Source organism: Megalops cyprinoides, chromosome 4, assembly GCF_013368585.1.
Source record: "Megalops cyprinoides isolate fMegCyp1 chromosome 4, fMegCyp1.pri, whole genome shotgun sequence".
NCBI lineage: Eukaryota > Metazoa > Chordata > Actinopteri > Elopiformes > Megalopidae > Megalops > Megalops cyprinoides.
The window spans coordinates 28971273-29041966 of NC_050586.1; the positions used below are offsets into that span (position 1 = coordinate 28971273).

General features: G+C 44.0%; 4 protein-coding genes across 9 annotated transcripts; all 4 read left to right on the forward strand.

The window, feature by feature from the left end:
- The first annotated feature begins 11836 nt into the window (after positions 1–11836).
- anxa1a (annexin A1a) lies at positions 11837–19823 on the forward strand. The gene is made up of 13 exons (XM_036526630.1): positions 11837–11922; positions 13382–13469; positions 13782–13869; positions 14673–14767; positions 15237–15350; positions 16124–16214; positions 16453–16532; positions 16614–16670; positions 16817–16910; positions 17659–17754; positions 18616–18674; positions 19080–19202; positions 19618–19823. Exons 1-13 carry the CDS (start codon positions 11873–11875, stop codon positions 19675–19677), a joined length of 1095 nt encoding a protein of 364 aa, XP_036382523.1. The 5' UTR covers positions 11837–11872; the 3' UTR covers positions 19678–19823.
- Positions 19824–20702: 879 nt separating this feature from the next.
- Positions 20703–26362, forward strand: LOC118776689 (alpha-1-antitrypsin-like). Of its 3 annotated transcripts, none has more exons than XM_036527187.1 (5): positions 20703–20749; positions 24318–25034; positions 25268–25535; positions 25818–25962; positions 26111–26362. In XM_036527187.1, exons 2-5 carry the CDS (start codon positions 24326–24328, stop codon positions 26315–26317), a joined length of 1329 nt encoding a protein of 442 aa, XP_036383080.1. In that variant the 5' UTR covers positions 20703–20749; positions 24318–24325; the 3' UTR covers positions 26318–26362. The 3 variants fall into 3 exon arrangements, with proteins under 3 accessions (XP_036383080.1, XP_036383079.1, XP_036383078.1); XM_036527186.1 differs by lacking the exon at positions 20703–20749 and adding an exon at positions 21518–21571; XM_036527185.1 differs by lacking the exon at positions 20703–20749 and adding an exon at positions 23234–23255.
- Positions 26363–29680: 3318 nt separating this feature from the next.
- On the forward strand, positions 29681–31811 carry LOC118776690 (serine protease inhibitor 2.1-like). The gene is made up of 4 exons (XM_036527188.1): positions 29681–30327; positions 30593–30860; positions 30987–31131; positions 31377–31811. Exons 1-4 carry the CDS (start codon positions 29691–29693, stop codon positions 31575–31577), a joined length of 1251 nt encoding a protein of 416 aa, XP_036383081.1. The 5' UTR covers positions 29681–29690; the 3' UTR covers positions 31578–31811.
- A 1106-nt stretch (positions 31812–32917) lies between these two features.
- mfsd3 (major facilitator superfamily domain containing 3) lies at positions 32918–50283 on the forward strand. Of its 4 annotated transcripts, XM_036527621.1 has the most exons (6): positions 32997–33129; positions 33912–34658; positions 40011–40158; positions 44786–44886; positions 47762–47871; positions 49901–50283. In XM_036527621.1, the coding sequence occupies exons 2-6, from the start codon at positions 33974–33976 to the stop codon at positions 50081–50083; spliced, it is 1227 nt and encodes a 408-aa protein (XP_036383514.1). In that variant the 5' UTR covers positions 32997–33129; positions 33912–33973; the 3' UTR covers positions 50084–50283. The 4 variants fall into 4 exon arrangements, with proteins under 4 accessions (XP_036383512.1, XP_036383513.1, XP_036383514.1 ...); XM_036527619.1 differs by lacking the exons at positions 32997–33129; positions 49901–50283 and adding an exon at positions 32918–32984 and having other exon boundaries at positions 47762–48155; XM_036527620.1 differs by lacking the exons at positions 32997–33129; positions 49901–50283 and adding an exon at positions 32926–32971 and having other exon boundaries at positions 47762–48155.
- The last annotated feature ends 20411 nt before the right edge of the window (positions 50284–70694 follow it).

Genomic DNA, 70694 nt, shown 5'->3' on the forward strand with positions numbered 1-70694 from the left:
CCCTGCCTGTCTTCTCCAGTCTTCAGATGCATTCCTTTGAGCCGAGCAGGTCGGTTTAAAGCGCAGCCCACGTTAGCCACTCCCTCACTTTCGAGAAAGAATGCTGTCTCCCATTGCATAACTTACTGAATACAGCAAACAAGAGCACAACTGTAGTGACAAGAATGTTCAGTATTCATCATCAAATGGTTCTACGCCGTGTTTCTATTTCAGCTAGTTGTAGCCTGTCCGTGTATTATTAAAAAACCCTGTGAACTGAGGGTGTGGAGCAGACACGTACGTTGTTTCAACGCTGGAGCGACGGAGCAGTTGCGAATTTTCTTTCCCAAAAAGGTCAGTGAAAGGGAAACGTTCTCCGCCGCAGATGAATTCACGTACATGGCAGTGAGGGTGTCACGCAGCTCCTGAGGTTCCAGGAAAACAGATCAATGAAATCAGCCTTGTGCTACTGCATTTTTGCCATGGTACCATAATCTACCAGGCCACCCAATAGACTGGATACCTGGACGCTTACATCCACACTAATGAAATACGTCTTATAAAAACATAAAAATGAATTAAAAACCAGATAACAGGTAATACAAAAAAGTTCATAATGTTCATAATTAGTCTTTAGTAAACTTAATGATGTTACACAGCTATATAGTACATTGTACACTCACAAAATAAACAGTGACACTGTGTATAACAGCGACTTCAGCACTGCATAATACCTTCATAACCACAAAACCTACGTTAATTAATGCATTGTCAGGGCTCCGCCCCCTTAAGCCGCAGTGTTTTTGTTTTCCCTGTCCTTGTGCTTTTGTTTTCCTTGTGTTCCTGCCCCGCCCGGCTCCCCGCCGGGTCCCCGCCCACCTGATTCCCTTATTGCCTGCACCTGCCTGCCTGCTCACCTGCCTCCCATCTCCTCGTTACCTCAGCCCTATATCTTCCCTACGTGTCTCTGTCTCGTTGCTAGTTCGTTGCAGTGTGTTTCACCTGTCTCGTCCCCGCGCTTTGTTTTTGTGATTTACTTCTTCATTGCCGATCCTGCCTGTTTCCTGACCACGATTCCTGCCTGCCGTTTTGATCTGATCGCTGCCACTCACCTGCCTGATTCCGGACCCTGTTCTGACTCCCGTCTTTGGATTTGCCCCCGGATTGCCTCCCTGTGTTTTGAACCCTGCCTGTCCCTGGATTCACGAACTGCCTGTCCCTTTCTAATAATCGCCTGGAACCGGAACATCCTGTGGTCCGCGCTTGTGCCCCGATCACCGGCGTAACAGAACGAACTAGCCAGCATGGACACAGCGGACCTACCTCAGCTGAGGACGGCCCTAGAGCTCCAGGGTGCTCTATTGGGCGGACACCAGAACCAGCTGGATTCCATCGGCCGGTCCCTGGAGGGTTTCGCCACCAGCCTCGCTGAGGTCTCTGCGCGGCTGCACCAATTGCAGCTCGGCCAGGAGAGCCGACCTTTTCCGCTAGCGGCTGTCTACCCACCGGCTCCGCCAGCGCCTCCCGGCCGGGAGCCTCGGCTGCCACCCCCCGAGTCGTACGCGGGGGACCCGGGAACCTGCCGCTCGTTTCTCTCGCAGTGTTCCCTGATATTCGAGCTGCAACCCTCCACGTTCCCCACAGACCGGGCGAGGATCGCCTACGTCATTACCTTGCTGACCGGACGAGCGAGGGAGTGGGGTACTGCTGTCTGGGACGCCGGTGCTCCCTTCTGCAACTCATATGCCGGATTCGCCGATGAGATGAGAAGGGTGTTTGACCGTTCCAGGCAGGGCCGCGAGGCAGCAAGAGAAATGCTGCAGATTCGCCAGGGACGTCGCTCGGTGTCGGACTACGCAATTGACTTCCGCACCCTGGCTGCCACCAGCGGGTGGAACGCGGAGGCCCAGTTGGACGCCTTCCTTCACGGTCTAGCGGAGTCCATCAAGGACGAGCTGGCTACTCGGGAGCTGCCGGCCAGCTTCGAGGCCTTGGTGGACCTGGCCATCCGCGTAGACCAGCGCCTTTCGCAGAGACGCAGGGAGAGAGCGTCCAGCAGCCTGCCCGGTTCCGTCCGTGAACAACCCCTCCCGATGCCGGCCAGAAGCCCTGCACCACCATCCCCGGGAACCTCCGAACCGATGCAGGTCGACCGCACCCGCCTGTCTCCCGCGGAGCGACAACGGCGAATCAGCACCCAGTCCTGCCTATACTGCGGGCAGCCTGGCCATTTTGTGGCGAACTGCCCGGCCAAGGGCCAGCGGTCACCCGCAGCGGGGGGATTGCAGGTGAGTGTAACCCCCCTGCGTCACTCCCCCCAGACCCTTCCTCTATTTTCAGCCACCCTGCTCGTCGGAGGTCAGAGCCACGCTGTCTCCGTCCTGATTGACTCCGGGGCGGATGGCAGTTTTATCGACGCCAACCTGGCAACCCAGCTGCGCCTGCCCCGCGTTCCCCTGCACTCGCCGTTGGAAGCCCACGCGATCACCGGGGCTCCCCTGGTTCGCGTGACCCACGCCACTCCCCCGGTCGACTTCCTCGTCTCGGGCAACCACCGCGAGGAGATTGTTCTCAACGTCATCCGCTCCCCGCAAGCCGCCGTGGTCCTGGGTCGCCCCTGGTTGGCGCGACACAACCCCCACATCGACTGGGAGGGCAACCGAATCCTGGGCTGGAGCCCCTTTTGCCACTCCCACTGCCTTCGGGATGCCGTTACCCCGGTGTCGTCGATCGCTTCCGCTCCCGAGGACTTCCCGGACCTGTCGGCGCTGCCGCCCGAATACATGGACCTGAAACTTGTCTTCAGCAAGTCCCGCGCCACCTCGTTGCCTCCTCATCGCCCGTATGATTGCGCCATCGACCTGCTGCCAGGCTCGTCCCCCCCTCGGGGGCGACTGTTTTCTTTATCGCCACCAGAGACCGAGGCCATGAATAAATACATCCGGGAGTCTCTCGCGGCCGGTCTCATTCGCCCCTCCTCCTCTCCTGCGGGGGCCGGATTCTTCTTCGTAGGGAAGAAGGACGGCTCCCTCCGTCCCTGCATCGATTACCGGGGCCTCAACGCCATCACCATCAAGAACCGCTACCCCCTGCCTCTTCTGTCGTCCGCCTTCGAGTCGCTACAGGGCGCTACCGTCTTCACGAGACTCGACCTCCGTAATGCCTACCACCTGGTCAGGATCCGCGAGGGGGACGAGTGGAAGACGGCGTTCAACACCCCCTCGGGGCACTATGAATATCTGGTCATGCCGTTCGGTCTGACGAATTCCCCAGCCGTGTTCCAGTCCTTGGTGAACGACGTCCTCCGAGATATGCTCAACCAGTTTGTGTTCGTGTACCTCGACGATATCCTGATCTTCTCTCGCTCCCTGCCTGAGCATGTACAGCACGTCCGCCGCGTTCTGCAGCGCCTGCTCGAAAATCACCTGTACGTGAAAGCGGAGAAGTGCGCCTTCCATCAGCACACCACTTCCTTCCTGGGTTTCGTGATCACGGCTGGAAGTATCCGCATGGACCGGCAGAAGGTCCGCGCCGTCGAGGAGTGGCCTCGCCCCACCTCCTGCAGGGAGCTGCAGCGATTCCTGGGTTTCGCGAACTTCTACCGTCGCTTCATTCGCAACTACGGCACGGTAGCGGCTCCCCTCACCGCCCTGACATCTGTCAGCAGAGCGTTCACCTGGGCTCCGGCTGCCGAGGAGGCATTCCGCAACTTGAAGGCTCGTTTTACCTCGGCGCCTGTCCTCACCCAGCCCGATCCCGCTCGTCAGTACGTGGTGGAGGTGGATGCTTCGGACGTGGGAGTGGGGGCGATCCTGTCTCAGCGATCGGCCGCCGACAACAAGCTCCACCCCTGCGCCTACTTTTCTCACCGCCTTACGCCCACCGAGCGTAACTACGACATCGGCGACCGGGAGCTGCTAGCCATCAAGCTGGCGCTCGAGGAGTGGAGGCACTGGCTGGAGGGGGCGAGTGTTCCATTCTTGGTGTGGACTGATCACAAGAACCTCGAGTACGTCCGATCAGCCAAACGCCTCAATCCCCGACAAGCCCGCTGGTCTCTCTTCTTCTCCCGTTTTAATTTCACACTGTCATATCGACCAGGCTCTAAGAACGGTAAACCTGACGCCCTCTCGCGCCAGCACGCCCCTGCCGAGGACTCCCAGGAACCCAGCACAGTCCTGCCTGCCCGATGCGTTGTCGCAGCGGCGCTGTGGGACGTCGAGACCGCCGTCCGCACCGCCCTCCAGAACGAACCGGGCCCCAGCTCCTGTCCCCCTAACCGCCTGTTTGTTCCCCAGTCTGTCCGTTCGCAGGTTCTGCAGTGGGGGCATTCATCGAGGCTCGCGGGCCACCCCGGAGCCCGGCGCACAGCGGCGTTCATCGGCCAGCGGTTTTGGTGGCCCACAATGACGGAGGACATCCGGAAGTTCACCGCCGCCTGCTCGGTCTGCGCCCAGAGCAAGACCTCCACCCGACCCCCCGCCGGTCTGCTGCAACCCTTGCCTGTTCCCAGACGGCCCTGGTCCCACATCGCCCTGGACTTCGTCACCGGTCTGCCACCATCTGACGGTAACACCGCTATCCTCACCGTCGTGGACCGGTTTTCTAAAGCTGTGCACTTCGTCCCCTTATCCAAACTGCCCTCCGCCAGGGAGACCGCTCAGCTACTCATCAGCCAGGTATTCCGGCTGCACGGTCTACCCTCTGACGTGGTGTCCGACCGAGGACCCCAATTTACGTCCAACTTTTGGAAGGCATTTTGCAGGTTACTGGGGGCCACCGTCAGTCTGTCTTCTGGTTTTCACCCCCAGTCCAACGGCCAGACCGAGCGGGCCAACCAGCAGCTGGAGACGGTACTACGGTGTTTGACGTCTCGGGAGCCGTCGGCGTGGAGCCAGCACCTTCCCTGGGTCGAATACGCCGTCAACTCCCTCCCCTCTGCTTCCACGGGGCTGTCGCCCTTCCAGTGCTTTGTGGGCTATCAACCTCCCCTATTCCCGGCCCAGGAGGAGGAGGTGGGGGTCCCCTCAGCAACGGCGTTTGTGCAGCGCTGCCGTCGCACCTGGAGACGCGCGCGCACCACTCTGCTCCGCTCCTCGGCTCGGGCTAAGCGGTTTGCTGACCGCCACCGCTCCCAGGCACCCCGCTATCGCCAGGGTCAGCGGGTGTGGCTCTCCACTCGGGACCTCCCCCTCAAGGTAGACTCCCGCAAGCTGGCTCCCCGCTTCATCGGTCCTTTTCCCATCGTCAAGGTGATCAGCCCCACGGCGGTCCGGCTTAAGCTCCCGCTCTCTCTTCGCCGTGTCCACCCCACCTTCCACGTCTCCAAGGTTAAGCCCGTCGCCCGCAGTCCTCTCTGCCCTGTTCCCCGGGCTCCTCCGCCGCCCCGCCTGATCGACGGAGCGGTGGCTCACACCGTGCGCCGCCTGCTTAAGGTTCGGCGTCGGGGGCGCGGTCGGCAGTATCTGGTGGACTGGGAGGGTTACGGTCCCGAGGAGCGGAGCTGGGTCCCTGCTAGGGACATCCTGGACCCGTCCCTGATCCGGGACTTCCACCGCCGACACCCTGGCGAACCCGCTGTGACGCCCGGTGGCGTCCGTAGGGGGGGGGGTACTGTCAGGGCTCCGCCCCCTTAAGCCGCAGTGTTTTTGTTTTCCCTGTCCTTGTGCTTTTGTTTTCCTTGTGTTCCTGCCCCGCCCGGCTCCCCGCCGGGTCCCCGCCCACCTGATTCCCTTATTGCCTGCACCTGCCTGCCTGCTCACCTGCCTCCCATCTCCTCGTTACCTCAGCCCTATATCTTCCCTACGTGTCTCTGTCTCGTTGCTAGTTCGTTGCAGTGTGTTTCACCTGTCTCGTCCCCGCGCTTTGTTTTTGTGATTTACTTCTTCATTGCCGATCCTGCCTGTTTCCTGACCACGATTCCTGCCTGCCGTTTTGATCTGATCGCTGCCACTCACCTGCCTGATTCCGGACCCTGTTCTGACTCCCGTCTTTGGATTTGCCCCCGGATTGCCTCCCTGTGTTTTGAACCCTGCCTGTCCCTGGATTCACGAACTGCCTGTCCCTTTCTAATAATCGCCTGGAACCGGAACATCCTGTGGTCCGCGCTTGTGCCCCGATCACCGGCGTAACATGCATATCTCAACTGGCATGGATGTCATAGTGTCTTCTATGTCACCACCCACACCTAAGTGGCATTACCACCACATACCTAACGAGAATGTCATAGTAATATCACTTACGGTGTGGATGGTAATATACTGCAGCACACCCATGTTCTTCCACTGCTTATGCAGTTGTTACGCTTAAAAGAGCTTTGTGTGATTCTGAACAACCGTTTATTGGAAGTATTAACAAATAATCATAAACTAATCGAAACTATGACCGTGCTTATTCCATATGATGGATTCTGTTTGTCTCTGTGTTGGGGAGGGGCTGCAACTGAACACTATTCCCAGCTAGTCTAGTCATTTACCAAGGCAACAGCACAATATTGAATCCTGAGTGGTAAGTTACCTAGCTTTAGCAATTCCTTGTGAGCTCATTACCTGCATACTTGGAGACTGTGTTATTTTAATGGGTTCTATGTCTGTTTAAGTAGTCAATCTGTACATAAAAAGCCAAAAGTACATTCACTTTTCATTTCACGGAGTTTTAAAATCCAAATCTACCAATAAGCCAACATAAGCAGGGATTTTATTTTGAAAACATAATTGTTTTCTGGCTTTGCTGATGCTGGCTATAATAATTGGCAGATGTTACTCATCTTATTTGATTGCAAAGTGTATCTATAACAACCTGCCAACTCCAAGTTATACACACTGTGCTCCACACTTTGCCTTGGCATTATAAATCACTCTATATGAAGAGTTAAAAAAGACAGGCTTTACCCTTCCAAACATATTGAGTCCATTAGATCTGAAAAAAAAACCCACACAACAAATTTGAACCTCGACTCGAAACCACATGTGAGGCTTCCAATATGAGGCATGTGTTATGCACAGAGAAGCTTACTGGAGGAAACAGTGATTATTCCTTCCCAGTGATTATTGCACAAAATGAAAATCTGATGTTGTATAAGCTAAAAACTGAACCTAAACTGACCCCCCCCCCCACACACACACACACACACATACCCAAAAAACATACTTAAGAAATGTTGTGAGAAATTATTTTAAATGCCAGGTCACCACCCAATGGGATAAGATAAAATGGCCTCCTTACTAGTACTGGTAAAGAGTACTGGATTCTTGCATTATGGCAATAAAGTAACTATGCATTAAAGAGCAAATCAGCATGCAGAGACAAAAAAACAGGCCAGAGCAAGCATCAATACAATAAACTGATCGTTTTAACAAATTACCGTTCAGAAAGCAAACCTCCCGCAGTCCCGGTGCTGGAGAGCCTGTAGGAAACTGTGAGGGAAAACTGGAGAGATGTTTGTTTTTCATGGGAACCAAACTCTCAAAGCACTCTTTAAATATTAAACCAGCCGATGGGATTTCAGTGGGTATTGGTTTGCCTGGGTAGCCGATGCGGGCCGTAAGCACTCATCATGTTTCCAATGTGTGAGATAGAGATTGTAACGGGATATTCCCACTCAGTCCTGGAGACCTGCCCTCCATAGGTAAAGCATCCAGCTCAGGCCAACCTGACCCTCCTTTTGCCGTGTAGGCCACAGCACCCTGTTTAGCTAGCCTCATCCTTCCTTTATCCCCCTACCCCCACCCCACCCCCACCCCACCCAGTCTTCACCGCACCTCAGGCAGGTAAATGTTAAAATATGAAGCAGAGAGGCAGAAAGGGCCTAAAACCCACATGCTCATTGGCCGCTGTTTGGCCTTACAATATATATATATTTTTAATTATTCTCTTTGTCCTATCCCACAATGAGTGCCTCTTTTTTGAATGAAGACATTTTTCTGAGCTTGATAAAGTCTCTCAGAACTACTCTCTATGGCATTTTTAATACATGCACCTTGGTTACAGTGAGCATCCTAGATTTTTTGTGTAATTCTCAGTTAATTCTTTATAAGGACTCACTCATTTTAACACCCCACTCCTGGGCTTGTTGGGAAACAAAATTGAAAGGGAAGTATCTGCGCTCAGTCAAAGAAATACAAATGAAGTTTCTGTAAATGCGCAGGGTCAAGTTATTCGAAAAGCAGAAAACATTTTGTACATTTTGTTTTCTAATCATTTAATCCTCCTGTGATTAAAGCAGTGATGAAAGCTTATGCTGTAGCATTTGCCGTCACTGTTCACCTGAGAAATTTTCGTTGATTAAATAAGTTTTTGATGGATCCCTGGAGCCTGAATTTTTGTGGCAGTGTGCAGACATCATTTTTATTTCTACTTTTCTTTTTTTAGAAATATGTAAAAGTAGGTGTCTGTTTAATATAAATTTGCTGATACCAGATCTGCCGGTGATGCACCTAATAAACACCAGCCCTTCCCCTTCCACAGGAAATGACCAGCGAAAATGCTGCACCACCCTGAAAACCCTCGAGCCCTCCGCGTCCCGGCCAGTGCGGACAGACACGTTGGTGAAAAACGTGCGCAGGGAATTTAGGGGAGCTCCTGCTGAGATTATGCTCTCAAGAGGCTCTCCTTCATGTGCCTGCGCTGGACCCGAGTTTCTGTTCAACATCTGTGGCAGAGCAGGACGGAGGGTCTCACAGAGAGGAAAGTCCCATTCTGAATGTCAGCAGAACTCAGGGCCAAGAGCTTACACAGAGACTGCTGAAGTGATCCTGGGCTCAAAGCAGTTTTAATATCCATGAGATTGAAATATCTTATCCTACAATAGCCCTCATCCAATATATGAACAAAAATAATATTCACAGAGCTATATGATATGGTGTCATTATATAATACATACACATCCATACATTGCCATATGTTAGTATTACTGTGGCAATGATCATGTGATATTCTGGTAAAAAATGTGTAGGATTACTACTGAAATTAAACCTCACATAGGAGTGTTATAATAATAAATCTTGTATTGTATATTTTTTGGTCAAAACAATGCCCTACACCACTATAGGATGTTGGTTTGACCCAAAAAGATAATGGATTAATTTACTTTAATGGAATTTATTTAAAAGGAAATTCATGCACCCCCCCCCCCCTATTTGTTTACATTGTTCAAAACTACCTCTGAAGTACAAGATAGGAAAAAGCCATAAGCAGCATATGTTTTACACAGAAAGCCAACAGAAACGGATTAGAACATAATAAACTACAAAATCTGTTTGTAACCAATGACAGGAAAGAGATAAAAGGGTTAAAATGTTTCAAAAACAAAACTTTATGTCACATAGGGTATGCCCACAGTGTGCATGACAAAGCTATTGTGATGTTGACTGTGATTTGTGTTATTGCTATGTGGTGTCATAACCTACCTTTGTGCATTTACATGAGACAATTATAGTCAAAATGATGTTGGAAGTAAAAATGGATTCAGGCTCTATTTGTTATAATCTGAATTGTTAATGATCGTTTATAGTCTTCCTATAAATGTGTTGCACACAGTCCACAATTTTTCCAATGATATCATTTTAACCGTGAATATATTTTCATGCCAGAAACTGGATCACGATCACTGAGCCTGGATCACTTGGATGAAGAACTTCGAGGCAGAGGATAATCACCACCATTCCCTTCAGCTATAGCCAAGCTGCCAGGCTTGGATTAGGAATCCCTGGCAGATAAGCTGCTGTCGTGCGGCAAAGGCATTTTCTGGCAAAATGAAAGATGAGACGGCAATGTGGATTCTTCCATCAGCTTTACTTTCAAATCATAAGCATGTCCAATAATGAACTCTGTTTCACTCTCCAGTGGTTCCAGTTTCAGTTTACTGAAGAAAAGATTTTAAACATATTATAACAATGTATTTTTAAAATATTAGTCTCCCAAATGTTTGCACATAAATACAGTAAGGACGCATATATTGTACAAGGGGTGTATATTTTCTGTAGGACTGCTTAACCTTGGTCCCAGAGCTCTGAAGTGTTTGTGGGTTCCTGGTGCCCAAACCTTAGAGGGTTACAGTGTCTCCAAGGCTACTTAACCCTGGTCCTAGAGGAGCACAGTGTCTGCAGGGCTACAGTACTCTGGTCCTGGAGGGCTGCATGCCCGCATGGCTTCTCGGGCCTGGCTATGTAGTGTTTCAACCAAGAGCACTCTCAGAACAGGTCAAATCAAGGTCATGACTGGTTGAATATGGTATTTCAAAAATCATGGATGAACCGATCTACAGACATGATGACACTACATGTTGAACTTTAGCTCCTTCCATTTGAGAACCCGGTCACCTTACAGCCAGTACAGCAACCTGCGGTATTTGCCTGCTCACTGAAAGTATTTCATTATTAGGGATTTTATTTTCAAACAAAACAGGGAATTGTTACATTCACCAGCTATTACCAGGAAATTAATTTCATAAACAGTACCACAAGATGAACACAGCTTTAAAAATGTGTACAAGTGAAATTCTCTTTCAAATCCTCAGCTGCTGCTGTGGGCACACATGGATCTCCAGGTTGCCATGTTGGACGTTTAGTGCTGAATGGAGGAATCACTCTGAGGAGATGTCTCTGCTGCACAGCGGAAGGTGACACATTGATGTGGCAGAGCAGGGAAGCATATGCAAGTGAAGTGATGCCGCAGGCATGGGCAACAAATTTCTCTTCCGCCGTTAGGAAGATAAAGGTTACAGCTGGACAGAGGTATCTGGCCAGCTGTCACTGGGTTTGGCTCCGACTCCAAAGACTGCTGGTAAAAAAAGGAATGTTGCTTTCTGCTACCATGACTGTATGTATGGTGCTGAGTAGAAGTTATTCCGAGTTCTGATACACAGGCTTATCATGTATGCGTTGACTTCAGTGTGGTCTAATACAGACTGTCATTACTGATAGAGAGGGGCAGGTATGAGCTGACTTGGAAGAATACACATCCGTCCAGCTTAGAGGCAACTAGTGTATTTCTTCCACACGATACCCTAACAAAAAGGACTGAAGCGACTGTTTTCAGCAATCCTGAAGCACTCCATGCTCATGAGTGAAACTCTAGTGACTCAGACAGTAACGCTGGAGTGAGGAAGACAACAGATGAGTCACCTCAGATGTGCAATGCCATGGATGTCCACACCAGTTCAAGGCATTACCCATACAAAAGAACCAAGCTGTTTTTGTCAGACTAAGGCATTCTTAGCAGCGTCCACTGATGTTATAGTGAGATAATTTTAAAATCGCTGTCATGACCTGCTAGGTAATCACCTTTTGGATGAAACACATCCAGTCACGCCTGCGAGAGTCCAGTAGTAGACAGTCAGAAAAGACCTGTTCCAGCTCCCCTGAAAGGAGTCACAAAAGACATGGATAGGCAGACCAGTCACTGCCCAGTCTATGAATGGGAAAAACTAATACTAATTTGCTGTTGCCTAATTTAGCCATTTATCTTACACTGGATTATGGAAAAACTGATCTGCTTGTGTACTTCAACGCTCCTTGAGGGAAGGCCCATCAGTGCAATCCCTTGCGCCTTGAATGCTTTTCCTTAACCGTACACAAATATATTACCTGCTTGTAGAATAAAAAAATATTCAGCAATTTCATGAAGTCATCAGGATGTTGCCTAAAATATCAACTTAGATATGCAACCTTCATTTAAAAAGGGCCAGGTTCATACATCTGTTTTAAACTACAGCACATGCCTTGTTTTTTTTCGTCATCAAATTAAACCAAACTGTTTTGACAAACTTTTTTTCTCCGCAAGGAAACATTTTCCGTGGTCTCGCAGCCAAAGAAATGCGGCCAATAGGACGAGCGTGTGGGCAGCGCCCTTGTTAGGCGTGGCTCGCTCACTATATATACCCGTATAAAACTTTATGAATGTTCCCTGTCTAACGCTCCACGAAAGCCATTCTAACAAAAACCGGTGAGATGTAGTTCTTGTTGTTAATTTTTTGTTGTAGAATTTAGTTTTGTGCTATGTCTTTGTACAGCAAGTAGTAACTTTGTGTGTTGCATTCATTTAAAGGTGTATCCAAACTGTTGACGAATGTTGACGTGTGCAGTGCGAACTACGGAAGTTTAAGAGCATCTAAAATCTATCTAAAAAGTCCGCATGCTGTTGTAAAGTTCCTGTACATGGATTCTTTTTCAGGATCAAGAAGTTAATTACAACTTACAACCAGCGCGCTATTTCACTTGGTCAGGCGGATATAACAAAATCACCACATTTCGCTTATTTTCAGTAGGTCTTGATATTGTGTTAATGATAGGAAAAATACGGTATTCAATTGTACCCCACAGTTCTGTTGTTTCAATGATGAGAGTACAACTTGCTGAACGCTTCAGTGTAGGAATGCGGATCTGAGGAGCTTGGGTGTGGTCACCACATCTGTAAATTGTCTCTGCAACGACTTTTGAAGAAAATGCAGTGGAGGTTCACGACTGTCTTGAAAATGCGAAAACAGAGGAATGCACCGTGCAGATGATATCCCCTCGCATATTCTTACTGTATTTTTTCAATTCATATTTTGTAAATCAGTAGCAAAGCACGTGGACATGCTGTGACCTGTTGTGATTCTTAAAAGCGATGCAATGAGCCCCATGAAAGGTACAAAAATAGCGCCATTCATTTCAGCGTGAAGGATTTACCTTTTTGCATTCAACCTAGAACCATTACTTGTGGTATTGCGGATTCCTATGGGGAGGGAGCGTCTCTCCTGAATTTGTTTGATTGATCTGCTAAGGGAGAACCGCAGCAGGAAGGGCAGCTTAATGGTTCTCCCTATACCAATAATCAAAATCCTAGAATATTTTACAAGTACATAGCTTATATATCATCCATGCTTGCAGTTACATATTTGTTGAATCAGATCTGGGGTAAGTGGCTTGCTGAAGGGTGCAGAAATGCAGGGCCTACATTAGGTAGTGCACTCTGTGCTGCAGCCTGTCTGTGGTGACTGTGTTCACCACCCAGTAACTGCGCTTGCATTTATAGCGACTGCGTTTGCATCAGTGGCAACTGCTTTCATGTCAACTGCTCTTGGTGACCATGTTGATGTCTGTAATGACTGCGTTTTATTTCACTAATAATATTGACCGTTCAGGTCAGTGGGAGTGTCAAGCTCACCTCAGTCTGTACTGTAGTATATCCATGTTGTCCTTGTTGTTTACCATAGCAACCATGTCTCCTCTCATATTTCATGTGCTTTGTAGTGGAGTGCGTCCACCCAGCCATGGAGATAATATTATTATTATTATTTTTTTTTTTTAATCCTCTGTGTGGTGCATGTTCATTTCAGTTATGCTTTATGTTTGTACCCTTCAACAACAGTGTGGTTTGCAAGTTTCTGTGCTAATTGATGGATGTGTATATGTACATGTAGGTCCCTCCTCAGAGCCTCCAGAATGTCCTTCATCACGGAGTTCCTCAAGCAGACTGTGTATTTGGGGATGCCTGATGACTCAGCCAGTGTAAGTCTCAGTTGCCCAGGGAAACGGTTAAATATGTGGTTTCCTTGTGTGGAAACATTTACCAGTCAGCGTGCTTTTGTGAGAGAGAGGGAGAAAAAACCCAGCCTGACTAAAGCTGATGACTCAGAGCCTGGAATGTGCGCCCCTCCCATAAACTCAGGCACATCCACAGGGTCAAAAAGCACTTCCTACATGCCTTCTCTCTCCTGCAAACATAGGCCTAGTTTAACATAGCTGTGTCTTAACAGAGGCCCTTGTTGTCTCTATGTGTTTTATCGTGTTCAGTTTTTGAGTGAATTCTCCTTTCTCTAGCCCTCATATCAAGGCACGGTGTCAGCCTACCCACAATTCAGTGCTAGTGGTGATGCTGGTATCCTGGACAAGGCCATCAAGGCCAAAGGTGAGGATGGTGTTGTCACTGCTTTGTTATCTCTGAACCCGTCCAGGAGCAGGTGGTGTGATGTGCTGCTCGACTGGCAAACTGAAATCTCTATACTGTACTGAAGTTAGGTTTTCATGTGCGCACACACACGCGCATAGACACACAGAATGCAGTAGCTGGCCAGCAGAAATTGATACACTCGTGCGGTGTAACCTAATGCCCAGGTGAGTGTTTTTATTCTGCTGTCAGGCTTAATGAAATGAGTGTGTGTGTGTTCGTGGGCTTTTTCCTCTGTCTGGATTTTGGCAGCCTCTGAAGTGCTGGCTTGGCTGCCTTCACCAGAGCAATTGCAGACAGATTTTCTCAGCTATTCAGGGCACTGAGAATCATGAGTTCCCCCTAGTGGTGCACTTGGCCTACATAGGTTTGGGAGAGGAGGGTCTCAGACATGTTGAGCACTCTGATCTTAACCCCTCTCCCGCCCTGAATACTCTCACACCTGATTAGCTGCGCTTGGCAGGTGGTAAGGCCAGGGCATCACAAGCTGTCCATCAGACTGAGGCTAATGGCTGCAAGCAGTGACCAGTAGCTTGGGTGAAAGGACCACACATCATAATTTTGACCAGATGCCTTTGCTACCCCTGCTAGCCAGTCAACACCATATCTGACTCAAGTTTTGGTTTGAGGGTGTCCACTGCTGGCACATAGCAGCCCTTTCTCCTGTGACTGAAGGCTTCTGCCGAATGAGTGAATGCAAAAGTTACTGCAGCTGGCTTATTGTCGTCTGTGCGCATCTCAACCCCCACTGTCATCCGGTCCAGGAGTAGACGAGAACACCATAATCGACGTTCTGGTGAAGAGGAGCAATGCCCAGCGGCAGCAGATCAAAGCGGCCTATCAGCAGGCCAGTGGCAAGGTGAGACGCAGATGAGACACTGACGGGACACAGGCGAGACTCACAGTAACAAGATCTTTCAGCTTGTTAAACTCAGACTTCCAGAGGAGATGGGTCATGAGCTGCCACCTCCTATGACAGACAGACAAATAGAGGTCACTTGCACACAGCAGGAAAGGGTTGTGTGAGGTGAACAGTCTCACTGATTTCTTTTTTTCCTTTTAATCTTCTGTAATCATCTAGCAGAGTTCCGTAACTTGGGTAATCAGCACTGTGTTCACGTCTGAATACTACACCGTCACGTTTAGCCAAACAGTAATGCAGGCACAATGATAAGTTGTAGTTGCTGTACAATTTCTGAGGTGTAGAGGTATATTTACTCTGTGATTCCTTGGGGGTGTGTGAGTATTTGTAGGTACTCTGTGATTCCTGAGGCGTGCGCGTGTGTGTGTGTGTGTGTGTGTGTGTGTGTGTGTGTGTGTGTGTGTAGTCTCTGGATGCAGCTCTGAAGTCAGCCCTGAAGGGGGAGCTGGAGGATGTGGTGCTGGCCTTGCTGAAGACTCCCGCCCAGTACGACGCGGAGCAGCTCAAGCTGGCCATGAAGGTAAACAGACTGTTACCCTCCTTACCTATGGCCTAGCTTTTTTTGCCTTGCGTTTATAAAACCTCTCACCCCACTCAGTTTCTGAGTGCAGATGTTTTTTTTTTTTTTTTTTCCTTTTTTTTGGAGCCAAATGGTCACTCCCCAGCTCATTCTGGACTGTCTGTGTCAGTTACAAGTATTTGCCTGTTATGTGCACATCTGAATGATGTATTATCATTCCTCCCTGTGGGCGTTGGGTGTGCACTGGGTGTGTGTGTGTGTGTGTCAGAGGCCTGCTCTCTGTACTGAAAGACCAGTGCCCACTTTGTGAAGCAGTTTTTGAAGAGGAAGCAAGCTGGCGTCATTCTCTTTTGGGCCGTTATTAAAAGATTTGCTTTCCACCCACTCGTTTCCTCACATTCAGCTAACTGAAGACAAGACTTGTTTTTAAATTTCTGACCTTGCGCATGAGTTTCACAATATGTTCCAGCTCTGGTCACTATGTTGAAACTTTTGCTGCTGGCTGGAGGTGCCTGACTCTTTTCTGTTTAGTTTCTTTTTGTTTTTTCTTTTTTCCCTGAAAGTGAATCTCACCTTTTTCACATTTAGTCTCCCTCTGGGCATGACGGAATTCAGTTCATCTCACCTCACAATGTTGTGCCTTAAAAAGGGAACACCATCCCTTTTTAAAATGCCTTTGAGAAACATTACTGATAAATTAAAAGTATGTTAAATAACATTGGTATGTTTTTTTTTTTTTTTTTTCTGATTATTTGCATGCTTTTTATCACCAGGGTTTGGGTACAGATGAGGACACCCTCATTGAAATTCTGGCCTCTAGAACCAACAAGGAGATCAGAGAAATAAAGAAGGCCTACAAGGAAGGTCTGTGTGTGTGTGGTTTTTTTTTTTCCCTTGCAGTATTCAGGTGTTTACCTGTGTGCAGGCTTGACTTTGGCCATGTGTGCATATTTGGGTAGACCTGTTTGCTTGCAGGTGTATGTGCATGGTTGAGTGTTTTATATGATGTGCTTGTGTATACATGCATGTGTATGTGGTCATAATAGATCTGCTCAGGCCTATCAGTGATAGATTGCCACTGTCATGTTTGTTATCCCTGCAGAATACAAAAAGGAGCTGGAAGATGACATCAAGTCTGACACTGGAGGAGACTTCAGAACTGCTCTGCTTTCTCTTTGCAAGGTTGTGTGTGTCTGTGTGTGTCTGTGTGTGTGTGTGCGTGCGCACATGCACATGCATTTTTATTCATTTTCTTGGTTCTAGGCTGCCAGGTGTGAGGATAACATCATCAATGAGGATCTTGCAGACAACGATGCAAGAGTAAGGAGACTATTTTTTTCAGTTATGACTCTTAAAATATTTCATTTGATTTTTATACCCACACTTGCAATGTGTAGTTAGCATGTTAAACTTGCACTCTAAGATCAGAGGAGCCCCGAGTACTCATGGTGTGTCTTACTCTCCAGGCTCTGTACGAGGCGGGAGAGAAGAGGAAAGGAACGGATATCTCTGTCTTCATCAACATCCTCACCAGCAGGAGCGCCCCACAGCTCCGCAAAGGTAACATCACCCGGACAGAGTCCCGTCCCGAGATGGGAGTCGCACAAGTACACACACGTCTGTATGCTTTATTTACCTTGTGTCTTTGGAAAGGTGAGATCACCTGGACAAAGTCCAGCCACAAGATGCACCAGATAAACCAGTTTTTTTTTTTTTGTTTTTTTTTTTTTTTTTTCATATGTAAGAGAGATCTCCTGGAGAGTTGATTCTTCAATACTTATGACCTCACAAATAGTTAAGGTGCATCAATCCAAGGAATCTCTTGGAATAATACTCATGAAAAGACAGAGTGAAAAAGAGTGAAAGAGAAAAGAGTGAAAATAAGCTATTTTGACTGTACAGTGGCTCAGACAGGTCATCCTACATGGGTGAGGAAAGCCTTGAGGCTGAGCAAGGGGTATCTAATTAAGAGCAGGCTAAACCAAAAGGGGACAGCCCTTTCCAGAGACAAGCTTGCACACCTTGTCAAAAAAAAGCACAAACTCTACACCGATTGCACATTTCAGTAAATCGAACATTACAAGAGTTTTCATTTAATATTATTTGCATGGGCACACATTAAAAAGCTTTTTAAAGCTGTTATTGCCTGAGGAGTGCTGGCCTTTGTTTGCATGCACCACGAAGACGAGTTGTTTTTTTGGCTCATCCAGCCTGAATAAACTTCACATGAGTAGGCTGGATTGTGCAGCATGTGAAATGAACCACTACAAAAATGAACTGCTCTTCCCCTGTGGCCCTCTGTCCGCAGTGTTCGAGAGGTACTCCAAGTACAGCAAAGTGGACGTTTCCAAAGCCATTGACCTGGAGCTGAAGGGCGACATCGAGAACCTTCTGACTGCTGTCGGTGAGAGAACACCCCACCCCTTTTGGCTCTGGCAGTTTGGCAGTTTGGCTCTGGAGTGCCACCTCCGAGATGCCAGGGTTGGCATCTCTTACCCCTGGCAAGGCATGCCTTCGTGGCTACACCACAAAATGGTTGTAGCCAAATGCGCATTTCAAGATCACTTTTTTCTGAGATTCATTTTCATATCAGTTTTATAGTTTTACAAAAGAGATTACTAAATTACTCCAAGACTTTCATATACAAAAATTGTGATAGAGATAAGAGGTACATCTAGCTCTACCTTTCTGAATCTTATGTGACGTGTCCATGTCAAAGGGATACAGTGAAAAGTCTTTGCCAACAAGGTGTGAGAGTCTGACATTTCTTTTATGGTGCAGGGTTTGAAAGCAGTTTAGGTGGCCGTACTGTGCTGACTGCTGTGGCACAATTTCCCTCTTACAGTTGGAGTTCATGTGTAGGTCTCCAAAGCCTTCTAGTTAAACTGGCTACTACATTTGTTTACCTGTGGCTTTCATTGATTGGTGTCCCTGCTTAACCCCAGAGCCCTGCCAAGCTGGTTTGCTCTTTTAGTCTAAAGTCTTCCCTCTGACTACAGTTGTGAAACACTACACACAGGCTCTTGCACTAACCATGTTTGTTCTTCTGTCCGTTGCTGTCTGTTAAGGAAGTATGGAAAGAATTCTAAGAACTAATAATTATAATCTGAGGCATGTTTGAAAAAACAGGCAGTTGACAACAGTGGTTTGTTGACAATGTGTGAAATGCCTTCATACTAGTCTGGATGGAACACAGCCGTACTTTATTTGGCTGTGATGTTTCAGTAACATAGCTGCTGTTTGATTCTTTTTTCCCTTCATGTAGTGAAGTGTGCTGGGAGCAAACCTGCATTCTTTGCTGAAAAACTCTACCTGTCAATGAAGGTAAGCCTTTTTCTTCCTTGTAGATGTGATAACGCACATCCCTGTAATAGCCACCTGAATGAACATTATTAAATGTTGCATGCTTTATAAAGTATGTACTCTTTCAAGCCTGTGCTGTAGCAGGGCCAGTGTGGGGTTCTAGACTTGCTCAATTTATTAATTTTTTTTATATGGCTTCTCATTGGTTCTCTTTATTCTGTGACTGGCTGAGAACCTGCTTTATTCATAGCATGGAACACAAGAGTCCACAACATTCTCCTAGGGTCTTCTGTGCAGTATGATATTTCTTCAAACAAGTGAATACGTCTGAGGACTGTGACCTACTTAGGCCTACTGCTCCCTCTCTAAAAAGATGCTGTTGTGAGCATTGATTTCCCTCCCTCCCATTGGCTGCTCTGAATGCAGGGATCTGGAACAAGAACTAAAATTCTCACCAGGATCATGGTGAGCCGCTCTGAGGTGGACCTGAAGAGGATAAAAGATGAGTACAAGAAGAACTATGGAAAAACCCTCTACCAAGACATTCTGGTGAGCCATCGCCCTGGGGAGTGCAATAGGTTGATAAAGCAGGGCTTCCAGTCATTGGAATGCATTTTAAAACTGCACTCCAAGGGACAGGGCCTCCATATGAGGTTAGGGGTCAGAAATGTTGTGTGGAACAGTTAGAAACATTGACCACAGGTGGTTAAAACCTTTAGCATGGGACTTGAGACATTATACAAGTGGGAAGAAACCTTTTATTAAGGGGGTTGGAATGCTGACTAGAGGGGGTTGAAACATTGAGAATAGGGGGTTAAGACGGTAAGTAAAGGAGGTAGAATCATTGAGCACAGGGGGTTGAGACATTGAGTGGAAGGGATGGAAGCATCTACCATCAGATGTAGAATCATGGAATGGTGCATGTTGCAATGTGCTGTTAATTCTGCCAATTTTGTTATTGCAGGATGACACCAAGGGGGACTACGAGAAAATCCTGCTGGCTTTGTGTGGCAGTGAGAACTGACCTGCCTTCGACTGGGAATAAAGGAAGAAAAACGACAATCATACTCAGCTTTTCTAATGCACAAAATATGTACAGTACATTAGTATGTGGTAGTGAAGTCTGTATGACTTGAGTTCTTATGTGCGAATAAAGCTCTTTGTATTAATGGCAAATGGGCGCATTTGTGTCTTACTTAAAACTTCTGTCAGATTGTTCCCCCACATTGTGCAATTGCTGCATATATACTATTGCTGATTCCAGAACCAGAGTGCAAAAAAAAGACAACCAAGCAAACAAATAAGCAAAAATGTAAGGTTTAGTGAGAGTAGCCACAGATACACAAGGTATGTCCAAGGTGTTGTGCAGAAAAGCCCTACTGGTACTGTCATGTCTCAGGTGGGCCTTACAAGGCCATATTATATCCTTCCTGGACACAGCAGTTGGCAGCAGCAGTTTGAATGATATTTACTATTATAAGATGGAGGTGCCCTCTGAAATACAGAATGGCTGTATAGGTGCCATTTCTCAATCACAAATAAAAGTCCATGAGGTCTGTGCTTACAAAGGTCCTCATCTGTTTAATCCTACAGTTCTACCAATAGGAGGGTAACATTGATGAATTGCAACACTCCTACATTTTCTGCCAATTCTTATGTTTAATTTTCCCCAAGGATAGCCTTGTCTCCTTCACTAGCTAATGATTGCACAAAGCACTTTTTTGATGAACATATAGTTAAAAGTCTGAAGCCTTATTGAACTATGCATAAGTACAGAGGTATGAGGATGGAGAAAATCCACCAGCTTTTTGGTCTCTCAGGTTTTAAGATTAGAAAGTAAAATCATTCCACACATATTTAAGCAGGCCATGTACTGAAATACACATACATTTATGTATCATGTTCGAGAATTTATATTTGCACTAATCAATATTACGACATTATTTCTTAAGATGATATAAGATGCTGTGGCAATACTTACCATAGGTCGTGCTCTGTCATACAAAGACTTTGCCATGCAAATGTGTTGTATTATATAACCATGTTGCGACATAGCAGTGAACGATTCTGTCAACGCCGCCGCAGCATCGTGTATAGTAAGTTACTACTTTGCTGTGAAATACTGTGGCTAGTGAGGTAAGGATTTTAATTTAATTATTGTTTTTAAAACCCGTTCCGATCCACTTTACAATTGCAAAATAATTCTGTAGTGGTATACTTGGACATCAGCCAGCATTGTAATGTTTTGACAAATTTACTTTTAAACGGGAGAGACCTGCGAGTTTGAAACGGGGAGAGGTTTCTTTCAGATAATGGCATTTGAATTAACAGGTGTGTCAAATTAAATCAAGATTCCCCATAAAAGCCGATTCCTTTTCACCAGTTCTTACTTAAATTCCAAGTCAGTGACATTACCTTGGACACGAAACTATTTTAAACAATAAACAACAAAACAATGGAATAAAATGAATCCAGGAAGTCCAATATCTTTATTGTAATCAGCCGTATTTAGTGTAAAAGTAGACAACGATGTTTAATTGTTGTAGTCAAACTACAGTAATCAGCATTTAAATGTTTAGACGAGTCATTGTTTAAACCTCCTTTCAGATCATTTTTGACTGCCTTGGGTTTTTTTTTTTTTGACAGTGTGTGTGTGTGTGGGTTTCAATCCAGCATTTCAACCAATTGAAACAGTTCTACGAAGGACAACATTTACATACTGAGACATCACCCATTAAGATATATTGATTGCCATTAGTTATCACTCCATCTGCATTTGTTTTTTGGCTAATGGATTGCAAAAGTCCAAATTAAACCCCGCAGTTCAAAGTCTGCACGCCTGATTAAACTAAACATGTCATACAGTATAAATTCGGCGTCATGAGAACGGAGAGGGTACCTCTACTTCCCGGGGTGCGGTGAGTTACACGTTCATACTAATTCGTCTGTACAAGAAACACGCCAAACTACCTGTTAGAATTATTTATTTAATTCTGTTTTCCTATACATTTATTCTAAGATAATTGTACCTACTTAAGAAATTCTAGGACCAGATGTAAACAAACAAAACACATTGTACTTTTGATTTAAGGAACCGTTTTCATGTCAACTGCAGTAACTGGCGCTACCCCTTGTTAAATTACCATCTGTCTAGCTCGGGAGTAACTGTCTCTTCTCCACTTGGCATCACTTACATTGATATTTTAGTTGCATATGTCATGGGAAAGTGTTCAAACATGCAGATGTGACGCTCACAAAATGTTCGGTCACATTTGTGATGGTTTTTTTTTGGTAATTTTAATTCTCTTGGAAACAGATTTTGAACACACTTGCTGTGTGTTTCTCCCATAAGTAGGTAGCGGGGCGAGGTCATGGTTTAGCTACCAGGACCGTTGTGTGGGTAAATGCGCGAGATCGCGGTATTCTCGCATAACAACTAGTGGTATTCAAAACGATTCTTTTTAGTGAACGATTCTTTTTAGTTATTTTCGTTCAGTTCAATAAAATAATTCGAATCTTTGACTCATTGATTCGTTCATTTCCAGATACGGTCGGGCGGCATACACGAATCTGTAAATAGTTTTATTGCATTTTAAAAATTACTCTGCATTGTTCCAAACATCATGTCCATTGTTAGCCTGCTCTGCGGCAAAACAGCACGTGTGAAACCAAATGTCAATTTAATAATAATTAAATCGTAATATTCATTACGTGAAACTGCACCATGCTATTCAAACAATCATGCAGCCGCAAAGTATACTTAAGGTAAACGAACCCCACATTTTAACGCGTATAATAGCCTAAGTACATGTCATTTGCTAAAACTAATAACTTCGTTTTACAAGTTTTGAACTAACTCAGCCCAATCATTTTAATATAGGCTACTTGTAGGCCTAGTCAGTGATGTCGTATTTTTATTTGTTGTACACTACAAATGTGATGCCTAGGCTTATGCATCACATTTCTGTTTTGTTTTGTAGCCTACTGTGTTTTGTCAGTAGCCTATTTATTAATAAGGACTTTATTCACGTTAAAAGGAAATGTGATGTCAACATTATACATCGTAGCCTACGTAAAATTGCAGTTGTGATAAACAAGAACTGCGATACATTGTGCGCACCTAAATATGCTACTGCTAGAAATATGGATATAAAATATTGCAGGTAGATGAGCAAAATAATATTTAATATTGTTTTTAATTCCTAATAATGACACGGAAGCGCTCTGATTCCTTTTGCATCGTCATAGTCAATGGCGGTTGTAGCTCAAGCCAGCTATACCGAGAACTAGCGATTCTGGCGACACATGGTCACCAGGTCTTCACAGTCAGTGAATGTTTGGAGCCCGAACGAACTGGTGGAACTGAGGAACTTGTGAACAGTTCCTCAGGTCAGCAGGTGGAGTTTAGATCTTTAGCGTTGTCCCACATCGTCAGCTGTGCCGAGATGGCCAGTGGGAGGTGCTTCGAGAGTTTTAGCATTTCAGCCATTGGCTAGTTGTTGTCATGAGGGTACTGCTGATACAGTTTTGTGATAGGCTGCTTCATAGACAGACTGCATATCCGCAAACCCACTGGAGGGAGAGTTATAGCTGCTATGTCAGGTAGTCAGCGCGCATGTTTACAAAGAGGAAGGAACGAATCTTTTAGACTAGGGATTCAGTACACTCAGTTCACCACCTAACTGGTTAAATATTAGTTGTGAGCAAAAGAAAAGGGTTTATTTAGCGAAATGAAACGGCGCAGTTCCGGCGGCTATGTATTCTATTGCTACGCCGATCGCTTAGCCAGCTAGTAGTGTCCCAAATCGTAGCTCACGCTAGACAAATTTGGATGAACATTGTTTTATTGTGAAATTACTTAATTGGTATTGCCTCCAATTTATATTTGATTTCAGTTCTAACATGAAGCGTGTACGAACAGACGTATTCTATTATGTGTTTTCCCGATACTTGCTGATACAGAAAGCAGAAGTAAAACAAGATATCCTAGATCTAATGTCTGTTAAAGCTGTGAAACAAAGGTAATTCACAGTTGATGGAATATATTGTACCCCTTAGTATCTTTTATATTTTGTGCAAATGATATTGATTTTGATGTAATTGCAATGCAAAATACTGACTGGAATTAACAGAACAGGAGAAAGATTCGATAAGTTTATGGGAGAATATACTTTATTTGTATGGAAATGCAGTTTATTTTTTATTACTCCATGTTTATGGACACATGTATAACTGCATTAGACTAGCAGACAAGATGGATTGGTAAAAGATGAGGGAAAAAAAGGGGGAAAAGCATATGATTGTGTTTGAGGTAAAGTTAAATAAATAACAACACAAGGTTCTGGAACGACACGCATGTCTCCTCGCCTCATCTTTTCATCCTGGTCTTCACAGTGCACTATATCTTAACTGTAAACGCCGGTGCCGTTACTGCGGTACCCGTTACACAGGCGTAATAAGTTGCGATAAAAATGTAAATTTGCTGTTGCACCCTGGAAATATTTCCACAAATATGTGGTATGCATCTACAGTATAACTTATTACAAAGTGCTGTGTCTTTGCTATTTAAAAAAAAAAAAACTGGGACTTTGCATGATTTTTTTTTTTTTCTTTCAACAGCAAATAATAATAATAATAATTATGCTAAATTGTGTCTTTCGACAGCTGCCGAGATGAAGCTGCTCCTGAGTTTGTGTGTTGTACTGGCGGTGCTTTGGTCTGCTGTCCAGGGTAATGGACACAGTGGACGGCAACCCCACCCTCGTCCCTCCGGGCATGACCGCTCACACGGCCATGGGCGCGGGCATCACCACGGAAAGGGTCACTGGCGTGAGCACGGGCAGGAACACGAAGGGCACCATTTCAATGGCAGCTTGAAGATCTACCGAGAAAACATTGATTTCGCTTTCCGCCTCTACAAACACATCTCTGCCCTACCCGACTCGCAATCCAAGAACGTCTTCTTCTCTCCGCTCAGCGTGTCCGTTGCCCTGGCGGCGCTGTCAGTGGGGGCGAGAGGCAAGACGCACCAGGAGCTCTTTGAAGGTCTCGGCTTCAACGGGACGGACGTCACTGCGGAGGAGGTTAACGAGGCCTTCCAGCACATCTTCCAAGACCTCAACAAGAAAACAGACGTGGACCTTTCACTAGGCAGTGCAGCTTTCATCTCCGACAAAGCCAAGGTCAACGATGAGTTTCTGAAGAGTATAAAGCGCTATTATCAGGCAGACAGTTTCCAAACTGACTTCCAGGATACTGACGGTGCTAAGAACCAGATAAATGATTATGTTAAAAACAAGACCAAGGGCAAAATCCCAGAGTTAATCGACAGTATGGAGCAAGGTGTATTTATGTATCTTCTCAGCTACATATATTTTAAAGGTAAGGAATGCTAAAACAACCCGTCTCTGTCTACCTGTCCCTCTCAGTAGAGATCTGCCTGTCTACAATTCTACCTAAATGACTGAATTTTGTTTTTGATTTGTAAACTGTCAGACAACTGTGGTTATCAATACAAAATATAAATAACTGAATGACTAGATAAATGCTCTTTTTGGCAGCTATTTTGAAAGCTGCAAAATATCATTTTCTTAATTATTACTTTTTGCCTGCAGGTGAATGGGAGATTCCTTTTGATCCCGATAGCACACAGGAAGACACATTTCACATTGATGATAAAACAACTGTTCCTGTCCAGATGATGGCTGAACAGAATTTTTTTCATGTTTATCATGACAAAGAGATATCCACTCATGTCCTCCAGATGCATTACAATGAATCTGTCTCAATGATGTTGGTCCTGCCTGAGAAAGGCTTGAAGGAGTTAGAGAAGGTTGCTTGCAAAGACCATTTGAGAAAGTGGATTAGATCAGTGGAGAAGAAGTAAGTAGTTTTCATTCATAAGATCTACACTGAGCTCTATATATAAATAAATATTCCAACCGAAGCCACAGATAAACATGCCCCAGAAATTCCTCTAGTGCTGCACAAGTCTAGTCAAGAAAGCAAACTGTTCACTCAATTTATAAAATATCTATTTTAGATTTAGGGCATATTTGTTAATATTACCTTCTAGATATATCTCCTCTTTTAAACTGAATGTCTGCATGAAACCCTGTCACATATCAAAACATAAACAGAAGTCTGTGAATGCTTCCTTTACAGAAAATACAAGGTGTTTGTTCCAAAACTGTCCATCAAAACCAAATATCAACTCAAGGAAATCCTGATTGAAATGGGGATCACAGACATATTCAAGGCAACGGCAGACCTTAAAGGAATAGCAGATGAACAGCTGGTGGTGTCAAAGGTAGGAGAAAAGTAGCAATTTTTTAAATAAAAATTTTGAAGTAATTGGTGCCGAAACAACGTTTTTAATAAATGCCATTAGATTGGTTTGGAATGCCACTGTAACCATAGCATTTGGCTCTGGTGAAATTGCTTGTGATGTTTTTCAGGTTGCTCATATGGCCACCCTAGATGTGGACGAGGCCGGAACCGAAGCAGCGGCGGCCACAGCGGTGGAAATCATGCTGACGTCAGCCCTCATGCCTCACCCCACACCCGTCTTAAAATTTGATCGTCCTTTCATGGTTTTTGTAGTTAATCGTGAGACCAGGAGCATACTGTTCATGGGGAAAATAGTCAATCCAGCAGAAAAATAGAATACATTTTTATGAACATGCAAGAGCTATATCAACATGGCTGTTAAGTCATACAAACAGGGACAACAGTAGAAAAAGCAGTTACATCTTCAAAAAAACAAACATGATTTCCAATGGAAATGTTCTTTAACATTTTCAGTGTCTCAAAGACATTCTGAAATAAAATTCATGCAAAACATACCTGTGTGCCACACACTCATTTCATACTGGTGAATGTATCTCATTACAAATCAAAACACACATTAAACAGTATGTGTGGTTCACAAGCAACATTTTCTTCAATCACAGCAAGGTCTGACAAACATCAGAACTGGAAGACTGAAAGCTTTTGGATTGGGTTGATTTGACGATGTATACATAAAACATGTTTTAATATTCTAATTTTTACCTCTTGCAAACTTCTGCATGTGGAGCATTTGCTGGGAAACAAAATCGCTGAAGTCAGTTATTAGAAAACAGTGCTTGAAATTTTGTTGCAGGAACATATGTAACTTCTTCCATTAAAACAATGAATTATAGCATGCATTTAAATAATAATTGAACTCATCACTGGCAGGGCCATATTAAGCCTCCCCGGGGCCCTATGTTCACGATTTTCAACCAGAAAACTAAAACCCAAGTAGCAAAACACGTTATTTGAACCAAAATCAAGGTTTGATTTGGGTTGTATTTTTGGTTTTTCAACAAAACCGACGTGTATATGTCCACCAAATGTGTTTATAGACAATAAGAAACGTTTCTTAAATGTTCTAATCGGGTGTTAAACACAATGTTTAAAAATGAATGCATCGATCAATCGACACCGATTCTAACGTTTAACAAAGGTGTTGATTTGGTGTCAACTTACACCAACCGTGGAAGCCCAATAACCGACGTGACTGACACGTGCTAAATAAGTGTTAAACACAAACTTATTAATAAGGTTTAACAGTGGTGCTTATGTGGTGTGATTTTAGACAGAATACTGACGTGTTAAAACGTTTCATAAACGTGTTAATCACATGTCGCGATTGGGGTTGTCAGAATTGCGGACTGATTCTTTAAATTTTGTGAGTTCTTTTCGTCTTGCAGCAGATAAGCACACATGCAGGCTTCTTACGGTTGAGTTGATGCAGGTGAACGTCCTTCGCAAGGAGGTCATCAAATTGAACTGTTGTAAAGGGCTGGTAAATAGTGAGGTTTTTGTTAGAATAATACTTGAGCATTAGAAGTTACTGTGGCTACCCCACATACCTACATCAGATTAAAGACGAAATAAATGAATCACAGTCTGCATGCGTAATCTGCTGTTCCCGGGGCCCCCTACTGGCCGGGGCCCTGGGCTGCAGCCCATGTTGCCCAATAGGTTAACGCGGTCTTGAATTCAGTGGTTGAAAATGTAAAGAACACATAGATCCCAGGAAACTAAGAAGGCAGGTGAAGCAACAAATTACATTTTTTGTTAACTGCTGTGTTGAATTATAGCTACGCACAGCCTGTCAGCATTGATAGTGATTGTGCAATGCCAAATAGAGACTGTTTTCAAATGGCATACAGTTCAAATTCCATCACTTGATTAAACTAAAGATAATGCATACTGTACATTCAGAGCAAAAGGCATAAAAGAGGGCACAAGCCTGTCCCTGGGTGCAGTGAGTTCCAAAATTGAATTCAATTGATTTTATTAAAAAAGAAAAAGCATTCTGCAAATATTTGACCAGGTCATGTGTGTGCATGCAAACACATACACAATAGTGTACATATGTTACATTACAATTCTGGATAAAGCACCTTGCCCAAGAGTACAACAGCATTGCCCCAATGGGGAATTGAACTGGCAACCTTTCAGTTACTAATCCTGCTCCTTACCACTATGCTACACATTGTAGCAACATATAATAGAACACATGCTCTGTGAAATACTCCTCCCTCTTTAACTAAATTTTACACAAAGTGTTGTTCTGTGGTTTATGTTAAGTATCTACCATGTTGTGTCATCCTGGAACATGTCTGAATTCATTGTTTCCCTCCAATTAACATGGCCATCAGAGCAAGATGATGCAAAGCTATCCCAAAGCAAACCAGGTCCACATCTTATTGTTGGTCTTATTGTTGATCTTCTTAGCATGAATGTCACCTTTTAGGTGCCACACATGATATAATGATCATTTCTTTAACTTTGAACAATCCTTGTTTCCTCTGATCAATACACAAGGTCAGACCTGTAAACACAAGAAATTCCTTCTCTTTTTCTGTTGAGTCTTCAGAGCAGACATCCTGATGGTGACAGATTGTCAAGGAGCTCTCCAACATTTAGCTTTGGATATTAGTTCCTTCTAAAATAATTTTTTCTCACAGCATATGGTAGCAATATTTTCTGGGGTCCTGTTCCTGGCAAGGACATAATCCTCGAGTGGCCTTTAACGTTTTAAAGATGGACAATAAAGACAAAACAGGCAGGTTTGCCTTTCTGTAAAATGTTTTGACAGCCATCACCATCTCAGTTGTGGAGATGAATAAGAATTTCCTTCTAGGTTTGATGAGTTCTTTGACACCACATTATAGCACATATTTTTTGTAGGATTCTGTTTATAAATATTTAAAGGTATTTTGTTATTTTAAGGTCAAATCACAGTTTGAAGAAAAAGATGCGATTGCCCACTCAAGTTATTTTTGTTGAAAATAATTTTCTTTTCAACATGTATGAGCAATATGAGATTTTTCTGTTGAATCACCCATTCAAATCAAACAGGGTGTGAAGAATTTTGTTCTGTATGTGCCCTTCCAGATGTAAAATATGCTTCTGTTGTAGTCCCACTGAAATAACAGAACTCAGATCAGTCGTTCCACATCCAAACCTTTTTTAGATCATTTTTTGTCTGCCTCGTATATTTGCAGCTGGTGTATGTCCAGGTTTGTATCCAACAGTTCAAAAAATAAACAATTCTAAATTATACTGAGAGACATGTTGGTAAGATGTTGCCTCACTCTGACATTTTCTGCTAATCTGGATATTTAGTTGCACTGGGATGACCTTGTCAGCATTTTTTTGTTTGTTGGCTATTGACTGCACGTATGCGGTTCAAAGTCTGATGCCTGAACAAACGAAACATAGTGTATAAATTCGGAGTAATGTGGACAGAGAGATTACTAATAAGTTCCTGTGTATGGTGAGTTCCACGTTTTATTAAATAGAGCTTTACTATTCTAAAAATATGTGCTATGCATGTCTGACTCAGGTAATATCAAGTAATGTATCTTCTGGTAATCAAAAAAAAAGTTTTCAGTATACAGTCTTTTATTGTTGTTCTAAATTACTTCACCCTTTTTGTCAAAAGAAGCAGCATGAATCACAAACATGTTTTTTTTTATTTGTCTTTTGACAGCTGCCAAGATGAGGCTGCTTCTGAGCTTGTGTGTCATGCAGATGGTGCTTTGGTCTGCTGTCCAGGGTAACGGAGAGAATGGAGGGCAGCCCCACCCTTGTCCCCCTGTGCATGACACAGATCGTTTCAATGGCAGCCTTAGGATTTACCACCAGAATGCTGATTTCGCCTTCCGCCTCTACAAACACATCTCTGCCCTACCCGACTCGCAATCCAAGAACGTCTTCTTCTCTCCGCTCAGCGTGTCCGTTTCCCTGGCGGCGCTGTCAGTGGGGGCGAGAGGCGAGACGCACCAGCAGCTCTTTGAAGGTCTCGGCTTCAATGGGACGGATGTCACTGCGGAGGAGGTTAACGAGGCCTTCCAGCACATCTTCCAAGACCTCAACAAGAAAACAGACGTGGAACTTTCACTAGGCAGTGCAGTTTTCATCAACGACAAATTCAAGCCCCATGCTGAGTTTCTGGAGAGCATAAAGCGTTACTATCAGGCAGATGGTTTCAGCACTGACTTCCAAAAGGCCAGCGAAGCTAAGGACCAGATAAATAAATATGTGAATGAAAAGACCAAGGGCAAAATAGCACAGTTAGTTGATAATCTGGGACTAGATGTAGTAATGTATCTTGTCAGCTACATACATTTTAAAGGTAAGGGATGCACTACATGCAGATATTGGCTAAAATAAGCCGTCTCATTCTATTTGTCTTTCTAACTACAGATCTGCCTATCTACAATTCTGCCTAACTCATTGAACTTCATGTTTGATTTGCAAACTGTCAAACAACTTGAGTTGCTAATGTTAAGGAAAAATAACTGAATGACTTAATAAATGCTCTCCTTCTTTCTTTTATGGTGGCTATTTTGAAAGCTGCCGAAATATCACTTTCTTAATTACTCTCTTTTTCCTTGCAGGCAAATGGGAGATTCCTTTCAGTCCCACGTTAACCAAGGAAGACACATTCCATCTTGATGATAAAACAACTGTTCCGGTTCAAATGATGACTATGGAAGATTTAATGTCTGCTCATCATGATGAGGAGACGTCCACTCATGTCCTTCGGCTGGATTACAATGAATCTGTCTCAATGTTGCTTGTCCTCCCTGAGAAAGGCATGAAAGAGCTAGACAAGGTTATTTGCAGGGCCTATTTGAGAAAATGGATGAGATCAAGGATGACAAGGTAAGTGATGTTCAGTAATAAGCCACAAACTGCATAAAACTGCACAAAACCCTGACACATATTTCCCTAGAAAATTCTGCAAGTGTGTGAAACGTAAATAAAAGTCTATTGATGGTTTCATTACAGGCGATACAAGGTGTTTGTCCCAAAACTGTCTCTCAAAACCTCATATAAACTCAAAGAAGTTCTGAAAGAAATGGGGATCACAGATATATTTCAGGATACGGCAAACCTTGCGGGAATATCAGATGAACCACTGTTTGTGTCAAAGGTAGGAGGGATCTGACACTTTAGTGAACTTAGCCTTAAGTAGTAATTTCTTTTTAAATAAAAGTACACATGCATTAAATGAAGTAAAATTAAATGAAGCAAAATTGAATCAATTTTGAATGCTCACAATTATTTGAAGTTGATGACAAGTTAATATGATACAACAGATTTTTTGTGTATATTTTTAAAATGTAAAGGGTTTTCATTATTTTTCAGTGTTTAATTCTTTATTGTGATCTTTTTCAGGTTGTTCATAAGGCCACTTTAGATGTAGATGAGGCAGGGTCTGAAGCAGCTGCAGCCACTGGAGTGGAAATCTCGCGGCGTACCTTTCCTGTTAGCTATTCAACCTTGACATTTAATCGTCCTTTCATGGTTTTTATGCTCAATCGTGATACCAGGAGTATACTGTTCATGGGAAAAGTTGTCAATCCAGCAGAAACATAGAATACATTTTTATTTAGCTTATAAGAGTTATCTGAACATGGCTGTTTAAATGTGGAAACAGGTTTGACAGGAACAAAAAGCAATTACATCTTCAGAAAAAAAGATTTTTTTTTGTTGTTATGTTGAGGTTCACAAAGATATTCTGAAATAAAATGAGTAAAAATGTACCCATGTGTCACACACTCACTTCCTACTGGTGTGTATCTCATTAAACTCGAAACACACATTAAAGTTTAGGTGTGGTTTCTTGCATCTCCAAACACAGCAAGGTCTAAAGAACATCAGAACTGAAAGACTGGAAGTTGGTGGACTGGGTTGATTTGATAATGGATATAGTAAACATGGTTTTAATTGTCTCTTTTTCACCTCCCGCAAATTCCAGCACGGAGATTTTGCTGAGAAATTTTGTCATCAAAAATGAAAATGGAGCCACATTCAGTGGGAAAGGTGTCATTTGCTTACATATGTGAGGCAAAATGAAGGACAAAGTGAACTGTGGTTACATGAGGAAAGTCCCTGGATGTAACTCAAAAAGCTACGATAAGTTTTATTTTCAAGCCAGGCAGTTTTCATTATGATGCCTTGCATGCTTGAGACCAAGGTGACATACTTAACATTATGCAAACTCAGTTTTCCTACTTTATTCAATGCTAACACAATACAATTAATTTAACGTTTGGGTGTCCCTGGAGATATTGTTGCAATTTTATGGCAGTCTACTTTAGGTCATAAATAAAAACTCATGAGGACTGCAGACTCAAACATCATTGGTTCCTTTTTAGATCATTTTTTGCAGCTGCCTAGAAGATGTGCATCCAGGTTTGCAAAGTTGGCTTTGATCGATCAGAAAGCAGAAGTAACAACAGTTATGAGCTCCAGTAATCATACATTTCATGCCAATTGCTGTGAATATATATAACCAGGTATAGCTTATCAGCATTGTTAGATAATGATTGTACAATGCCAGATTTGATAATGAAGCAAAGACATGACCCACTGGAAATAAAATCAATAACAATATTATTGACAGTATGTAAATAATCAGGGCAGAGCTCTTCGGTTTGAGGGCTTTCTATTTGTTAAATTTATCAGGAAATTATTTTCTAAAAACACAGATGAATCCCCTGAGTCTGGAGGCGGTAACCCAGGTTATAAACGCAGGTAGTTACGGCCATAGATGGCAGTCGCATGTTCAAATTTAGTCGGATACAGTTTTACATAGGCTACTGTAAATCCCGAGGCATCTGAACAGGCTGCCATACCCAGGAAAACCGTTTGGAGGTGGTGGCGCTCTAGTTTAAAAACCATAAGATTCGCCAGGCGCATGATTCTTGGAGTGAGCTACTTGTCGACGAGGACGTCCGTTGATCCAGGAAATAACAAAATTCAAACCCGTGAGCATTTTCAGTATGTAACTTTCGTAGCTAGCTTGCTAGTTAGCTAACTGACTATATATAACGCGAATTTAGCTAAATTTGATTTATGCAACTATATGGGTACACACGGCAGTACTACAGCCGTCGGCTGATAATCAACCATCAGCTGGTTTGATGTGGGTAAAAATAAAGTTAGCTATATGGTAGCTGAAATTATGTTAGCTAGTCAACTGAACAACAGTTTGTACTACTGTTGCCTGACACATGTAATGTAAATGTCATTTAAGCTCAAGTATATCAGTGTCACTTAACTGGAATTTCTAACACTGGGTAACTCACTGGCTGCTAATGGTATGCCCACGACCAAAAGTCATTCTGCATGTTTGAGGTCATCAGTTTAAAGCAGGCGCTGTGCAGATGTACTAATCTCAATCGTGCAAGGATGTTTGTATATATATATGGGGTTAAGTACGTTGTCCAAGGGTACAGCACCAGTGCCCCAGTAGGGAAATGAACCGGCAACCTTTTAGTTATGAGTCCTGCTCCTTAACCACTATGCTACGCTGCCACCGTTTAGTTTAAGTTGCCATTTCCCTCCTAAAACACAAAAGTGACATTAATGCCAGCTGGGTCAAAGATATGTCAATTACAGTAGCAATAGCTGTAAGATGATATGTCATATAACTAGAGGTGGACACCCTGGCTTCAGAAAGTAAAAGTCCTGCCGTGTATTTGTTCCACCCATGCACTACACCAGTTGAATTTAATTAGCACAGCCACGTAGAGGAGCTAATTAGTGAAATCACCTTGTTTAGTGAATGGCTAGAACAAATACATGGTAGGACTTCTACTTTCTGAAGGTGGGGTGTCCACCTCTGCATATAACTATGCAAGGCTGCTATATATGCATTCATTATTTAGGGATGCATTTTTGTATTCTTTGTCCATCTTTTTTCAGGTTGATGGATTGGTTTTTGGACAACTGTGCAGTGAGGTGGCACTGTCAGAACACAGAAAGACATGAACCAGAAGCTTCTGTTCCTGGGGCTGCTATATTTTGTCCAGGGGATGCCCTATGGCCTGCAGTCGTCCCTTCTGCCCATCTACCTTCGATCCTCGGGCCTCTCTCTGACCAAGATCAGCCTGACCAAGGTCCTCTACTTCCCCTGGGTGCTGAAGGTTCTGTGGGCCCCTCTGGTGGACCAGGTGGGCACTAAGAGGAAGTGGCTGGTGGCCACCATGTCGGGGCTGTCTCTGACTTGCCTGGCCTGCACGGTCCTTTCCCCCGCCGCCGAGTTTGCGCCGGTCGCCACGGCGCTGCTGGCCATGAACGTCCTGGCATCGGTGCAGGACATCGCCGTGGACAGCGTGGCGGTGCAGCTGCTGCAGCAGCGGGAGGAGGTGGGCTACGGCAACACGGCGCAGGTGGTGGGCTACAAGCTGGGCTCGGTGGCGGCTGGGGGCGGGCTGCTGGCGGTTGTGGATGCGGTGGGCTGGGGCTCGCTCTTCCTGGCGCTGAGCGCCGTGTACTGCGCCGTCTCGCTGCACACATGGCGGACCGCCGCGCTGAGCGCACCGGCAAAGGGCCACAGCACGGCCAGGACGAGCCACACTGCCCCGCAGAACCCCTGGAGAGTGTGGAGGGACCTGCTGACCGTACCTGGAACCAAGTGGACTGTGGTCTTCGTCCTCACTTACAAACTGGGTAAGGGTGACCCGCAGCTGCTTCACTCTAAAACACTCAGTAATGTCAAGTTTTAGGGGACAGTGTGAAATTCACTGCTTTCTCCAGAATCAAACTTACAGGCTTCAGAGCAGATCTCTTGTGTTGTAGATGTGTTTTGCAAACAGTGGTGTTTCCACCCAGATGCTCCTAGGGTTTATCTTTGCTTTAATGCCTTCAGGAGTTGGTAGCACTGCAAAGTGAGGTGAATCTGGCCTGCCCACAAGGCAATTTGGCCCATACAGTAGCTCGGTGTTACTGAAGAAAGGCATACTGGACAAAATGGGATTTGCATAGGCTTATTGGAGATCAGTGCCTCTCAGCACTGGTGCAGAATATCCGTGGTAACCGTGACTAACTTGTGCAGAATCAGTGCAGTTGCAGTGACGCCGTCAAAAGTGACCCTTGTAACCTCTTCAGTGACTGGGAAGCAGGTGAGTCCTTGGCTGGACCTGGAAGGGCTACCACTCTGTATCCATTCACCCCACTTTCTGGTTGTGTAAATAAGACACACACCTTTCACATATGCACAACGGTGAAACAGGTATGGAATGGTGAATGTTGCAGTATCTTCAATCCTGGAGATTGAGTGCCAGTGAGCCTGGTTGTGTCTCTGAAAACATTCACTGCGTTGCTGGCAGTCTGTATGGAATTCAGGGCTTTCCTGTTTATGTTAGAATTCACGAATGCTTTCAGTCTAGCTGTCACCAACATGAACAGCACAAGTTGTGTGACAATCAAAGCAGAAAGAAAATGCAGTGCTTGTTTCAATTCATCAGTCAAACTTGAAAGCAAATCTTCACAGCGCCTAACCTGTAGCCTAATTATCAGTATAACGTCTTTGTTTGAATATCTTTATTTGAATTTCTTTCAATCATTAATTCATCAGTTCCCAAATAAAAGTCAAGGTAAGTACAGTTCCTCAAGAATTGGAGTGCTTTTTTGTTTTCCTCACCAGCATCGTCTTTTGTATGTACATTTTCCAATACCTCGTATGACCATAGTGTGTCGCTGTTGCCCCGTGGTGCTCCCAGTGAGCGCTGAAGGTATTGGAAAACCGATTTAGCCTGTGAACCAATGAATGAGCCTGGGCTTTTATTCTGGATTCCCTGTTCGCGTCAACAGGGGGCGCTGTCTCACTCCCATTCGCTTTTTTTGCACATGTGGCTCTACGGACTTGTTAAACCGCCTGTGCAACCATGGGACATTATAGACCGGACCGTACTAAATGAGTGAATCAATATGAACATTTTGTGTTTTGCAACAGAAGGGGATTATGTAAGGATTATAGTTTCTTTGTGTCTGCCACATGTATATCGAAATGAGATTGTGAGAGTGCAGGTTTCTTTGGTGGCGCGGCCGTTTTTCTGAGGGCTGCAGTGCTGCCGTTAATCGGCTGAACTGTCGTTGCCGATGTTGTCAGGCTGAGCGTTGGAAACGGCACGCGCTGGTAATCTGTCTGCTGCTTCATTGAGGCCTCTGCATGTTTTGGAAGGGCTTCATTTCAAATGGGGAACTCACAGCCAGTTCCTGGATATTTTTTGTGAAGTGCAGCCACTGCTAGAGCTGAACACCTGAGTTAATAAAAAGCAGTTGGCAGTTGAGCAGAGGTCATTTAGAAAGTTCTGAGACTGTGAGTGACACAACTGTAATACTTGTTAGCTAATGGCAGGACATTAGGGAGCAGGACAGAGGCCTTCATTTTAAATATTAGGATTTATTTGTGATCACTTTTGAAGATAGTAATACAAAAAAATATATCATTATTGTGATCCTATGAATGGCTGGACAGGACAGAGGGGTGGGGGTCGGCGGGGGGTGGGGCGAGAGAGTCCTCCCCTCCCAGCCGAACCGATGCAGTAGCTTAATTAAAATAACCAGCCAACTGTAATCTCTCCCAGCGTATTGACCAATGGGAGAAGGCCTGACGTCCGTGCTGCTGACCCCGGCGCATTCAGAGGTGACCGTGATGCGGTGTCTGGTCAGATCTGGAGTCTGTTCAGGGCAGGGAGGGGGTGGGGGGGGGCAGGGAGGGGGTGGGAACCCTTTCCAAAGGCCCGCTGCTTCTCTGAGAAGGGTCCAGGTGGATGGGGGAGAGGGAGGGGGGCACTGGGAGCAGTGAGCTCTGTGCCCCCCTCCCTTCCCACAGCGGGATCCACAGGAGGCAAGAAACAGACATTCCCAGAGGGAATAAAGAGGGCTGTGGGCTGCGGGCTGTGGCTGGGAGGCTGGGAGAGCGGATTAATGAACAGCAGCCTCCACGGTTCCTGTGTGAGGGGCCCCCCGGGGCTTTCCCTGGCCCTCTCCAAGGTCACGTGAAAGCACCTCGCCAACACAGCCAGGTTTCAGCCTGTCCAGCACTGCTCATGGTCTTGTCACTTTTGGGAGACCGTGGTCAGACTTGCCCTAACAGCGTCTTCCGGCCAATGACACGTATAATGACGCTATTTTGCGTTAAAAGGGAGTGAACACACATGTCTTTGCGGAAATCATCATGTAGCAGCTTGAAATGTTTATTTTTTTGTTCCTTGGGACAAAAAATAGGCTTTTAGAAAAGGAAACTCAGGGTGAGTTTGGGGTTGGACGTACCAAGCAATCCCCAAGGAAGTGGCGTCTCAGGTTGTATAAATTTCTTGGCATCTCCAGCTGTACACTGTGGCTTCCAGTGAGTTCCAGTCATCCAGATAGGAGAGGGTCCCTCTCCTTACAGTTTTTGGTGTTGTGTGATTCCAGTGGAATTTCACTACCTCGCTTGGAAGAACACTGTATGATGTTTGGTGTAATACAAGGGGATGTGGCGCACGCCGTATCTACATAAATATTGATGCTTTGAAGCTTCCTACAGTGGAGCTTTGACAGAGATCGGTGGTGGAATGGGGATATCCTGTTGTTACACTCAGCTGTTAAGTGAACATATTGACCTATATACATGGGAAGGGAGTTCAAATTACCGACATTTGACTTCAGCAAAAACCAAAAAAGGTCATTTCCTGTTTAATGAGCACAGTGGCATACAGGTCTAAAACTGGGTAAAGTTTTTCCCATTGGTGATCTGTTACCTTGTAGTGGTTGCTGGAATCTTGTTTCACTTTCAATTCTAATGATTACATTTGCGTCATTGCATTTGAGGACAGACTCACCGTGCCAAAGCCCACATAAAAAGAAACTGTAAAACTATATTTTTTAAAGAGTTCCTTGTACAATTGTCAGTTACTTCTTTTTGTTTTTTTTTTTTGTATTGTTTTTTTTTTTGAGAAAGGGTGACAAAATAAAGCCATGTTCGGGGAAAAAAACAGAACAGGGTAAGTGTTTGCTGGACACACTATTGACACATTAGGGCTGATTTGTAGATGCTGTGAACGCTCACACATAATCGTACATGTATATGCATATGCACTATACATATTTAGCATGGCTGAGGTGAACACTGGAGGAGCAGCTTTCTGCAGTGTTGCCAGTATCTGAGCCAGTATCTGAGGGGTATTGATATGGATACTTGCAGAATCTGCTGTGTGTGTAGGTGATCTGGCAGCTCAGACAATGTGCTGGGGGCTGGTGTTTTCTTTGAGGTTTAAATCCTCTGTGTTTTGACACCAGTGTCCTTGTTGACCCAAACACACCCTCCCTAAATCGTTCCTTTCCTCTTTCTCTAGAACTGTGTGTGATAGAATTGAATAAATACTGGCAATCTTGAGGAGATCGCTTTTAGCGTGCACTTTTAGCATGCTAATATTTAACGTTGCTTTAAAATTAAACAGTGCAATTTTCGGTCTTAGAGGTTTATTTCACAAGTGGCATCTTCATGAATTGAACATCGGCCATCCCAAAGTGCACGTATTTGGGTTGCAAGTTGTAAAGCTTTGTGTAAAGCAAGTGTAAAGCTTTGGCTGTGTTCACCTAGATACTCCACTACACAAGCACCATTTAGCATCAGAGGTTATCCAAGACTGGTTTAGGCCTACATCCAACTGCACATGTATGCTGTGTGAGTGTCTGTGTGTGTGTATGTGCGCGTGTGCGTGTCTGTGTGTGTGTGTGTTTGAGTGTGTGTGAGTGTGTGTGAGTGGATGGAGGACTTCTGTATGTTGAGAATATTGCTGCACTTTGTGTAGCTGTGATTGTCACCCTGAGAAAGTTGAAATGGGATTTTTCAGCATCGTCAAAAAGGAAACAGTCTGATAACTCTTTTGATTTTTTTTTTTGTTTTTGTTGTGCTTAAACCCCCCCTCCCCCCCCAGCTCTCCCCCTCCCGCCGGAAGAATCGGTTGTTTCTCGTCACATTCTGACAGCAGTCTCTAAGCTGTCACTCACACAACTGCCAGATCTGAAGTCACTGTTTCTCAAGTCAGTTTCCATAAATAATTATTACCATTCTAAATATTTCAGGGTTTTTTTCCGGTGAAAACAATGATCAGTAGACTCTACACAGCAAAAAAGTGAGATATCTGCTCTTCCATTTTCCCAGTTTGAAAGCAGTGTGATGTCTATTTTATGTGCAACAGCTCCATTTCTTTCTCAGTATGAAAGCAACATTAAAACTGGGATTTTTTTCTACGAAACACATTTATTATTGACATTATCACAGAGTGGCACCATATTGCTTTGGCCAAATGTGAGAAATATAGGGAATCAACAGGAATATTCAACTTATTATTTTGCACTGTGTGCCTTATGGTCATTGAATATGCAGGAAACAGGAAGCCTGGATTGCCTTCTTTAAACCTTTTCTCCACTGATAAATGTGTTAGTTCCGACTGGTCTTTATACTATCAAGAAGGACAAAGCACTTTGCACATAAGGACCGATTTGACCATTTTCTCCCCTTTCTTAAAATTCATACAATTTTGGGTAATTGTGGACAAACCTTTGATATTTAACAGACAATCAAGGTATTAAAATTAGGTGAGTCAACAGTGGATGGCAAATTCTGCACCTCATGCTAGACCTCCACAGCAGTTAAACATATATTTGATCATTCTTATGGTCATCCAGAAAAGCCACCCGAGTCTACTGTGTATATAATAATATACAATGAAAGCAAGTTAAGGATAACGTATAATGTACGATAATAAACATCTTTCTCAGTGTGTTGTGTTATGGTGTTGTCCTTAAAAAATATAAAGAAAGAAACAAGAAAAGTATTGTTGTTTCCATTATCTTTAAAAGGGCTTCTAGCAGCTTGCAATTTGATTACATTGTGACAGCCATATACATGCATGCTTTTTGGGCCCAAAATGCCACCCTGGTGTGGCATCAGTCAGGGGGCAAGACTTCCAGGCAGGCTATGCTGTGAGTGGTTGAATCTGTCTCTCTGTCTCTCTCTGTCCCTCATAGGTGAGCAAGGAGCTGTGTCCATGTTCCCACTCTTCCTCCTGGACCATCACATGACCGCCGCAGAGCTAGGCTTCTGGAATTCCATGGTTGCCATGGGATTCTCCATATGTGGCTCCTCCATTGGTGGCCTGCTGCTGTCAAAGTACAGGTAACTGTGTGTGTGTGTGTGTGTGTGTGTGTGTTTGCACGTTCTGAATTATGCTGTGTTGACATCCTTTACAGTAAATTTTAAGAAATTCTGTTACCCTATAACAGGATTATATTTTTCTGTTGTTTTGTCATTCAGGGTGTGTTCAGAGTGATTTCTGCTAAAACATGCAGTGGTGCACCTTGGTTAGTGACTGGTGTATTTCAGCAGTGGAGATCTCGCACTGTGTGATTCACACGAGAAACTGATTGCGCTAAACAGCTGCCACTGCAAACCTCTGTGTTCGCTGACCCAGACACATGCACATCTGTATGTCAGTCAGTCTGTCTGTTTGTCAGTCTGTCCATGTCTGTCTGTCTGCCTCTCTCTCTGAATCTGCTGTGGTTGTAGAGCGTCTGGCACTGTAGCCCTGTAAGTGCGTCTGCTAGCAATGCCCAAGGAGACAGACAGATAGGCCTTCCAGCAGATCCGGTAACACTCTCTCTCTGTGGAACAGCCCTAATAAGGCAGGATGCAAGGAGGAATAGGATCATGACTGCTACTTTTGCTACATGGAAGGCCCTAGTGGAGGCTAAGAAAAGGGTTGCGGTGGTGGGGTAATTCAGATCCCTGATCTCTGCTGCCCTGGTCTGACTCCAGCTGATTAGATCTGCATGAATATAGGGTGCATGGTGAATCTGCACATGCAAAATAAAGAGGAGCATTAGGGACTCTGGCATTTAGGATTCCAGTGGCATTTGAGACTGTGGCTGTGTTAGGGACTCCACTAAAATTCTGGACTCTGTGGCGTTTTGGATTCCAGTAACGTTAGGGAGACCGGTGATGTTGGGATTATTATGGTGTTTCGGACTCTGGGTATGCTCTGGTGACATTAGTGACTCTGATGTCATTAGGAACTCCAGTAATGTTAAGGACTTTAGGTAACATTACGGTGACGTTAAGGACTCAGGTGGCGTTTCAGACTCCTGTTACGTTAGGTACTCCGTCTGGGGTCTGTGCCGCAGTCGGTGGAGAAAGCCAGCGGGTTCTCCCTGCTCGCGGCAGAGAGAGGTTCCCTCTGCGGCCGCTTTTCAAATTGAAGTAAACACAGCCCTCTCTCAGAGCTGCAAATCTGGCTGCGCAAGGTGTAAAGGCTGAGGTATCGATTTCCCTGACGCGCTGAGGAGCTGCAGGGAGATGCGTCTGCGCCGAGACACCGGTCTTAGGAGCGACATTCTGAGAGCTGCCTTTTCTTGATATTCATGATTTCACAGTACACACCAGCTCCTTTGTATAGAATATGTTTGTGAGTAAAAAAAAAACACATTTTGGAGGGTTTATTATATTAGATTGTTCATTACATTAGATTCATTTTAAAATGATGGTGCTCAAAGAGAAATCAAAGAATTCAGCATCTTCATTAGAAACCCATGCAGTTTTAAATTCTTGTAAAAATATAATGGTCTTGTGTTTGCAGGTACTTGCAGTACCTTGGTGTACCTTACATATTGTCAATAGGCAATACTACAGTCTGTACAAAATGCTCTACACCTGTCCATAATCTTACCTTATTTATTTGGCTGAGAGCAAATATGATGTAAGGTAACCCATGAATATCACAACCATATGCTTTATTCTCTAGTATGTGGAATACTGCTCATTCATTAGAAACGACATTTATCGCATGTGGAAAAAAATGCTAATTTTTCTACTAAGAGTTACGATCAAATATAATGCGGAGCTTATCTCATATCTATTTATTTTTTTACCCATTGTGTTTGCTTTCAGATGTAAATTCCGATCAACCGATCCCCATGTTCACTTTGCGCCAGGCGGTAAAATGATACTTTGCAAATATCCCACCAAACATAACCTTTTAAAATCTGTCTGAATGCGCTGTGTTATTTTTAAAGGACTCTAAAGTAGGAATGTAAAATTTCACACGCATTGTAACATTTACCTGACACCACACTCATTCAGCCCAACTTCCTTGTCTCTCAGATTGAATTTCCTATTCATTCCTCCGTTTGCTTCAGTTTCAGTCTGTTAAAAGCTAATTTGGACAGTTATCCTGGCCAATCTGAAACGCTTGGCCAGCCAAAAACTGACCCGCCATACAGAGAACTGCGCTGGTAACTCAATAGTGTAAATCTTATCTCGAAAATGCACATGTGATATGTTAGGAAGACTTTTTTTTTTTGTACATCGTTGAATCTCTTCCTCTTCTTTGGTAACTAAGAGACTATAAAAGACAGGGTAGCGTTAAAGGGTGGAAAAAACAAAACAAAAACATAGGAACTGGCTTGCATTTCAGTTATGACATGCGGCGTTTGCTTTTGTTCGTGTGATAAAGGACTGGCAAAAAGAAAGGTGTTAATCGTGGTGGGTCCTGTAGTCCCTGACGGAGCAGCACCACGAGAGAGGCGACCAGATATATATTTTTTCATTATTTCAATATTGTTGAATTTTAGGCGCAAATTTAAAAATCTCAGAATTCCAATGACGGGATTTGAATTATTCAATTATTCTCCCGCTCTCTCCCTCCTCTCTTGTCCCCTTTCTTTCTCTTTTTCTCTTTCTCTCTCTCTCTCTCCGCAGCCCCACTCCTCTCTATCACCCCCCCCCCTTTCTTTCTCTCTCACACTCTTTCGTAGTGTTGAGAATCTAAGTTGAAACCTGAGACGTGGTATGTTTAACTCTTAAATATGTAGTAGGCAAAACTATCCTGAAACAGGATGGGGGATCGGTTACAGGCTCTTACACAAGCAGGTGTATTGAGACGCACGCAGGCAGGCACGCCATTTTTAAAGAGGACGAGGCGGAAAAAAAGGGCTTGACTGGAAGCAGGGTGAGACAGATCCCCTGTTTTTAGAGGGAGAATGTGTCTGGGATCTGGTTTCATTTAGTGCATACAAGTTGTGCTACCGATATTCCAGAGAGTAAAAGAAAAAACCACAATACCATATACTGGGGAAAAATATGGGGAAATATGCCTACCTTGTTGTTATTGTTGCACAATACATCCCATGTATTGTTTGATTGATATGATTAAAATGAATAAACAAACAAATAATAGGCTACAAAATTCCATGACAAAACATTTCACACCCCAGGGGGGTGTGACTTTTCCCCTCCCCCGTTTGATTGACAGCGTCCGACAGTCGTTTTGATTGGCACCGGGATAAAGCTGCAGCTTAGGGGAGGGGGAGGAATGTCTGACTGACTGTGAATAAGACGTTTGATGGTCACTAATTACCCTGCACTTAATCAGCCCGCCGTGGCGGATCTTGTTGGGATATTGATTACCTGCAAACTCGGCCCACCGGGGGATGCACCACTTTAACTTCTTCCAAGGAATCAATTAGTGCCGAGTGACGGCTGGGAGATCTCCTGTTAGCATATCCGTGGCTGCGGCCTTGTGCTGGGAGCCCTGCACCCCGGCTTGTTCAGAGCCACCCACAGATGATCCTCGGGGAAGGAAAAGTCTCTGGTTGGATGCGCGAGCAGTTCATGAGTCTAGCCTTGAAAGGGCTGTCTACTTTTAATGTGCTTTGTATGGGCAAACTTTGTGCACTTTGGATGTCTACTGAATTTTTTTTCCCAGAAAACGAATTTAAATCTCCAGACTTGCATATGGAAAATTGCTAAATTTTACATGAAGCTGAGATGATTTTGTCAGAGAACTGACAGTTGCCTTTATGAGAGGTATGCAGGACAGGTGGGGGTGGTCTCATGATCTATGATGTCACTGGACATACAGGACTCAAAAATACTTATGAAATATAACTACAGTTATCACCTAGAAACACTAGACAAGAAAGTATTGAATGCTTGCTAAGCAAATAAACTTCTATCAGGCATAAAAGTCACAGAAAGATCTTAAACTTACAGCTAGCCCCGTATGAGTGGAACACAGGAACATAGAAATCATAAAATATTGCACCAGGCCACTTCTCTTTGTTGGTACAGCTTAAATATCTCTCTTTTTTTTTAAATGATGTCATGCTTTGTGATTTGTCACAATGTCATGCTTGTAATTTTATGTAATAAAATTATGCAATATATAATGCTATGGCTCTGGGGTGCACTGTGTGAGGCACTGTGTTGTAATTCCTTTGTTAAAAGCGCTATATTGATTAAAATGTGATTGATTATACACTGGGGCCATTGTTGCTTATTGAATAAGGGTTTGTTTGTCATCTGTAATCCAGCCTGTTGGTGTATGTTTGCACCAGCCTTGCGGTGTTTGCTGACGCTGATGGCTGGAAAGATGAACACTGTTATTGCTGAGGATACAGCGTTCTTGTATGGCTATGAGAGGATTAATCAGCAAGAGAACACAGAGGTTAACCAACCAACTGAAACGGTGTACTGCACCTGTGAAACAACATGCACAATTACACACACACACACACACACACATGTGCTTGTACATAATTACGTGTATAGAACCGCTGTTATTATTAATAATTATTTTTTGCTTTAAAAAGTATCGTTGGTTTATTTTGGCTTGAAATGAAATGGAACATCTGACAACATAAAAATTGCCTTAAAATTGTATTGGGTGTTTAAATCGAATCCCATTATCCCCTGCCTCTGCTGAAACGGTGGTAGCTGGTGATGCTGAGGCGCCGTGTTATCTCTGCAGTGTGCGGCCCCTGATGAGAAGAGCCTTCGTGTTGCGATTGGTCGGCATGGCCTTCCAGACCAGCCTCCTGGGGGTACGCAGCTACTCCACCCTGGTGAAAGGTAAGCGGAGTCTCGCAGTCCTCCGTAACGGCTAGGGCGATGGTGATAATGGCAGCAGCAACATTAGGAAGGGTTATTGTTTTATTTCAGATCCATCCATTATTGTTTAATCAGCATTTTTGCAATAAATACCTGTCTTGAATATTGTCTTCAGAGTGCTTTCATACATACGGAGAGAATTCGACTATTCCTCTGTGTGTGTTCCGAATGCGATTACCGGGGTTAACGTGAGACCTGAGAGAATCAGCCGCATTTGAATTCCGGCCGTTTCCCTTTGAGAAGGAGATGGGTTAGAAAACGCATTCTGCAGCATGTGCAGTCTGAGCTGGAAATATTAGTCCGCAGTTCCATTTTCAGGCGATAAGCTGGAATTTGAATGCCATGTGAAAAGCGTCATTATGCCTTCAGTTTTGTTAATGTTATAATTGTAAGTGATGCGTCTGCCAGCATTCTCAACCAAACTGCACCTGAACTGCACTTACGCAAGTATGAAACCCATGTCCCATAGCTATTCTTGAGAGTCCAGTTCTGAGTTCCAGTTACAGATCTTGCTGAATTTCAGCCCCTTTATCCCCCCCTTTTCACCCCTCTGTGGCTCCGCCCGTGTTCATTTAGGCTGAGAGCACCTTTTCCCTGCTCCATATAGAATGCAGGTAACTGGTTGATTCGGAGCTGTGGCGTTTGCATCTGCAGAGCGGTGCCGTGATTATGCACAGGAAAGAAAGGTGCATTCTTTGTCCTCCGATGATGTAATCCAGGCCTGGGCCCTATTGTCCTGGCTCAAACACAATGTTTCAGTGCTTTCAGATTTCATATACGTTTTAATGAATAGGAGCTGAGGCTATGGTTACACGCACTCATCAACCTGAGGCTTCTATTTCAGGTGTGTGGTGGAGAGAAAAGGATGGGAAATGTTCCATCTTTAAGGGGTTTAATATCAACAAACTGAGAATGAACTCAGAAGGATTGTGTAATACTGTTCCTAAGATGGCGCAAAATAAATACATACAAAAATATGATGCAATGTATAACGTAATGGTTATTCATGCAGACAGGGTTGAGATGACCTTATATTGTTCCAGGAAAGGAGTTTATTATTTTTCCCCAGCACAATAGCTCTTAAAAGGCATACATGAAATGCATGAAATGGCTGTTTTGCATTATCCCATGGGCATTGCTGAATCAGAATTCTGCTTACTGAAAGACTGTCTTACACCATCCTCACTCAGCTAAAAAAATATAATAGTCTGATACCCCTGTTCTGAAAGTTCTGCTACAGCTTGTAGAGATCTCATTAGCGATCACAGTTACTTGTCCTGTGTTTAACCTGTTCCGGAAGTTCTGCTGCAGCTTGTAGAGATCTCGTTAGCGATCACAGTTACATGTCCTGTGTTTAACCTGTTCCGGAAGTTCTGCTACAGCTTGTAGAGATCTCGTTAGCAATCACAGTATCGTGCTGTGTTTAACCTGTTCTGAAAGTTCTGCTACAGCTTGTAGAGATCTCGTTAGCGATCACAGTTACATGTCCTGTGTTTAACCTGTTCCGGAAGTTCTGCTACAGCTTGTAGAGATCTCGTTAGCGATCACAGTTACGTGTCCTGTGTTTAACCTGTTCCGGAAGTTCTGCTACAGCTTGTAGAGATCTCGTTAGTGATCACAGTATCGTGTGCTGTGTTTAACCTGTTCTGAAAGTTCTGCTACAGCTTGTAGAGATCTCGTTAGCGATCACAGTTACTTGTCCTGTGTTTAACCTGTTCTGAAAGTTCTGCTGCAGCTTGTAGAGATCTCGTTAGAAATTGTAGTCTCATGTCCTGTGTTTAACACGCGGAGCTCTCGTTAGCTGCTCTTGAGACTCCTTGTATGTTGCAGGAACGGCAGTTGTCGTTGATAACAGGTCGACCGCTCCCCTCACTTAGTGACACCTTTTGGATGTTTATTTTATGAAAAGGCTCCACGTCGGGTTGTTTGACTTTGTGCTATCATGCCTCCCCCTTGTCTCTGGCTTTTCCGTCTTCCTTTGTCAGCGCGTGTGAAAGACGCCCGAGCTCCTTCCCTCTCACAGACACAAGGAACAAAGACCCCGGATTCCTTGCTGCTATTTAAATATTATATGAGACGCCCTGGTTGGGATGAGACGCACTTCATATCTCTCCTTCCTAGATTAGTAATGGAGAAGTCTTGTTAGGCAAAACTAAACATTAGCGGTGAATTATTCAGAGAGCGCCGGGGCTCAAAGCCGCCATGTCAGTAGTGCTCTTTAGAGGGAATTCATGTTTGGTGGAATAGGAGGCGACGGCAGGCACTCTCTGGCCTCAGATCTCTGCCTCACCAGTTGTGAGTTCTCTCCTTCTCTCTTCCATCTCCCCTTGTTCACCAGCATTCCTCATGCCACAAAGTTGAAATTTAAGCCAGAAAGTGCAGAACTTAAAGCTCAAGAGTAAAAACAGGCAAACTTAGGTACCCTAGTGAGGCAAGCAATTTTTTTAGACATCTTCTGCCTCTTGTCAAAAAAGGCCAGAACGAAAATGTTTGAGGGATTCAGCATGTTTTTTTTTATAGTTCTTGTCATTTTTAGCCATTTTCAAAATTGTTAGAATCTCATTGCCTCTGGTTCCAGAAACATTTTATTTGAGTGGGACCAAACACACAGTTCACGTACATGGTCCTCATGAACAAAAGTGCCTTCAAGAACAAAACCCCAGGCAAGAGATTGGATGGATGCACTACATGAGATATTTCTAAATCAGTCTTGTCAGGGCCTTTTACCTTGTGTATTTAGCGTGTCCAACTAAGCACTTTCACAGGTTTTTCATTTTTGACAGAACAACCGTAGGTATCATTGAATGCCGTGCTCTCTCTTTGGTGGTTTTCTCAGGTGGAGCCATACTGAGTCTGATCGTCCAGCATTTTCTTGGGGGACTCATCACCACCCTCACCTTCACCACCATGATGCACTGTACGCAGAGAGCGGACGAGAGCATACAGGTCAGAGCCCCGCCCAGCTGTCCCTACGCCTGCTCCACTGCCCGTTACTCACCCAGTAAGAATGCACACAGAAAGGGAAGCATACAGGTCACAGCCCTGTCCCCCTGTCCAGCACCTGCTCTGCCGTCCATAACTCATCTGCCCAGTCACCTGTCTAGCAGCTCATTCTCTTGCATGCAGGGACACTATTGTTCATATGAGGAAAGGAGACTTTTCAAACCCCAATATACAGCCTGATGTTAAGCAACAAAAAACAAACATAAATAGCATAACACAAACTCCTAGACAGCAGCCTGAAGACAGCTCAGTGATGTAAGACGTCTGCGTGATGTGATGCGCTAAAGTGCCCTTTTTACACAGTGAATGGAATTATTTCACATCCTGTTTCTCTGACTGACTGGATGCTGCATGCAATAAACGCAGGTGTGACTGGGGGTAGTTCCGGTGGGGGCTTGGGGTTTTTTTTGTCATTTTCTTTTGACATAACTCCCTTTGTCCTGATGAAGTAGGCCACTTTCTGCCTTCAGGTGATCATTTCAGACAACAGCCGATCAGCTGCGAAGGTGGTGATTTATTATAATATTTAAGGGGAGGAGGAACTCATTCACTGTGTGAGTCTGCCTTGGCATGCAAGTGTATGCACAGACAAAGGTACGGTTGTATAATAATGAAGATTAGGATGCTGACGATGACCTGTAGGTTAATTCGACGTTTCTCATGACACATATAGATACCTTTACAGAGTCCTTTCTCTGGTCGTATCCGGTGACGGTAAGGTGATTCAGTGACTGTTTGTGAAGACCCAGGGGAGTGATACTGAATATGTTAAACAAGTTAAGTCAGAATAATGGCTCCCGATATTTTTGTTGGCCCCTTGCAGTAGTGTTAATGGCACAAGAGACCTCCGTGTTCACCTGTGTACTTCTTTACTCAAGACCTCCCGTCAATGCAGTGCCTTATCAAGCACCCTTACCATTGCATTTGAAACCTTCAACTAGTGCATGTAGCCATTGGAGGTCATGCTATTAGTACCATTAGTATGCGCAGTACGGCATATGTTTCGCATAGTGAAATGAGAATCCGATTCCTATAACAATGTCACTAAAGTGAGCATTCCATCAATGCTTTCCCTCTAATGGGTTTACAGTGATAAGATGACAGAGGTTTACAATGTTAAATGAATGTCATTTAATGGCAGCCAGGTCAGCAGGTTCGATGGGGGAATGATCGTGATGGTTACAGAAAAACTCTTTCGTCCTTCATCCTGAGTTTTTTTTTTTTTTTTGTATTATTCAGCACTCATTATGCATGTCTTTTTGAAACCTTTTCCTCTCTTATCACCTTTGAAAATCTACACTCTGATGAAGAGCAGTGGGTTTCCGGAGGGTGCCCCGCTGTGCAGTGCCATGTTTTAAAATGGCTGCTGTCATCACTGAGGGGGAATCTATAGATGTGTTTTAATTGCCCCCCGAGTGTCTAGACTGATTTGGTCTCTTATCGTGTCGCGGTGGCATAGGGTCCGATAATCAGCCCCGCCGTCGTGGAGATTCGCGCTGTGCATCTCCTGGAGCCCTGGGTTTCATTTAGCTATCTCTCACACATTTATTCCTTCTGTTCCTCTCTGCCATTTTTATTCTTTCTCCATGCCTCCTTTCCTTTTCTCCTTTCTCTTTAAACTAACTGCTACACATTAACTGCAAAAAGGATAGATGTTGTTGTAGACAAACGATTTTGGAGCTGTGACTGGTCTCTCACTAGATTTTAGAAAAGTTTCATGTATCTCACCATTTTTTATTATTGATCTGTGTGGAAGTTTTAAAAGTCTGTTTTTTCAGTGAGGAATATGAATAAATCCCTTTTATATATTTATTTTTATTTTATTTTTGTATTTTTTATATATTATATATTAAGAAGAGTAAAACGGTAGGAGGTAGATTCTCACCACCACGTTCCACTCGTCCAGGTGTTTTGCATGACACATCCCTTCTGCAGTGTAAACATTAATACCTGTGTCTGATCTCATCGCCAGGCAACACACTACAGTTTCCTGGCAACCCTGGAGGTACTAGGGAAGCTGGCCTTCAGCACCGTGGCAGGGTGGGTGGTGGACTGGGTGGGGTTCCAGGGAAGTTTCCTTTTGTTCCTCCTTCTATCTGCCACGACCACGCTCCACGTCTGGAAAGCTACGGACATGGGGGGTCAGAGGAAATAGCTGTGACGGCACCCAGAAGCATGTATGAACATGCGTAAGGAACTGTGGTTATGGGCAATGTTGAGGTCCCATCACATTCAGATAGCCAGAGTGTGAGAAAATCTCCACAGCATTGACAACATTCTAAAGCATATACCTCAGGCCTGAGAAAAAACTGCCAATATTCATTAAGTTGACTGTGTGTGTGTGTGTGTGTGTGTGTGTGTGTGTGTGTGTGTGTGTGTGTGTGTGTGAGAGAGAGAGAGAGAGAGAGAGAGAAGCAGAGAGACAGAACATGATATATCCATTCTCTAGGTCATCGCTTAAAACTGTTCATGCCCCCAAGTGCACTACCACAGTAACATGGGACTCTAATCAAATTTTTGGGAGTAAGAGGGGTGGTAGGGTTAAAGGAACAGCCACAATGTGGCGGGAGGGTGAGACAGCCTCTCTCTCCTCCTCTCTTGGGTCAACTTTTATAGTGTACAGTCTTTTGCTGGATGTGGTGCTCTGTATTTTGGTGTTACGATGGGTTTGGAATCAATAAATTCCCTAGAGATTTTAATTCATGTCTTTGAAATGGTTTGTGAACAAACTGTCTGAAAGGAAGATTGTGTTGGGAATAAACTTAATTTTTTTTTTTGATTCACAAAGGGAGTGCTTTATATTTACAGTGAATTATACGCACATACAGATAGATAGATGGATCATAGCTAAAGAATGTTTTGAAGGCGGGCACCTTGAGTGCCTTTGTCGATGTCAAAGAAGCAGTGCCAGTTTCCCAGAATGCCCTGCGGCCCCTGCCTGGTGTTCCCTGCCAGCCATTCACTCCTCCTGCTAGCCCTAACTGGAAGCCTGCAGGCTCTGCACCACATGGCCGCCCATCCGCTGCGTGGAAGGAAGGAGGCTGCGTTCATTCTCTGCACTCGCTCAAACTGTGACGGCTCGTCTGGCAGGTGACGCGCAGGTCTTGCGCCTCCTGATTGGCTGAGCTCTGAGGGACGCTGAGCAGGAACTGAGGGCAGTGCTATTACTCCATAAAGCACTTCTACAGCATATCTCTGCCTGGATGGGACATACTTACAGTACTCTCTGCTCAGAAGAAACCTTCATCGAGGACGCTTTATAGTCTTCCATCGTCCACACGTTAACATGTAACATCTAGTCGTGTTCCAGGTTAGAGCTGTTCACTTAAGAACAGAATGAGAGGCCGGCACACATCAGCATGGCGTCTGTTTCCCCAATGATCTTGAAGCAACCGTGACACAGACCTGACCTGGCCGGGCTGCGCTCCTCAGACCATCGACAGGGCGATGGCAGGGTGGTGCGTGTGGCTGTGCTACACATGAAAGGAACAGATTCAGGCCCGTGTAATGTCACAGTATACCTGTCAACCTGTCAGCCTCAATGGCATACACATGTCTGACAAGCAATTTAAAGGGGATTACGAGGTGGGACGCACGCCCACAATAGAATCCCACTTTGCATTCTTGTATGTGTGGCATTATGCGCGGTGTGAGCTGGGGGGGGGGCAGGTTCGGCTCGTCACGCCAGCTTTTCAGTGATCTGTGTCAGCACTTTGCACACTTTACAAAGGATCAGTGCTGTACTGTACTACAGCGATGCAGAGAAGGAATCACAGTGATCAGCAGAGCAGTATGTAAACTGCCAGCTTTGTAGAGCACCTCTGTGTGATGTCATTATTTATTTTCTTTTTTTATTTTAGGAATTTTCTTCGTGATTTTTTCCACTTTTCATTCAAATTTAGTGAATTGCCAGTTGCCCCCCTAACTTTGGAGTCAGGTCATTAGGTTCGTCTCACAGCAACATTCTCTGCACTCATGCTATGCTGGAGTGCAGCCAGTGCAATCTTCCAATAAATTTCCGCACAAACTATTTTTCACACTACAAGTACCACAATGCACTTGGAGAGCAAACCCTGCCTGATGAAATTCACTCTTCCCTGGCAGAATGAGATCAGTTGTGTTGTACTGCTATGGACTCCTGGCCACTGACTGTGGCACAGCTCGGACTCGAACCCAGGCTGAACTGCTGGGGAGAGTTAGATGTCATTATTAACAGGGTTACAGACTTCCTATATTAAAAAAAATGATCATAGTATCATAATCACTGGGATATTGGACACCAACCCTGCTATCACTGTGTGACCATTCCAACTGGTTTCATATCCAGAACAGAAATCCATCAAGATAAACATGGGTCAACTCATGGACCAGTCACAAAACTGCTCTCTTCTATTTGATTTTGGAATAAGGAAATACATCCCCTAAAATTAGAGCCATCATACAATTGCCAGCAAACTGTGGCGTGGAAGCCAAGTAAAGGTGACATCACAGGCATTGACCAATGGCAGTGTCTGATTATTGTCTCATTGATCATCATGGAATTTCAGGCCTAAATGGAAACAGGCTCACCCTAGCTGTGTGTGTTGTCCAGTTACATTCATTGCAGGTCACAGCAAGCTCCTGCTACAGTGTCACCAAGTTATTTTGAAACATACAACAACCATACAACCATGCTCAATCCCGAGGCTACAGCTAAGCGTGTGCATGCTACATGCACTTGGACTTTGAGGAGTTGGAGGTCATTGCTGGTGACATAAAGTGACAGATTTAGACCACACTGAGGCATAGCTTTCACCCCTGTGTGACTTGCAGGGGCAAGCAGATGAAGCTTGTTCCCTGTGTTGCGTGACTCACACCTGACCTCCACTCCCTCGTGTCTGTTGCGCTCCCTGCGATTCCATGCCATCTGAAAATCCAGGCCTGTGAGTTTCTGACCATTTTAAAAAGGTCATAAATGTTGAAATGTCAAATGAAAAAAAAGTCATGCAATTTAATCACATTTTAACAAAGATTAAAATATGCACATTTCTGCACTATCTTACGTATATCCTTGTACCATATCTTCATATCCTATAATGTGGGTTTACAGATACATACATTTTTACGTCTGTCAAATTATTTGACTCATTGGAAAATAGACTTCTTTTTGAATTTACCTTTTTTGTAATACATTACACAGCAGTAATTACTTCATGATGAATGAAAACAGTGGCTCAGTGGGTCTAGCTTTCTCTCCTCAGACGGACTCACACTGATGTCTCACTTGTCATTGTAAGCCTTTCAGCATTTCCAGGAAGCAAGTCCACCTTTCAGAGAAACCGTGTACAGCCGGGGCTCTGGAGGAACATGTTGCTGGCAAAAAAAAAGAAGAAGGGTGTAATGTGCTGATGGAAAAGGACTTCCTGCTGTTAGCTGGAGATTTGCAGGAGTGCACCACTTGAATGAAGTCTCTGGGGGACCTGTTGTTGCCAGGTCTGTTCTGGAGGTTCGTCCACTCTGTGATTCCACACTATTTCCTACCTGAGGTTGTCGGCGGCGTACGATGAATATAAACACTCCTGATTCCAGATGTGTGTTTATGCATACATGAAGGCCGCGGAGCTGCAAAAGGAGTGCCGTGCAGTCATGAAAAAGCCTCCTCATCCCAGAGCTGTTCTGTCTCATATTTAAATCATTGTGGAGAGGACACTGAGAAGCAGTCACAACAGTTGTGTCTAACAGGTATCACAGAGAATAGGGTAGAATGGGACAGACGCTCGATTCAGACTCTGCCAAGGCAGTCAATTAATCGCTTGGTCACGAGATGGCCAACAATAAAGGCCACCGCATAAAAAAACGCACACTCACGTCTGATAAATGGATTAATAAATGCGTCAGGAAAAAAAAAGAGAGGGCGGAACGGCCTGTGTTTCCAGCCGCATCTTCGTCCATATTTGGTTTCCATTGTGGAAGTGCAGAGATTGCAACATGTTTTAATCTCTGCAAACAAAAGTGTTTTGTCAGAGCCTGAAGGAAAAGGTGTCAGTTTTGTTGGTGTCTTTGTGCTGCAGCTCGTAGAATAGCCTACTGGGAAACTTAAGCCAGGGGTGCAGAATGACTGGCTATCGGAGGCATTGGGTGTCCGCGCGTTTCCTCTCTTGATATTTGGACCTTTGTTTGTTCTCAGAATGAGAAATACAGGCTTGTCTCCAGATGAGATCTTTTTTCAGCTTCTGCTCTTCCCAGCTCTTCTTTTCTTCTTTGTTTTGTTTCTTCTTTGTTTTTTTTTTTTGTATAGCTTTCCAGGGCAGATATCTTTCCCGATACTTTTTTTAACAATATAATCACTCCACACTTCACACTGATAGATTGCAACTTGCATGTTTTTAAGCAAACCAGGCTTTTTGTCCCTCAGTTATTCACAAATGTTGTAATTCATCCTGTATGTACTAGAAGTGAATTTACAAAACAGTTTTATCATTATTTTATTTTTAATTCCTGGAATTAACTTGGTTTCATGAAATATGACTGTGAAATCTTATTATAAATAATATCACCTGCAATGCCAGACTGTTTATCCAGTAATGCACACCCAAAAATAATCGGTGTCACCGTGGAGGACAGGGTGACTGCTATGATTTTCATTTCTATTATGAATGAGTGCTCTGCACGAACGCGAGTTCAAAGTGACCTTGAGGCCCCAGGACGCCCTTCATAAATATGCCCACAAGCTACCCAATCAACTGTCTATAAAAGAGAAGCAGAACAGAAAATTATGATCCTAGTCTGGCTGTCTCTCCAGCACCGAGTACAGTTACCCGGGCAAAGAAATCGAATAAATTCCCATTCTGTTTTAATTTAAATCAAATCTGATCCAGCAGCCCCCCCACCCCCTTTACCCACCGACCCCAAGTCCTGTGTCCCATCAGTGTTGACAGTTCATAACGCATTCCATGTAAAATGTGTTTTTATTTTTATTCTTTTTTAAAATCAGCTTGCAAAGACAGGTTGGTGGGGAGCCAACCTGGGGGTGGGGAGCCAGCCTGGGGGGGTCACATTGACCCGTTCTTCCACCTTGTTGATGCGCGGCAGCACTCTCCTCCCACCACATGTCCCATTCAGCTTAACAGCTTTGTAACCGAATAACACTTCCATCTATAACATTACTCCGCAAAAGAGCCATGTGGGTGGACATGTAATGAACATGTGTGTGCAGGGTGATGACGTAATAACCGGTGGCTCCTGCAGGTGTGCAACAGGTGTGTCTCCAGTTATCAATCCACATCACGTGTTCTCCTACATGTACCACTCATCTCACCTGTCTCCTCCGGGGACTGTGTCCAATGTCATGTTGCTGCGATCCCACCGACCTGGAATGGGGTGAACTCTCTGGGGTTTGGCTATGCCAGCGGTCCTTTGCTGTCACATTAAGAGTACCTTTTAGTTACCATCAAACCAGCCGGTGGACACGCTTAGTCCATCAAAAAAACATGCTAGAAGTTTTGATAATACTGATTAATAAATGCAACTAATGGTCAGTGCAGATAGGAATAGAGCAGTTTATAAATCCATACTGTGCAGAGATCATTTCAACTCCAGTAGCTCTTCTTTTCTATATTAGGTGAGACAATGCTTGATCATTTTAAGTAATAATAAAAAGCACTACACGTACATGCATAGTAAAAATCCATTAATGCAAAATACATACCTTGAATCCAAAGGGTAGCATTACATTGTGCTTAACAATGGGATACCTCAACCAAGCCTTCTATAGAATTTTCCCATATAAAACAGATATTTAAAGAACAAGCAAAAGATAGCACCTGCTGTATTCAGTTTCTCATTAACTGTGAAGTTAGGTAATATGACCCCATGTTATGTCCCCTGTCCAGCCACTCTCTCACTCTTATGAATTTTAATGTATCGTATAAGAATGTGTTAAAGCAAACAGATTTTACATTAGAAACCAAAACAATAGGCCCCTGCTTTTATCATGGGAAAAAAGGATATTTTTCTGTGCTTTCCTTCTGTCAAAATTATATGGGTAATGCACAAGAAATAGGAGTCTGTTTTAGATATACACGTATACATATATTTTTACATGTATACATATATACATATATACTATGCTATATAAATACAAGGTGTAAGCTATGAGTATAAACACACACACACACACACACACACACACACACACACACACACATACGTATACAGGGATGACATTACCTTGTTGTTATCATGTCGAAAGTGATACGCTTATCAAGAATAAATCATTTGAGTAGAGTGCATAATGCGTCTAGTCAGTGATTTCCATTTCTGAAATTCTAGCCTTTTTAAGAAAATAGAATATATATAATAATAGAATATAATAAGACAAAATTGAATGTGCTTGTTGTGATAAGGTTCTCTATGTTGATGAACTTGATTGGAGTGTTCCTTGGGTTTGGCATGCATTAATCGACATTTACAAGAGCTGTAATTTAATTAGATCTTTGGAAATTTAATGCCGGCATAGTGCATGGTTTCAAAAATAATTCTGCTCCGAGTCAACATAATCTTGGCAAGCTATTTTAAAACCTGCTTCTAATCTGCATAAATATTCCATCTGAAGAGAAAAATGGTGCTGGTAGAAGATAGTACAATATCTGTGTGTGTGCGAGGAACCAAAAACACAGAAACATAAATATGTGATACTACCAGTCAAGGATTTGGTGTTTGTGCAGATTTGACACACTGTGGCCTGGTTGAATATTCAGTCAGAGGAAGTCAGTCACATCCAAACTGGAAGAGGAAACAAAATATATGCAAAACCATGCACCTGTTACTGAGGTGCCTGTAATCTGAAAAGCATGTAGTAAAGAGTATTATGGTTGTGTCACTAATAGAGTATGTCCATTATTTATTGTCTATTACCACCAAAGAATGATTTGTAGAGTAGTTACAGTGGTAAGATTTAGGCTTGGGGTTAGGGTCAGGGTTAGGGTTTGCACTTGATCCAATAATATGTCTGAGAGCTTTCCTCATAACTGATAAGACTCAAATCACTAACCAATAAGCCACTGTTTTCCTGTAGAATGAGGGGGATTGTTGATTCAGTCAAATCACAAAGTGAGTTTGGCCATAACAAACTTTGTGTTGCTAGTTTCCTTCTCTGTGCTTCATTTTTGAGTTTATACTATCTTGATGCAACAAAAAACTGTGTGAACAGTTAGCACCTTAGACCCTGGTTCTTCCTGTAAGGTACGCTTGTGAGAGCTGCATGTGTGCTGCACTGGATGTGTTTTCCTTTTGTTTGTGGGATGACTCACCCAGCGAGTCTGCAGCACGCTGTCGGCTCCTGAATTTCAGAGGCCGAGAGTGTAGTGCTGAGAGTAGCAGTGTACCACGGCTCACGGGCCTCTGACAGCGGTGTGGTAAATCACATTTATCCACAGACCGTAGTGGCCGTCTGAGGCTGCCAGCAAAGACAGCCATGCAGAGTTTTTCTGGAGCCTCCTCTGTGGCAAATATGTTTTTGAACAGAATTTTCTCCAAACCACACTGCCGTGGGTAAACAACTGGGTCACATTTAAAACAGTCTTTGTTCCTCTTTTAAAATTAACCTTCAAGCCAGTTATTGTAGCTGAGGTGTATTTTACCAAAGAGCAAAGCAATTTTGTTTTTCTCTCACGTTCATGGAAACAGATTAAATGTATTTCTGAATGCATTTTCTGTGTCTGCTTGATAATTATGTTGCTGAAGATAAGATACTGACGATGATGATGATGATGATGATGATGAAGCTGATGGAGGTGACAGTGATGATGATTATGATTATGATGATGATGATGTTGACGATGATTATGCCGATATTCACAGTTACGATGATGGTGACGATGAGGGCTTGCCTTCGGGGCAGACCGCAGAGAACCAGGGGCAGCGGTTTGAAGTGAAGTGTGAGGAAATAGAAACCCATCCAGGCAGACTCTTGACACAAGGGGATTTGACAAGCTGCCAAGTCATATGCTGGGGACGGTGAGTCACAGTGACCAACAGTCCTGCTTGGACTGGGACTGTTGGAGGTTGTGTCAAACACTTCACTTCCTCTCTGCTGTTCATTTCTCCTGTGTATCCGATGCCCTCTTCACGGGATGCAGGAGGTCACCGCTCAAAAACCTCAGAACGGCAAACGTATTTCAACCTGCTGCATTATGGTCTGCCCTCCTTACAAATACGTCTGTTTTTTGCCTCAACTTCATCAGTATTCTTTTTACCGCTTTACGAGATTAAGAGGGACGGGCTGCTTAATCTCTTTGGCCTGAGCAGTTGATATACCAGCATACCGAGTGGCGTGTTCATTTCGGTCTCACATTGATCAAATTTCAACCTCAAAAGATTTGTTTCAGGTTGTTGATCTAGAGATCAATCAATGCCAAAGCGATCAAAGAGGCAGGATTGAGCTTTTCTCCAGAGAAAGACATTTGAGTTACTTAGTTTTCCACATGCCAATATCTCACCAGTCTGCCAAAATGCAGCTAGTGATTATTGGCTGTAGCGGTAACATGTTTAATCACCTTCTTTCCAGATGCCATTAAGTCATGACAAATTATAGGTAACATGCTACATTACATTCTCTGTTTTATTGTCAGACCTCCTTATCCAGGGTCAGATGGCTCTTAGAAGTGAATCCACTGCTGATCCATCACTTTTGAATAAATTGTTTCTGTAGCTGAACCACTTTAGTCTTAGGAGTTCAATAGCACTGTCAGCAAATTGAACCTACAACCTTCTGGTTACACACTGCATTCCTTCTCCCATGACCCTCAATGCTTTTTGTTTTCTGGTCCAGTTTTGTACATTATTTTATTATTTGTGGTAAATTTGTGAGTGTAATTTAAGGTGAGATGTAGCCCACTATTTTTTTCAAGTTTCTCTAAAACTATTTTTTCCAATGTTTTTTCCGTGTTGCAATGACATATTCACAGCAATTTACAACGGATGCCTTTATTATACAAAGCAAATAAAAACAAATCATTTATATGTAAAGTATCTTTAGTGTCTTTTAAACCCTAGCCTCTCTTTCTGTTTGTGTGTGCTGATTGCCACTTTCTCTCAGCATGAGACCCACATCTCCTCTCCAAAATCATCCTTAATAATCATAGATTGCACTTGATATATTATCTTACATTCATTTGAGGGATTGCAAAGGGTTTTACAGAGAGGAAGCTGATCTCAATAACCACCAAGGTATAGCGCATTTTTGTTTTAGAATAGTTGCCGCATGTCAGCTGAGCATGAGAGGCAGGACAGGACAGGACCTGTTAATTTAATGTGTCATCTAAAAGGCCGCATCTCACGTAGCACAACATCCCCATCAATGCACTGGATTTCTACTTGGTCCAGTAGGATCACTGCTCCCTAATGGCCTACCAACACCATTGTCAGCAACAATACATTTTTCCCCCAATGCAAGTATTAATCAGAGACAGAGGTCTCCAAGTATTAGAAGTATTAACCAGACCCAGGTACGCTTAGTTTCAGGGGTTTGGCTGGTGAAGTGTATGATGCAGCAACGTAATGTTGCTGTAGCCTTGCATTAGTTAAACAGCGCTGCTGGAACACTGCAGCAGAGTGGTGAGAACGGGTGTGCTGGGCAGTCACCACACCCCCTGCTGCGCGCACGCTGAGGGCGGCCGCGCTGCCGGGTGATCTGACTGATTGGTGAGCCACTGGTCCCGTTAATTCCCCAGGCTGCTGCTAGGATCTCAGATCAGACAAACCGGGGTGGGAGGGTGCACAGGGGGGACTGGGAGGGCCGCCTGCCTTGGCTATGCACTGTGACCCCACCAGACGTACCACCATTAAGAGTGACAGGATTCGAAATGTAGACGATCCTTTGATACTGCAGATGACCTTTGTTAATTCTCTCGCTGCTGTCTTGACAAGTTTGAGATTATCATGATAATTAGCAGGTTGTGACATGAACAGTATTTGATGGAAGCATATTACAAAAGGATTTATTGTCTTGGATGCCAATGGGTGTTGTATTTAGTGGGTAAATGTGATTAATGACATAGTAATGCATTGGTAATATTTACCTATACTTATGTCTACCAGGGCACAGCCAATCCAATGCAAATGCTAACTTGTGAACATCTACATTCATATAAATATTACTATTGTATCTGAGAGGAGGAAATCCAGGACATTTATTACACTGCGTGAATAATACATGCTGGAAGAGAAAAAGCATATTTCCTCATCATTTATTATTTAATGTTTCTCAGGGAATTAGATATGTTTAATTAAGAGCAATGGTAAAGCCCTAACATTATAAGTGGTAAATACACAAATGTATCAGCCTCTCTCCAGGAAATGTCTCTATCCTCATCGTAAAAGCCTCCGTTGCTGAAGAGATCCATTTCATTGCATGCATTTTAAGTCTAACAAAGGGGAAGCAGGACAACAGCGGGCCAGGATTGAGTTTCCTTTGGTAACATCACCTGCAGCATAACTCAAGTATGACTTTCTGATATAATATGTATGCTGCAGTACAATTAGCAATTTAAAATCATGTCCTTATACAAAGAAGGAAAAAAGACACATCCTTATGTGTGGATGTGAAATCCGAGTAAGGGTATGTATGCGTGGTGAGGAGGCCGAGGGCCGAGGAGACAGGCCTGAGGTGGGGAAGGAGACCGGTTCTTGACATTGACGCAGATTATTCTGGAAAACTGCGGTGCCAGGCGGAAATGGCGGCGGTAAGCCCTATCAATTCTGGTCTCGGATGTAATTAGATTTTCATCCAGTTTGCGGTGATGAGGAGCAAGCAGCACGCATTATTGATAATTGCATTTCGGGCGCTGGAATGTCACAGGCATGTTTGATTTACTAATTCCCCGCAATGTCGAAAGGTGAAAACACCGCGAGTCCTGACCAAAACAGCCGGGTGCTCCTTGGTGATTGTGTCCCCCACGGTAATGTGGGAAAAAAAACTCATTTCGCCCCATGCTTCAACCGAAATCATCATCGACAACCGCCAATACATATTTAGATTGAAGAGGTATTACTGTGCGGTACTGAAGGCATTATCAGAAAATATACCATGACTATATGTATTACATTCTCACTTATTATTCATCCCACCAGACTAAAGATGGTTTGAGACAAAACATGGGCACAAAATTCAAAACATTTACACCATTTTTTTTTATTACTTACCATGATTCAGTAGATGTTTTTGTCCTGACTGACTATGGCACACTGACAGTTTAAGTTAAATACCTTGCTCAGAGGTGCGACACACCTGTACAACCTTCAACCACTGGCCTCACAAGGTTGTGGGTTTCATTCCCCAGCTGTCTCTTACCAAGGGCTTTAAAAGTGGAACCCCACTGAAGGCATCTGATGCCAGAGGGTATTGGAGTTACAGCAGTGTACCCCAACCTTGCAGGCTTGTTTTGAATTCCAGGTGGATGGGTGAAGACTTGAGCAATTCCAATCCTTCACTCCAACCCTTCAGATGTGGGCTGAAGCCACACCTCTTCAGACTCTACCTGGACTGACACCCTTGCCATTTTGACCTTGTAAATCTAAGATTGTTGGCTTGTACTTGTAGCTCTATCTCTCACCTTGTATTTGTAGCACGTTTTTGCCTAGGCAGTATAGCGGTACTTTATTGTCCCAGTGACTGTATTTGTTGTATGTAACCTTAGATCAGATCAGCTCTGGCTCACTACACCAACCTTGCGCTCAGCTTCAGCACTATCTGCGTTGTGTGACCTGTACACATCTTGCCCTTGTGCCTGTTTGCCTACTATATGCACTTTTGTATGTCGCTTTGGATAAAAGCATCTGCTAAATGAATAAATGTAAATGTAATATAAATGTAATGTTCTCATGTCTCCAGATTTCTGTACTTGTAGTACATTTTCTAAGCAAACAGACACATGGGGAGGGGCACCCTTCTCATTTCTGAGGCTGTGATGAATTTGTTGTTCTTTTTAATGCTGGGTGGGTCAGTGATTGGTTTGAATGCTGGAGATAAGGAAACCCTGCTATGGCAGGGAGACTGATTCCGTCTTCCACACTTGGCTGTAATCACTGTGCTCTCATCATGTTATTCTGCCGCCTTTTCGTTTCAGTGTTCCTCACATGAACACCAGCAGAGAGGGGCATGTGGGGACAGAGGCAAGGCCTCTCCTGCATCCCTGGCGAGTCACACAAACCAGTGTTGTCATGATGACTCAATTGCCATGGTGAGCCCGGTGACTGGAGCGGCGCTGTTTGTTATGGGTTCTGCTGAACCGCCGCCAGGCCTCTAATCTGTGATCAGATATAGGCGTTCCAGCGGATCCCGGCGGTTCGGCCGCACATTGGAACCGGAGGTGGGGGATTGGATTTGGGGGGGGAAATCAATGGGCTGACAGGTGACATGGCCCACGACGGCCCCGAGGACACCTGCAGAGATAGAAGGCTGACAGAGGGTAACTGAACGAGGAGAGATCGCCTTACGATCTACGGTAATCTGGGTAAGTGCTGTTGTGCAATCATGGACTCGATAACCCCAAAAAAGGAATTTGTGCTTTCCTCATTGGCGACACCCTTCAGAATAAATAGTGTGGCATCTACTGAAATATCTGCCGTCACCTGAGATGTCCACCTTCCAATTGGTCAGTTGCATTCCATTCCATTACTGACCAGTCAGTCAGTGATGAATACTTACAATATGAAGCATTACACTATGAGGAAGTAGTGTAACAAGTAAATCTAAGGTAATTCCAGGTGCAATGAAGAGCTGTCAATTGTTTAAAAGGAATGTACCCACATATAATGATTTGGGCTATATATCAGTCACTTGGCTGTTATTAGAGGAATTAACAAACTTCATACATTACGGTTTAATTTATGTCATCTTATGTTTGGAAAATGTTTCTTGGAGCACCATTTTTTACAACAGTGTAACCCACTGAGCCAGTAAAAATATGAATGTTTTAAAGACCACTGAAGCAAATGGATGGGCATACAAATGCATATACAACACACTCTTGTTAACATGAATTCAGTGCAAACTGCACTGGTCATGATATTGTTTGTGTCAACTCTTGACGCTCGACCCAAGAACAGTCACAAAACATTGATGATCTACAACCAGTGTTGTAGCCAGAAGAACGATCATTGCAAGTTAGTAACGCCAACAGTAGCATACTGCTGCCTGGGTGCTAGATTAGCCAGATGATGCTACCTGAAATGTCTTGACAGGCAGACATGCAAACATTTTGGGTGCAGTATTGACAAGCTTGCTAACCAGTGTTAGTGTAGCTGATGATAACCTTGGAGTGTTATTTCACAACAGCATCCCACAGACTTCCCAATGTTTTCAAAGTCAGGTGTGATATTATTGGGTAAATCAATTATTTTAAAATGATGCCGCTAAAGGGCCTAAGAGCTAGAATGGATATTCTGAAGGTGACAGTAAAAGGGTTCCCCTGCGATATTAAAAGAGTCTACAGTTAGAAGCAGGTCGTTGTGAAGAAAAAAAAAGGGACATTGAGAGGGTCATGGTATCAAGAGTGGGAGATGTTAACTGGGTTAATCTGTAAATGCATCAATGGTTTGATTAGATTTCACTGGTGGTTAATTGATGAATATGTGAAAGAAACTGTAAGTCTCTGCTGCAATTAAGATATTTTCATGAGAGTAAATAAACACTGAAATTGTAGTATTATTAAGGTTCAAAGATCATATCAATTAATCAGCATAAAAAGTTAACATTTTAATATTCCATGATATATCTATAGATAAGAATTCCTCTAAAATATCATTGCAATAGGCTCAACAATATTTCATCATTTATGACTGTGGGAGTCAAGACAAGAGATGCAAAATTTCAATAAGCTTATCACTGCTTCAGAAATTCTATGTTGCCAACTCCTGTCAAAATTCGAAACCATTTTTTTTTTTATCCCTTTAATCGTGAAATCGGTGCTAAAAAATAGATTAGATTTGGTCTTATTGTTGCTCATATCATGGCAGTCCAAAAAAAATACTGTTTGATCTAATAAGTTGATGTATTGTAACTCAGGTCGTTTAACTAGGATACTTTGGTGTTATCAAGGTCCGGCCTCTTATACGGTTTTTGTGTTCATCAATTGCTTGTTTAAGTGCACAATGTGTTACCAGTGTGTCATCCCACTTAAGCATTGAAATATACAAATCACATGTAAAACTGCTTTTATAAAAAAAAAGGAGACACTGGCTTAAAAGATCATGGCTCTAGTTTGGTGGTGTGGACATCTGGACAAGCGTGTGTGCGTTTGTGTGTGTAGGTGTGTGTGTGTGTGTGTGTGTATGTGTGTGTGTGTGCGTGCGTGCGTGCGTGCGTGCGTGCGTGCGTGCGTGCGTGTGTGTGCGTGCGCGTGCGTGCGTGCATGTGTGCGTGCATGTGTGTGTGTGTGTGTGCGTGCGTGCGTGTGTGTATGTGTGTGTGTGTGCGTATGTGTGTGTATGTGTGTGTGCGTGCGTGCGTGCGTGTGTGTGTGTGTGTGTTGGGGTGGGGTCACTGTCTGACACAGGCTGAGTGAGAGGTTGGGTGAATGAGTCGCGGAGGCTGTCCCCTGTTTGTCTGTGCGCCTGTGACAGGGCTGGCGCATTAAATCAATGCTACTAATGAAGGGGCTTTTTTTGGAGCACCGCTGCCCCAGCGTCAGGGTGGTTAAACAAACTCGATTGGACAGTGTCCTGGCAGTGATGGGAAAGCTGTTTAATTGGGGTAATCGTGGACCAGTAATTTTAGAGACCTGCTCTGAACCAACGTGTGTGTCCTTTAACGTGGTCAGACGGTCACACATCGGTATTAAGAGCCTTTTATATCTTTTGAATCATGCCTCAGTCAAGACGTGATAGTGCTTCCGTTCTTACTGACTGTGTGTAATAGTGTATAACTAGTACTGAGGCTCCTTCAGAGCATGTTTGCTGATTCACAATGAACGATTGCTACTGTGAACCCAGGGTAGGCCTCTCCAAGTTATGACTTCTTTTATTCTATACTTCTTTATATACAATTTCCCCCCCAATATTGTATTTCAGGATGACAGTGCTGTTTTTTTTTTGTGAGTATGAAAACACAGAGATAATACACGTGATACACAAAGATATAATTTTATTTTTTTTTATTTTTATTTATTTTTTTAAAACTGTCCATCTGTTGTTTTTGAGTCCCTTCCACAAAATGCCTTTCTGTCCTTCTCGTTGGGGTGCTGTTGGGTTCCAATGTCTATGCATTGCTTTATGCTGAAAAGACTTTAGGCTGAAAGTGCAGGTACCGCAGCATGCAGTGTTCAGTCAGACCACAGAAAGCGCATTGTCTTACGAATGTGGTAGTGGGAATGCTTGTCAACACAACAATAATGGTGAACAAGTGTCTCCATGTCTACAATGGGGAATTATCAGTCAAATTCAATCACTGGCCACCATCTTGATTAAAATTTTACACAGAAAGTTGACCAAAGCAACAAGTTGCTGTAGCTCAGCTTCCATGATCAAAGCGTTTGCTGTTGCTTACCTGCCTGGCAGTTCATGGAGTCGGGGTCATGCTAATATCCCTGGCCAGAAGCAGTTTGGCTTATGGTGAGAGCCCCCTTGGCAGAACCACAGTTAGACAGAGGGCAGTTAGACTGCCTGTGACCTTTCAGTTTGAAAGTAGTTAAATTCAGATGGTTGTCACCATACACTATGGCTTACATTGTGTACATTCTCAGTACACTGTCACAACTCACATTGCAAAATGTCCTGTTGAGAAGGTCGGTTTACCCTAAGATCTTCATTAGCTCTGAAGGACAGTTTACTGTACAGTGTTTCTTTTTACTGTACAGACTAGCACCCCCCCCATCGGAAGACAGGGTGATGGCAATTACTTTCTCATTTTTTCTTCATGCATGCGCCTTGCTAAAACAAAAGGTTTAGGACATTCTTAGACTGAGAGCGGAGATGCACCCCCCCCCCCCCCAAACACAAGGTCAATACTTATTGTTTATGGTAAAACAAAAGGATAAACGTGATGTCATGTCTAGACAAAATGCAAATTAATATGGAGGAAATCTTGAAAGCAAGTATGTATTCCATGGCTGTACGAGCAAGAGAGAGACACACAGAGAGAGAGAGAGAGAGAGAGAGACAGAGACAGAGAGACATAGAGAGAGAGAGAGGGGGAGAGAGAGAGATCTCTACCAAATAAAAATTAATCTGAATTAGCTCTAATCCACAATTATTTAACTGATTACCCGTGGCTGTCACTGGCTGCAAGGTAGCTTGGGCGCCCATCTGCGATTGTTGGAGTTTTCCCTGGCCCAATCCCATGGCAGGGGCTCAGGCGGAGCGATGTTCAGCGCAGATGTCATGAACACCACCTTCTAAACCCCAGCGCGCTCCCAACTAGCCACGCTTCATCACCCCTGTGGGATTAGCGAGAGGGCAGGGGGATTACCCGGGCCCTTTTACTGTAACATTCCCCTGTCGATCTGGATAGAGGGCAACCCCTCTGAAAACAAAGTGTCATGTGACCAATCACGCGCAGGCACCGGCGTGCATTGCTTCTGTGCACGCTCGCTTAATAGTAAGAATCAAAGCTTAAGCAGTGGAAAAATACACAGGAAACGGCAGAAATATGCTGTTTCTTGTGATTCATGCAATTGATCAATTCATGTTTTAATGAACAGAATAGCCAGCTTATTGATTAAAAACTAATGTGCTTTCATGCCTGTTTGTTTGTGTTCCGTATTCATGTCAAAATGATTAAAATTAGCCATCTTGTGCATTAATGTCTCCCTACCCCCCTTTGCCCACTGCTGTCTCACTGGGTCAGAGAGGCCAGAAGAACTGGTATGCAGGAGCTCTACTTTTTGTAAAATTTTAAGGCAATGTGCTGTTTTTGTCAGGGATGAAGAAACAGAGGACCCTATGTGACAGCCCGTATTGATGGACGTGAAACTGTCGGTCCTTTAAAAAACTGTTGCAAAAATATAAATCAACCCGAGCCTTCAAGGAAATGTGTCAAGTAGAAGTCATATCACTATATTCATGCAGAAAGTTTAAGCATTTAGTGATTAAATGTCATTGGTGTTGATCCGGTTCATGACTGACTGTGATATGTTTGAGCGACTTTGACATTCGCGTTAAGCACTTCATCCGTCAGAGAGGTGAGTCAGCGCAGGTGATTAAATCCACTGAATATCAAGTCTGCTGAAAATAATCAAAGAAAAACACAGAAACTGTGTTCTCTGTTTCATAAAAGGACACATTCACAGCATTTGTATGGTATGTTGGAGGTTTCACTAAGAATTTGATTCAGTCAACATTTGGCTAAAAATAAGTGTTACTGTTTTTTTTTTAAAAAAAGATTTATTTGAGTTTTGGTTTTCATTCATTTTGGTTCACCACTAACTTCCACTTGCCAAGCTCACTCACCAAGCGAAAAGTAGCTTTTGGATTTAACTCTCAGAGTTAGTAACAAATGATGACAGAACTCAGGCTAAAATGAGCATGCTGACGCTCCCTTTTCCTAGGCAGCCATTTCTGACCTGGACAGAAGTTACTCACAGACACAATCTGTCAATGATGGACTTCAATATGGGAGCGCCTTCAAGCACTGCCAGTTCCACTGCACCAGAAATGCCATTGGCAACATGAATAGAGAGCTAAGCCATCGCGATTTGTAGTTCTGATGACCTCACAATGGCCCAGTGCTCCATAGTTCACAAGGGCAATGGGATGAGGGTGTGTCAGAGGCAGATTGGGTAGATTCCCCAGCAATGGAGCCAAGTCCTTTTTAGCCACAAGTAAAAAATTCCACCCTGGTGGAAGTCAGTGGGGCTCAGATGTGCAACACAGGGGGTAATTATCGTGCACAACAGACCCCCATCGACAGGGAGATCCAAGAGTGATAGTTTGGGCAGGAATGTCTGTTGACCACAGAACACCATGGCAACCTGACTCACAGCACTACACTGATGAAGTCTACCAATCTCCCTTGCCGCCCTTGCTGCGTGCTCATCTCGACATGACAGTGCTCCAGCGGGACAGCAAATATCCTCACGCTGCTCGTGTGACAGTGGTGAGAGTGGCTGGCAGCTGGCAGGAACACCCCGCTGCCCGGACTTGAGTCCTCCGCACGCTCGTGGGACATTGCTGGGATAACTTGAGGCATCCCGGGCTCACAGATCAGCGGACGGGCACGTGCTTGTCCAGGCTGTGCTGGAGGAACGGGGCACAATCTCACAGTGCAGAATTCACACCGCTCCGCGTGGCAGCCGCACGCACTCCCAACCTGTGGCTTTCGCTGCAGACCACCTGTTGATCAGCCCTGTCGATCGCAAGTGATAATCTGTATAATGAGGTCATCGACGGTATGTCATATTCGTTCGATAAAATGTCAGCACACGTGTGTCAGAAAAGAGATTTAATAACCTAAGAGATATTAAAACTTCATAATGCAGAATATGCTGCAGGAATGACTCATGCCTTCTTTTAGATGGCCACTATAGGAGAAAAGACTCTATAAGTCTCTATAAGGTTTAAGAACAATATACACATCTTAATTACTTTATCATAAACATCATATCATATAGACAATGCCTTGCAAAAATATTCAGACCCTTGTCCAAGTGTGACATTGCACTGAATTACAGATGATACATTGAAATTGCATTGTGTGATTTTAAAAACACTAAAACTCAAAATTAGTTATTTTAAGGTGACATTGGTGTTATGTTAGTAAGTATAAGAAAAATAAAGAACTGACGCTGTTTGCATAATTATTCAACCACTGTGCTCTGAAAGCTCCAAATTTTCACAAATCTAAAAATTGTCCTAATGAGGATTCAATTGCCTTTCTATTGGCCTCCACCTATGAACGATTGAAGTAACTCACATTTTCTGGATAAAAACCCCATTCTGTTTAAGGATCATTGGTCAGGATCATTGGCTACTAATCTTATAGTAAAGGTGTGAAAATGAAGGCTAAAAAGCATTCTACAGAAGTTAGCGATAAAGTCATACAAATGCATAAATTAGTAACAGGGTGCATAATATCCAAGTGTTTGGATATCCCAATGAGCACAGCTGGATTAATAATCATGAAGTGGAAGCTGCATCATACTACCCAGGCACTGTCTAGAACAGTGTTTCTCAATCCTACTCCTGGCGGCCCACTGTCCTGCATATCTTCTGTCTATCCTTGCTCTACCTACCCGACTGAACTCATCAGTGGCACTTTTGATTATCTGAGCACACCTGATTTAATCAAGCAGCAAGGATAGATAGAAGATATGCAGGACAGTGGGCCGCCAGGAGAGGTTTTAGAAACACTGGTCTAGAAAAGAGTGTCCCTCAGAACTCAAGAGTCCAAGCAGAGGGAGACTTGTGAGAGAAGCCACAGACATTTTGAAAGAGCTACAGAGTTCAATGGCTGAGAGTGGAGTAAAGGTGCACCAGTCAACAATATCAAGATCTCTGCATAAAACTGGCCTGTATGGGAAGGTGACAAGAAAGAAGTCATTACTCAAAAAGGACCATCTCAAACATGTCTGGAGTTTGCCAGAAAGCATGAGAGTGACCCAGCTAACATGTGGGAAAATTTGTCAGATCAGACCAAGACTGAGCTTTTGGGCCAAAATTCAAATCCCTATATGTGGCGCAAACCTAACACTGCCTATGACTCAAGAAACACCATCCCTACTGTGAAGTATGGTGGTGGCAGCATCATGTTGTGGAGATGCTTTTCATCAACAGAGACTGGGCATCTTGTGAAAACTGAAGGAAGACTGGATGGAGCAAAATATAAGACAATAAAAGACAATACTGCAAGAGAACATGCTTTAGTCTGCTAAAAAACTGAAGCCTGGGAGATAGTTCATCTTTCAGCAGGACAGTGATCCCAAGCACAAGGCCAAAGTATCATAGGAGTGGTTCAGGAACAAAAAGGTAAAAGGTGAATCTGTGTCACTATTTCAAAAGCTTCCTCAAGCGTCATCCAGCCAACCTTAACAACCTGGAGCCCATCTGCCAAAAAATGGGCAAATATCACTCCCAAACAGTGTGCAAAGCTAGTAGATACTTACCCCAAGAGCTTCTTCCCTGGGGTTTTGACTGTCTCTGACTGTTTACATCAGCTAACTGTACAAAGTTTAAAAAGCAGAATGCATTTCAGAGCCCCTCAGCGCGAACACCCCTCTCGTCTGGAGGGCGAGTGTCACACAGATGGCTACTCTCGTCTCAGGTCTGCTTGCACGTTCCTGTAATGGCGGGCATTGGACACGCAAAAACATATGCGCTGGACAGCAGGAGCCACTGAGCGTGACAAACGGGCGCGCTTTGACTGCGTCCATTTCTGCTTCACCTACTAACTGATGAAGGAGCAAGCAAAGAGTGTGTGCGCCGGAGTGTGTGTGGGTGTAGGTGTGTGTGTGTGTGTTTGGGTTGGGGAGGGGTGGGGTGGTTTACTGCTGGTTGTAGTAGTCTGGTTGACTTTGGGAATTGGCCTTTTGAAATATTCTGATTTTATGCTTGACTTCATGCTAATTTCTGTGTCCCAAAGTCCTGAACAATAAATAACTCTCTGTGAATTCTGTTCCATCTTCCAACATGGCCCTTTTGTGTCTGTGTCCCTGGGGAACTTTGACCTTAGCTGAGAGCCAGGTCGCATTGGTTTAAATATGATTTCAGTGTGAAAAAGTGCTATTTTGAGGTACTGTTTAGAAACAGTGTTCTCTCCTCACAAAGCTGTCATTGGCAGTGAAAATCAGGAAGTC

Coding starts and splice junctions, on each gene's coding strand:
- anxa1a (XM_036526630.1), top strand. CDS start 11,873: ATGAATGTTCCCTGTCTAACGCTCCACGAAAGCCATTCTAACAAAAAC. Junction 11,923..13,381: donor AGCCATTCTAACAAAAACCG/GTGAGATGTAGT, acceptor ATGTACATGTAG/GTCCCTCCTCAGAGCCTCCA. Junction 16,533..16,613: donor CTCTGCTTTCTCTTTGCAAG/GTTGTGTGTGTC, acceptor TCTTGGTTCTAG/GCTGCCAGGTGTGAGGATAA.
- LOC118776689 (XM_036527185.1), top strand. Junction 25,035..25,267: donor CAGCTACATATATTTTAAAG/GTAAGGAATGCT, acceptor TTTTGCCTGCAG/GTGAATGGGAGATTCCTTTT. Junction 25,963..26,110: donor AACAGCTGGTGGTGTCAAAG/GTAGGAGAAAAG, acceptor GATGTTTTTCAG/GTTGCTCATATGGCCACCCT.
- LOC118776690 (XM_036527188.1), top strand. CDS start 29,691: ATGAGGCTGCTTCTGAGCTTGTGTGTCATGCAGATGGTGCTTTGGTCT. Junction 30,328..30,592: donor CAGCTACATACATTTTAAAG/GTAAGGGATGCA, acceptor TTTTCCTTGCAG/GCAAATGGGAGATTCCTTTC. Junction 31,132..31,376: donor AACCACTGTTTGTGTCAAAG/GTAGGAGGGATC, acceptor GATCTTTTTCAG/GTTGTTCATAAGGCCACTTT.
- mfsd3 (XM_036527619.1), top strand. CDS start 33,974: ATGAACCAGAAGCTTCTGTTCCTGGGGCTGCTATATTTTGTCCAGGGG. Junction 40,159..44,785: donor CTGCTGCTGTCAAAGTACAG/GTAACTGTGTGT, acceptor TTATCTCTGCAG/TGTGCGGCCCCTGATGAGAA. Junction 44,887..47,761: donor CTACTCCACCCTGGTGAAAG/GTAAGCGGAGTC, acceptor TGGTTTTCTCAG/GTGGAGCCATACTGAGTCTG.